General features: G+C 41.7%; 1 protein-coding gene, 2 long non-coding RNA genes and 1 pseudogene across 3 annotated transcripts; 2 read left to right on the top strand and 2 right to left on the bottom strand.

Moving 5' to 3' along the window:
• Positions 1-9578: 9578 nt before the first annotated feature.
• On the top strand, positions 9579-15590 carry LOC113956878. Its single transcript, XR_003530996.1, has 3 exons — positions 9579-10227; positions 14002-14124; positions 14865-15590. It is a non-coding gene; the product is annotated as an uncharacterized LOC113956878 (long non-coding RNA).
• Positions 15591-28878: 13288 nt separating this feature from the next.
• LOC113956869 lies at positions 28879-29831 on the bottom strand (annotated as a pseudogene).
• A 186-nt stretch (positions 29832-30017) lies between these two features.
• LOC113956871 (maestro heat-like repeat-containing protein family member 1) lies at positions 30018-35864 on the bottom strand. Its single transcript, XM_027663862.1, has 16 exons — positions 35731-35864; positions 35354-35640; positions 35049-35113; positions 34788-34937; positions 34453-34607; positions 33965-34112; positions 33564-33748; positions 33337-33474; positions 32766-32880; positions 32212-32349; positions 31781-31957; positions 31492-31647; positions 31251-31352; positions 30980-31082; positions 30663-30719; positions 30018-30350 (listed from the first exon to the last, which is right to left on the bottom strand). The coding sequence occupies exons 2-16, from the start codon at positions 35592-35594 to the stop codon at positions 30202-30204; spliced, it is 2079 nt and encodes a 692-aa protein (XP_027519663.1). The 5' UTR covers positions 35595-35640; positions 35731-35864; the 3' UTR covers positions 30018-30201.
• A 4325-nt stretch (positions 35865-40189) lies between these two features.
• On the top strand, positions 40190-41327 carry LOC113956877. The gene is made up of 3 exons (XR_003530995.1): positions 40190-40283; positions 40495-40533; positions 41287-41327. It is a non-coding gene; the product is annotated as an uncharacterized LOC113956877 (long non-coding RNA).
• The last annotated feature ends 30762 nt before the right edge of the window (positions 41328-72089 follow it).

Here is a 72089-nt window from a genome sequence, read left to right on the forward strand (position 1 = left end):
TCTTTGGGCAGGAAGAGAGAGCAGCCAAGTTTTTTCTCTGGATTCCAAGGGAAAAAGACCTCTATTTTGAAGTTCCCGCTGCTTATATGGGCTCGGGGGGAGGGCTAGAAGGAGGAACGTGATTGGGCCAAGGTCCGGGGGAAAGGGAGTGGCTTGAGGTCCCTACTGACCAATGGAGGATACAGAAGGACCGCTTTCCAGTAACAGAACCAGGGACTGGAGAGAGGTTGATGAGACAGCCTATCATGCTTGTGCAGAGGTAGTGTCTGCGATCGGGAGGGGAGACAACATGGTTCTGAATGAGGGGGCTGCGTGGACCGGGGGAAGTACATAACTCAGGGAAAACCTGTACAATAAAAGTGCAAGTAGTGGTTTTTCTGCTTCGCTCGGTCCTGGGAAGCTGCCACTAAAAGGGACCTGTTTCTAAAGCTGTTCTTTCCAGGTTTTGTAATCCTGCTGTTCACCCACAAAAGCCCAGTCTCACTTTTTAATGGCAGGGACTTCTAAAATATCCCTTCCAGTGAGGAGATTTTTGCCTTGAGTGGGGACACCCTCCAAGGTTACTCCTCGAGGTTGAGCAAAAGAGATTTGCCCATGGTCCTTGGTCATCATCATGGCTAGGCTTCACAAACAAAGATTTGGGAAGGGCACTACCCACGTTTGTTGCAAGTGCATTGGTGGCTAAAAAGGACAATACGAGATAGACATGTCCAGTTGCAAAAAGGTACAGCAGAAAGACATCTTAGGAGATATAATCTGCAAGGTACAATTCTTTCTGCATTGTCTTTTATCCTCAAGAGTGATCCTGTGTGCTTTCTCAAAAGCATCAGCAGCATTATAGGTGGTGTGTCTCCAGACCTCCCAATTGGAGGCCAGAGTAGACCAGTTATGTTAATCAATATGGCCAAGGCTGAGATGTTGTGTCAGGGAGTCCTTGAATCTTCTCTTTGGGGCTCCCCTCTTCTGGCAGCCAGTGGCAAGTTCACCATAAAGCAAGATCTTAGGGAGGCGGTGATCTTTCATCCTTGAGACATGCCCTGTCCAGCTCAGCTGTGTTCTCAGTAACATGGCCTCAATACTTGTGATTGCTGCTTGTTCTAGAACAGATGTATTGGTCACATAATCTGACCAGTGAATGTTTAGGATTGTACAGAGACAGCGTTGGTGGAAGCGCTCTAGAAGACACAGGTAGTGGCGGTAGATGACCCATGATTCAGATCCATATAATAGAGTAGACAGCACAATGGCTCTGTAAACATTGATCTTTGTACTTTTCTTCAAGCGTTTATTATGCCATACCCTTTTATGGAATTTTGCAAAAGCACTATATGCCTTTGCTAACCTGTTGTCTATCTCTCTGTCAATCTTACCATCCGAGGAGATGAGGCTACCTAGGTAATTAAACTGCTGAACTGATTCGAGCTCTGATTCACCAATGGTGCTATGGAGATGATGGAAGGCTTCCTGAGGTGCCGGTTGATAGAGAACTTCTGTCTTCTTTAAGCTGACTTCCAGGCCAAAGAGCTCAGCAGTATCTGCAAAGCAGGATGTTAAATGCTGCAGAGCTGTTTCTGTGTGGGCGACAAGGGCGGCATCATCAGCATAGAGCAGCTCCCGGACAAGATGGTTTAAGGTCTTAGTGTGGGCCTTCAGTCACCTTAGGTTGAACAGGCTTCCATCAGTACGGTATCGAATGTAAATACCGTCCTGATCATCGAGGTCTGCTGTGGCCCTTTGGAGCATCATGCTGAAAAAGATTGTGAATAGAGTTGGTGCAAGAACGCAGCCTTGTTTCACACCATTCTTTATTAGAAAGGGCTCAGAAAGCGCATTGCCACATCTGACTTGGCCTTATTGATCCTCATGGAGTGAGATGATCATTTTAAGGAACTTGGGGGAACAACATAAACATTCCAAAATCTGCCATAGACCTTTTCTGCTCACAGTATCAAAAGCCTTGGTGAAGTCGACAAAGGTTACATAGAGACCTTTGTTCTGTTCCCTACGCTTTTCTTGCAGTTGTCTGAGAACAAACACCATGTCTACGGTACTCCTGTTGGCTCTGAAACCACATTGGCTTTCAGGTAGAATTCCTTCCGCTATAGCGGGTATTAGTCTGTTCAAGAGTATTCTTGCCAGGATTTTGCCAGCAATGGAGAGCAGAGTAATGACACGGTAATTTGAACAGTCTGATTTAACTCCTTTCTTCTTATACAAAGTGATGATGACTGCATCACGAAGGTCTGATGGGAGTTCACCTAGTTCCCAACAGTGCACCACAAACTCGTGAAATTTAGCATGGAGTGCAAGGTCCCCATGTTTCCAGACTTCAGGTGGAATTCCATCAACCCCAGCTGCCTTGCCGATTTTCACCTGCTGTATGGCCTTGAGGGTTTCTTCTAAAGTGGGGGCAGTATCCAATTCATATTTCACCGGTTGTTGTGTGATGGACTGAATTGCTGAGTCTTGGACTTCACGGTTGGTGCTGAAAAGAGTCTGAAAGTGTTCAGACCAACAATTCAGAATGGAGGTTTTATCTACTGGAAGCGTTTGACCATCTGCGCTGAGTAGAGGGCTTTGGACCTGGTATGTAGGCCCGTATGCTGTTTTCAGGGCCTCATAGAATCCTCTGTGATCACCCATATCTGCACATAATTGAGTTTTCTCAGCTAGATCGATCCACCACTTGTTCTGGATGTCACCGAGTTTCTGTTGGAGCTTGCTGCATGCAAGACGAAAGGCTGTTTTTCTTGCACGACAGGATGGCAGTGCAAGGTGTGCTTGGTGAGCGGTTCTGTTCCTCAACAATTCCTGGATCTCTTGATTGTTTTCGTCAAACTAGTCCTTGTTCTTCTTCAAGGAGAATCCTAAGGATTCTTCAGAGGATTGTAGGATGCTGGTTTTAATATGGTGCCAAATTGTTTCAGGAGAGGAATCTGTAGAACCTATGGAATGGTTTTCAAGCCTAGTTTGAAGATTTGCCTGGAATCTGTCTCTTACTGTGGCTGATTGGAGATTGTTAACTTGGAGTCTCCTCCTTGGGATACTGCCCCCTTTAGATTTGAATTTAAGATTGAAGTTGAGTTTACAGAGCACAAGCCGATGATCTGTTTGCCATTCTACACTGGGCATCACGCAGCTGTGGTGGACATCGTGGACATCTCTCCATTGCACCGAGACGTAATCAATGAGATACCAATGCTTAGATCTGGGGTGCATCCAGGTAGTCTTCAGACTACTTTTCTGCTGAAAGATAGTATTAGTGATGGTGAGCTGTTGCTTTGCACAGAATTCTAGCAGAAGTTGACCACTATCGTTGCAGTTTCCAACACCATGCTTGCCTAATATTCCCTTCCAGAATTCCTTCAAAATTCTTACCTACTCTGGCGTTGAAATCACCAAGGATAATGATCTTATCATCTGCAGACACCTTTTGGGTAAGGCAGCGCAGGTCGGTGTAAAATTTATCTTTTTCAGCAGGGTCAGCTTGGAGAGTTGGGGCATATATACTAAAGAGGACAATGTGTTGCTTGTTGTGGAGTGTAAGGCATAGGGAGATAATGTGGTCAGAATGACCTGTCGGCAGATTTTTGAGTTTAGGAACAATAGAGTTTTTGATCATGAAGCCGACTCCTAAGAGATGCCTTTTGGTTCTGGGTTTCCCTGACCAAAAGAGTGTGTAACTGGCACCATGTTCTCTAAGGCTGCCTTCCTTGTGAAGGCAAACTTCACTGAGAGCACCAATGTCGATGTTGAGACATGCCAGTTCATGGGCAATTAGGGCAGAACAATGCTCAGGTCATCTGCTATTCACAGAATTGAGCATGGTTCTGATGTTCCAGCATGCTAGAGTTAATTAAGGTACACCTTTGGAGGCAGGTGCATGCCTTTGTCTTTTGATCTTCTTCCACCGCATTGGAAGGAGGTGCCCACTGGCCGCTGTTAACCAGCCGGGTGAAGGGGGAGATGAGTTTTGTTTAGGCCACCTTTTCTAGGCCCCTCTCCGAGTGGAGCAAGCAGTGCTGTCCTTGAAAAGGCTGCTTGGTCGTTCAGGGTGCTGCCCCAAGAGACTGTCATCTCCTTTCAGTCTCAAATGACCAATATCCTGAACCGCCTGCATGCAGGGTTGGGTCTGCGGCTCCCAGTGCACCTTTCACCTACCGTTTTGACCCTCACCCATCGCTACAGGACTTTTTGCATGGTGGGTAAAGCCTTCAAGCCTGTACAATGGATTTTTTAGGTGAGATGCAGCATGTGCGGAACTGAACCCACCCTTTAATCCTAAGGTTCATGTGCCATGACCAGCATAGCTCGCAACCTCATAGGGGTACACAGGCTTCTTTCCCACTGAGACCTCATTGCCCACCAGACCCCCTCCCTCTCCCCTAGATTGGACTGGCAAACCTCTGTGTGCTCCAAAGTTACCCCTCTCCACTCCTCTCCTCCGGGGTAGCTGCCAGGAGCCTGCCTAGCATGGTTGCCCGCAGCTGGGGGCCTGCCCCCTGCCAGTGTGGCAGTCCGCGGCTGGGGACTGGTCCTTGGTATGGGTGAGTGATATCCATTTCTACTTCATAACTGGTTTTTTTGCTAGCTTTAATATAATTGCCTCAACACTGCTTCAAAGATAGTGCATTATACTAGTAGTTGTAGCTACCTATACTGTGAAGCAAATAATTCTGACTGATATTTTAGTCTAATCATTATCATAATGAACTTAAATAAATAATTTACTTATATAAATATATTTGGTTTGCCATCCTTAATCCTGCAGGACAAAGTCATGTAAAGACTAAATTACACCTGTGTAATCCTTTAAACATAAACTGTTCCCTAAGTCTGCTGCTAAGATTGAATCCAGCTGCACCCAGACTCCTTTCTGAGAAGGAGTTTAGAAAGCTAGGGGGTCCTTTCTGCACCCCGTGACTCAATGGGAGGACTTTCCTGGTAAACTTTGTCTGAAGCTCCCACTCCAGCTGCAACAGCCATTTGCCTACATTTCAGGTTCAAATTCAGAGAACATTTTCTTCCAGTGCTTGGAATCGGTTGAGAGCTGGGCTCAGGCAGCTGAATCCCCCTGGGGTGAGAAAGGGTTGGTTTTGTTCACAAAATTATAGACTTGTAGAGAGCTAGAAGAAAAAGAGCAGTCAAATGCAATAATCATAGAATTATCTAAGAATCATAGAATGGTTTGGGTCGGAAGGTGCCTTAAAGGTCATGTAGTATAACCCCCCTGCCGTGAGCAGGGACATTTTCCACAAGACCAAGTTGCTCAAAGTCCTATCCAACCTGGCCTTGAACACCTCTAGTAATGAGGCAGCCACAGCTTCTCTGGGCAACCTGTGCCAGGGCCTCACCACCCTCACAGTCAAGAATTTTTTCCCAATATCCCATCTAACCCTGCCCTCTGTCAGTTTGAAGACATTCTCCCTTGTCCTGTCACTCCACGCCTTTCTCGAAAGTCCCTCTCCAGCTTTCTTGGAGCCCCTTTAGGCACTGGAAGGGGTTCTACGGTCTCCCCAGAGCCTTTTCTGTTCCAGGTTGAACAAGGCTGTCTCTCTCAACCTGTCTCCAGAGCAGAGGAGCTCTGGCCCTCTGACCATCTTTGTGAAAAGCAATATCATCTTCTAAACCATATGACGATGTGCAGAAGAACAAAGCTCTGGGGGTTTTCTGATGTGTGAAGTCTTTTTCTGGTCCAACAAAGGCAAAAATCTGCACCAGCAGGATGACCTTTATTCATTGTACATAAAAGGTGACATTTCACATCCCTACAGTTCTGAAATTAAAATTTCTGTTGCAGGTCAGTAAGCACAAATATCTTTGGCTTTTTCCCATCCCCTCTGCTACTGAGATAGTTTTCTTTCCACACATATTTGCTATTACAATCAGTTTTACACTGAACAAGAGAAAACTGGCTGCACTGGTATACGGGCAAATCTGGAGTTTGCCTTTAAACTCAGAGAAAGATCTCACACATCATAGAAAAAGTGTAAGATAGTCTCACTTTTTTATTATTATTAATTGTTTATCAATAGTACTTACAATAGATGGAAGACTTAGTTCAGATACTAGTACATTACTGAAATTATACCTTACTGACAGGGAAAGAGAAAACCCTAATAAGCACATCCTCAAATGAAGGGAAGTTGGGGGACAAATGTTCCTGAATGCAGAAATAGTCTGGGCACACTTTATACCCATTATATGCTTATTTTAATCACAGCATTAATGAAACAGAAATAGAAAGAAATAGGAACAGTCCCTGAAGCACCCACATACTTGCTTAACTGAAATCACCATTAGGAATCAGAGGTAGGTTAGCTCATTTTTCCTGAGTTGCAATGCACAAAGAGTACTGAATCAAGCTTAATGTTGAATGAGGATCCCACAAGCCTTAGCTGGTTCTTTATTTAGTAAATGCGTAGCTTAAAATTAGGCATGTTGTCAAGCGCCTGCCAGAATCACAGTATCAAGTGCCTGCTGCTCTACAGTATCAAATATTCACTCAAACTCAAGGGAAAAAAAGGAGAAAGATTTGAAAAATATCATCCTTCTTTTAGGCTTGTACTTCCTGGAATTAAAAATACCTTCATTTCACTTATTTTCCTTTTATGGAATCCAAGATATTCTGGTCATAAAAACTTCTTCTATATAAGATAGAGCAGGAGCCTAGTGCCACTTAATCATCTGAAAGTCTTTATTTGGAAGTTAGTTAATTTTCGCAATTTGTTTTGAGAAATATATATAAATCAACAATTTGTTCTATGGTTTCTTCAGGTAATTAATATCAATTAAAAAGCAAAAGAACTGGTTAGTGTTATTATTATTTTCATGGTTGCCATTATAGCTATTAATGTTTACCTCTTCCTGTTTCACCATCCCATAAAGCCAGTCTTGTGCCTTAGTACATATTTTCTGCTGTTTCCAAAGAGATCCAATCCATTCTCTGTCTTCCAAAATTGCTTAAAACAGAACTGGAAGAGACCTGAAATGGTCAACTCTGCCTTTCAATATCCAAATCAAATTCACATGTACTTAACAACTCACAGAGAGATACATATTCAACCTCATCAAATCAGATGCATAGTTGATATCAAAACCAGCTTTTAAAAATGAAGAGGGAGAAAGGGGATGGTGGAGGCTACTGTTATTTTAGGGTTACATCCTTGTTGGATGTGGTGGAGTCACCATCCATGGAGGTGCTAAAGAATTGACTAGATGTAGCACTAGGTGTTGTGGTTTAGTTGACAAGGTTGTGCTCTGTCAAAGTTTGGACTAGATGATCTTGGAGGTTTTTTCTAACCTTATTGAATCTATGATTCTATGTTTAAATTCTGTATCAGTTTTGAGAAAAAAATATTAATAAAAAAACAGGGATCCAGTTATTTGTGATGTGACTGCCCTACACATAGTATATTACTTGTTTTTAAAAACCAGTGTCTCACTAGAATGAATTAGAATCTATAGAGATTCTAACTGCAGTCTATAAGAATTATTGAAAGACAGGTGGCTTTGAAAATCAGGGCCATAATCTTGATTATAAAACCAGAAGTTTTGATGTTAAGTTCCATATCTCTATTCTTTTGAAGAAGCCTCCTTCCTTAACTCAAAGAGCCAAGATTCACCTCTCACAATGTAGAGTACCATTCCCCTGGGATGCTACAGGAACATGCCTGCTTTGCCAAACAGTGCTGCTCAAGCAGCAAGAACCACTGGTCCCAGACAGCCCTCCCATTACCCAGACTCCACTTGGAAAACATCCAGACAAAGGGCAAAACTTGGGCACATGTTGTTCTGAGCTTCAGATTTCCTGTAGATCTGTGGATTACTGTAAGAGCTTGAGTTACTCAGGTATTAGTCTTTGTGTTTTCATCTTTTTGGGGCACTGTAATACTACAGTTATAGCATGTATTAAGTAATGTCTCCATAAAATAAGTAATGAGTAGTATTTATGTAAAATACACATTCTTAATATAAATACAACATAACCAAAAAGGTAGTATGATACTATATTAATTATAGACATAACATATAGTACTATACTAATAGTATCTCATGGTTTCACAGGTTTCACTCTAAGGCTTCAGTCAAAACATTATTGTGCATTATTGCCCCTCTCTGGGGCACACTCATGAGAACCACATATCTATTTCCAGTTCATGAAGTTCATGAGTTGATGAAGAACAAAACCTTATAAAATGGTAGGAATGGAATAAGAAACAAACACAATGTCCTCAGAAAATGATTTCACAAGCTTAAAGCACTCTTCAGGAAGTCTAGGTCCTCAGTGGACAGTTATAGTAGTCACAGATACAGACCTTGATTTGTCTTCTGGGATAGAAAATGTGTCTATTTACGGAATGAGTTAAAAGTGTTACACAAAAGCTGCAACACAGGACATTTTGAGACATTACCCTGATATAGCCTCATCTAGAAAGGGGCAAAACATATGGATTCCCAACTATGGTGAGGGATTATGCTTCAATCAAGAAGCTTCACTCCATTTAGAATAAAAAGTTAGGAAAGGAAGGTCTGAGTCTTTTGTGAGGCTTGACATTTCCGAACACCCCAGGTGCTGCATTTGAACAATGTCTTAGTACCTGATCTGTCATGTCCCTGTTGTCCTTTCCTAAGGGATAAGTAAAGAAAGTGCCTTAAAGCGTGTTTGCTTTCTGTTTTCCTCTCTTCCCATCTGATTTAATCAGATTTCTGACAAAACTAAACCTATTATAAAAAAATTGCAGAGCGTAAGTATTCCAGAAAACTGCTTTCAAATCACATCATTCTTCGAAAAGGGATGCAACCTCAGGTGGAAATCCTGCCATATAAGGAAATATTTTAGTAAGTTGCAATTTAGTGACTGTGAACGTCAATGTGACAAATGCATTCCCAGCAGGTTCTTAACTGTGGTGGATGTTACCAAGAAAAGTGCTATCTGAACATCTGTTTTAATTACTGATATCTGAAGCTATCATCAAGTTTGAAGGAGATGCATCTTCCTTGCTCATGGTATTCATGGTATTAACAGCTAGACCCAGGACCAAAGACACCGAGTGTTTGATGTGACATTGAAAACATTGGAATTTCTGGCTGCCATACAGTATCAGAAGAGATATTGAAAGCAATTTTTAAAAGTTATTGACTCAGAGCAATGGCAGTACTAATTTTATTGTCATGATACTTGTACATTTATACACTTATCTTTTTGCGAATCCCAACAAGAGTTTTGAAAAAGCAACAAATGCTGAATAGGGTCCAAAACGACAACAGTAGTGAAGTTTCTTCCCTAATAACATTTTTATCCTTTAACAACTGTGTTGCCTGGCCATGATTTTCTAAGGGTGTGAGTAATGTCTTGCTTAGACCAACTAGAGAGAAGAAACATAATCACATTTTGGAAAAAAGCAAATCTTTTGCACATCTCAGAATGTCGCAATAAATCAAAGATTGACAGTTGCTGTGGAAGAAATCTGGCTTTCCTTTGAAAAGGAAAAAAGTTGAATATTCTGGTTACCATATCAACAGGTAGAGTCAGTCTGTATTAACAACTACAACCTCCACAGGCATCTTCAGAAGGGTAACAAGCTCTTCTTCAGTGATATCTGTCTTATTTCAAAGCTTTTCAGAAACCCAAGAAACCCAGAGGACCATTCCAATCTCTGAGTACATTTTCCTCATATATGAAAGCCTGAAATATGAGGGATTAAAATATGAGTGTTTGGGGGTTTTTAAAACACATTTGGAACTTGTGGAATGCATACTATTCAACAGTTTTATGAGGATGGGATGGAGAAAACAACAAGTGATTACCCAGCTAACATCATATACATGGTTCTAAGGAAAGGTTTAAGGTGGTCTCACTGATCTATCACCATGTGTAAAATGAGTACATACTTAAACCATTGGGTGCCAGAGAGGAGTTGGATGAGCAGTGCTCCTGGGGACACCCTGTCACTATCACCCTCCCACCTGGATGATAAACTGTGTGAGAATTATCAGCAATCACACTCAGTTTAATTCCTTTTGCCAGGCTCAATTTCATTCAGAGCTTGCCACACATTTTCATGTTTCCTACTATGGGCCTTAAATCTAAGGAACGTTTTCTTATCTAATTCTGTAGGACCTGTCTTTTGCTAACACATGGGAGTGCAGATATGTTTTATAGATGTTTCCTAGGATGGAAACCAGGAAAATGAAGAAAACTGCTCTTCCTCAGCAGGTATACTGGTAAAGTATTTCAATCTAAGCACTATGTTACATCTCAGGGTAACTCCCATGACAATCTTATGTTCATTCTTGATTATCACAAGGATCACTTTTCTGTACCAGACATATGTCTCATATGTCCCGAAAGAAAATGCAGAAGCTGGAATGATGGACAAATTTTACCATATGCTTAGATAAGGTTCATCAGAGCTTGGTTTTCTCCAAGGCAGAGAGAAAGCTGCTCAATCTCTCATCCCTCAATCCCTCATCTTTTGTAACCACAGGTGAAATATCACCCTAAGAGATTATTGTGGTCCTACTGTAGAATTCCTGTTCTAAGACTCCTGCTTGTGTGAGTCAGACAAATCAATTCTTGAAGAGATTCAGCGCTTTACAGAAACGGTGTTGAGACTCTGTCCTGTGAGTGTTTGAGAGGTGGTTATCTCTGAATTTGTTCTTAGTACATCCACCACCAGCAAAAGGGAAAGAGGATAAAATGACAGAATCAGCAATTTAGCTCTTATCTGAGGCCACTATTCCCATCTTCATGCTCTGTCTCCTTCATTCACAGCAGAGGTCCCATCTTCCTTAACTGCCAGACCACACAGGTGCTGTGGGACACAGATTTGTCTTCTGAGACCTGTAATTTCTTGGGATCCAGTTTTACCGCAGACAGTAGCAGTATTTATGAACAGCATGTATTTTACCTGGGATGGTTATTGTTTGATTGAGCACCTACATATCAAAGTAAAGATGTTTTATACTCAAAACTAACATCCTATGCTAGTTTGTGCTGGTTATTAATGTTATTCTCATTACACCAGTTTAGACATGAATTAGTGCAGTCCCTAGATTGCCTTGCTGATTTGCCATGAGTAATGTGGTAAATGCTCTTGTGTCCTGCAGAAGGGTCAAGCCACAGAAATCTGTCACTTTGACCATGACTGTGACCTGCCTTCTAGTCCCTATAAGCCCAGATGACTTCTTCCCACTTCACCATACAAACAAAGAGTAAAGCACAGTCCTGGCCAAAAGACTTCGTGGTTCAAAAGAAGATTAAGAGAGGGAAAAAAAAGGTAAATTTGATTTCCAACATTCAGGATCAACAAGTGGGAAGCACACTCCAAAAGCATAGGCAAGAATTTCTTAAAGCAGAGTGTCATGGATTATTTACTGAGTTAAAGAAGATCTCCAAACCAAGTGTGAACTGCTGAGGGAAAACCCTGTCTCTTACTACCACCTTTGAACATCAGAAAAGAGGTTTATGAAAGATGGGGCACAAGAAGAAATTATTTACCCCTAATTTCAGAGGCTTTTCACTGAGAAATAAAGTGATATATCACTTTTGTTCTCCTTTTCTCCCCAGTGTTCTTAGGATGTGGCAATGACATGGAATCTGCACATACAAATTTCAAAACATTTCAACAAAATTTCAACCTAAAGGAAACATCCAGGATCTTTTGGGTGCTGCAGTATTCAGACAGCAACCTTAATGTCAGGCTTCTTACAAATTAACATAATAACATGTTATTAGTTAGAAAGAAACTACGAATTTCAGAACTAACCTGAAATCAGAATAAACGCAGATCTCTCGCACTTCTGAAATACATAAAAAGTATCTACCCTTTTCTGGGTTAGTTCTTCTTCCTCTGACAGAAGGTAGAAAATGAGAAGATGCAAAGTTACACAACAAAATTAGGAATACTTTGGAAGGGATGTAACTTTTCTGTTTGTAGGTATGGAACAAATTCCAGCTGATATGGAATTAGGATAACTTCTGATACAAGAGATATCCTACACCTGTTGATGAACACAGGTTATTGTTTAAGGCAAACCACCAAGTTAGGAAGCTGACCTGCCTTCTGGTTCATGGACGAATCAAGATTTATGTTCAGTTCTTGAAACAGTTTCAATTGTATTAATTTTTTATCAGACAGGAAATTAGTACTGTGCATAGGTACGGTCCTTTGTTAGTATTTAATCAAGTTGACTCTCTTTATAAAGTTTGTTGGTGATTTCTACAGCTCTTCAGATGTCAGTAAAACATGGACTGTCACAATTTAAATCAATCTTACTTTCATTGAATATATTTATATATATCAACCATTTTTGATCCTGTCTTAGCAAGCTGGGCACACCCATGTCTCTTCATCAATGCCAGCTGAAACAGATCCACAGAGCAGTATGCAACACTTTATTAGTAGAGAAATTTTGACAGAGAGCACTAAGAAAAAAAACCCCAATGATTTCGTAGAAAGCCAAGTAATTCCGATTATGTTACTCACGAAATTAAATCCAAGATAAAAAATAAAACAGACATAAAATATCTCATCCTATTTACATTTCACATTTCTTTCTCTCCATGTAGGAATAAAAAAAAATCAAATTTTAAAAAACCAGAATGTCTTTATATGTTTAGAGCAAAAGATGGTGACATTCGGGCTGCAGAATTTGTGCTTATTGGAATCTCACCATTTAATTTCACTTTTCCTACCTTTTTAAATCCTGTTTCCATGATGGAAATCTTTTAATGCAGCTAATTTTGTCTGTCTAATTTGCCTCTCTGTCAGCTTCATTCAGTATCTCCTCAATCTCTTTTTTTCCATGATTAATTTAAAAGCCAGACCACCACATCAAAGCACAGCCACACATTTGCTTTATACAACAGTGGAAGCACTACAGCATTTTTCTCTTCCCTCCTGCGGGCATAATAAATTTTATCTTTACACTGAAAATTGTTTGAAAAGAATGGCCTGCTCTGACTGGAGCCATCCTTCCTGTGTGCACACAGAGTTGTACCTGCTACCTCTGCTGACTGATATAAATTACAAGTAACTCATCAGTGCCACTGCACCCACAGTAATAGGAGCTGGATGCTGTCTTCACTCACAGTCACTTACACATTCAGCAGCAGAGTGCAGATCATGGGCTGTTTATTGCTGCCTTTGCAAGAGACAAAGTTAACCTGGTCTGATTTTCACATTGAAAATTGAGTTTGTGGATTGGCAGCTTTAGGAGCAAAAATAAGTTTTAAAAAGGAAGCAAAATCATCTTTTTTACCAACTACTGAGACCTATTTAAAAGTTGGAAAAGTGTGGTAAAGCAGGACTGGTCATTCCTATTTTGGGATCAGCGCTGAGATGACAAGATGAAAGCATGAAGGCAATAGCCACAGATATGATTTTCACTTTAATTGGGATCCAGCTGCAATTTCACATCGATAAATATAGATAGACTATCTTGAAAGACAGTTTTAAATATCTGAGATTCTCACATTTTATTTCAACATGTGTGCTGCTTTAAGGGCATTGCTGGGTTTGGGCCTATTTATTTTTTTGTCCAAGTTTTACATTAATATTCCTTTTAGAAAATCCAAATCCTGCATAAGAATGCCCACAGTAGTTCTGTGTTTACAGCTGGATCCACTTCTCAGAGTCAACTGATACTACATTTGCCTAACTCCTTTGCCTTGCTCAATTAGACAGCCAATGAAATGAACTGTGTGTTTGTTCGACTGAAGTTTTTCTGTTCCTTCGGGTTCCCTGGAGTATTCAGATTCATCTTCTTCCAGAAGTGAAATGCTTTGCCTGCTGTCTAGTGACACAAAGCTTAGCTATTTACTCTTCACTGAAATATACCTGTGCAATGTGGAGGGGTTTATTTACATAGTTCCAGGCTGTTCCCAATTCCTTGGTCTAAAAAAAAATAAGCTGTAATTTAAACAAATTCCTGAAACAATTCTTTGCCTAATTATGCTAAGAATTCTCAGCATCTCTTTATACCTTCTCTTTCTAGAGACCTTTGTTGAGACCTCTGAGCCTTGACTGGCAGATGACCCCATCCTTAGCAGCATCGCATTGAATTGTCATGGGACGGCAAAGTTACAGAGCCATAGCACTGAGTATTTCCCCTCAATGGGTATTAAAGTGCAGCATCACATTTTTTATCTATCATCAGGTTTTGTTCAGGGACTTTCTGTCAATGGGGTGCTGAGAAGAGCTACCTCCTCTAGTCTCGTCTCACAAATAATTCAATCTTCTGGTTTTATTGTTTAGACTTGTTGCTTTTGCTTCTTTCTCGTGATATAAAATGCCCCTTTTATGCCTTTTCTATGGTGTTCTCCCACAGGGCACATGATTGTAAGCCTTTGATTAGTTTGGTTTTTAAAAGAACAGTGTGATTTCAGGTTTGGTATAGCAGTTTTCTCTGGGGAACACAAAATTCATTTTCATTCTGCCTTGCAAGTGTAGTTGGTCAGAGCTCAAAAAATTCCCAATAGTTTTGTTACACACCACTGAATTCTCCTCCTACTGTGAAAAGATTTCAGGGGGGAAAAAAATAAGTATAGTAAATTGTACTCCATTTCTTGTGTACATCAATTCATTTTAGATGTGTATTCACTTATAAGAACAGACCCCACTAGAGATGTTGAGGGCCTTGGAGATGGGACATTTGTTCTTAAGGTATCTGTTTTCTGAAGCAACGTCTACCTTTATTGAGGCCCAGGAATTGACTGAATACCATCAGCTGATGAGAAACTGAGAATTCTTTTTCCCCCCTCTCTTTGTTTCTATGCACAGTCTTTATTTATTTATTTTATTTTTTAGTTGAACTGTCTTTATCTTGACGTACAACTTTTTCATCTTATTTTCTCACAGATCCTGCTGAAGAGGAGGAGTGAGAGAGCAGCTTGGTGGGCCACTGGCAGCCAGCTAAGGTCAACCACCACTGGTGAACCCTTTTCTAGAATCAGAGGTACCTGCAAGCAGAGAGAGACATTTCATTCTCTTCCACAGCCTTGTCTTCAACAACTGGGAGAGGAGATTTTGTTGGTTTTGTTGTTGCTCTTGTCATTGTTTCTGATAAAACTGATGCATGATTTACGTGGTGACATATTCTTGAAGGGAAAATTCCTCAGGAGCATTCTCTATAAATTAAGTTGTCAAACTTTATAAAACCATCTGACATATGTATTCAGACAAACACCACTCCACCTGAAACCCATTTACTGTGTCCAAATTACAATTTAGATTGTTGATATTTTCCAGTAATTTTGTTTCCGTACAATTTTTGCACTTCATGTGAGCCAAGGAAACAAACACTTAATATGCGAAGTCAATAATTAATTGTTCCACTAATTAAAGATTGCAGTCTAATCAATGGATAAGGTTAACCTAGCTGCTACACTATTACCACATAGCGGAAATGATGGCAACCTGTTGTATTATCCATCAATGCAGAGATAGATACCAGCAGGATTTACGCTACACAACTTTGCACAGCTGAGCAAAAGCTAAACCAAATTAGGCAATAGTCAACTGATCATTCATCAATTTCTGTTTCAACCAAACAGACTGAAAGAAAGCACCAGAGAGGTGACAAATGTCAAGAGAAAACCCGAGGAATCCAAGGGTCTGCATTTCTAGCTTAGCACAAAGCTTGTGCCCTGTTACCTGTATGACAAAAATATATTCACTAGGCTGCACGTTTTTACACTTTACAACAGGAACCACTAGCCCCCTTGAATCCTGATGCAAGAGTTGAACTTTCTATTTTTCTGAGCTAGAAACAAGATTAAAATTTAGTCCAGGACCAACAGTCCTTGAGTAAGAAAAACAGTTTCAGAAAGAAAACATTTTTTTCCTCTCCATTTCACAGAAGAAATGTTATTGAGTAAGTCTTGCTTTGGATTTCTCTTAACCTGTCTTGACCTATATATAAAAGTATAAATACAGGTAGAAACTGTAAAGTTACTTGTGTATTTGGGACTTCATTGCACCAAGTGAGACCAATTAATGAGTATTCGGTTAATAGAAATACCTCTCTAACTACTTGTGGGAACTATGTATCTTTGGTTTTGGAAAATTTCTCCTCAAATTTTAATTACATTAAAATTTGTAAGTGAACATATTAAACACATTTTCTCATATGCACCAAGCACCAGATAAATCAGTTGTTACCTGTCTAAACCACCAAGAAAGTAGCCAATATTCATTATTAATCAGTCCATATTTTTGTATTAGCTATAGAGTCAGGGGAAAAAAAAAAACAACAAACCAAACCATTTCTAACATTACGTCTTAAAAACTGACTCCTGACTCAAAGAAATGAGCTGAATCTCCATATTGTACGAGAAGAATGACACTGTTCCCTATTTCCTGTAATACTGAATTCAAAGTGTGAAAAATATATCAAACTGAAAGCCCTTATGACTCATTATCTCCTTTTCATAGGTAAAAAATAACCTCTAAAAGGACCTGAACAACCCATGTGCCACAAAATCCAAGCCTACAGAGACTGGCTGTAGGAATGAGTGGATTTCCAGTCTCAGGCACCACTGCCTTTTCAATTATGCAAATCAGCAGAGGTCTAGCCCTACATCATCCTCCTCCCTGGTAAGTCTGCTGCTCAAACTGCCACTGGTGCCATATGCAGTGGTGAAATAACTACCCCCTCAGTATGAGGAAGGGGTGCATAATTTCCACCCTCATTTACAATCATTTCTATAGCACTTTGTGTCCTCTTAAACCATGCAAACCCTTCCTCACAAACCCTGAAGTACTTTAATGCTGAATCCCCTGTCACAGCAAGCACAAGGATATTTTGCCGTGGTGGGTTGCCTTTTATTCCTTCTCACAGAGCATCATGTATTTATTTCACCCCTGTGGAAAACAGATGAGCCAGGCTGAAAATCTCTAACAATAGACCTGCTCAAACCACATGCTGCTGCTAAAGATGTCAGCTGCTTGCGTGGTGTCATATGGATCAGTTCAGATTGCCCAAACTATAAATCAAACTTGTATGCACTTGTTTTGAGACTGGATCCAATGCTATTGAAGTGAACAGCATTCTGCTAACAGCAACATCCTGTGTCTGCTCAGCCTTGTATTTACAAATATTTAATTGCTTCAAGAGGTTTTCAGAAGTGGTTGTGTGAATAACTGAAAACTGATGTGTTTACTAATATACTGATGTGTTTACCATATCTTTCTACAAGCACATGTTCCTGTTCTGGTAGCTGCCTACAAGAATTAAGTTAGTGTTGAAACCAGAGTAATAAAAAAGATCAGATTCTGACACTCCCTGTCTTGTTGAAGATCTCTTTCTCCAATGTGTTGATCTGGAGATGAAATGTCCTTTGGCCAAAAATAAATCATGGAGGACTTGATTCAAAAGACATTCAACTGCAGATGCATGTCAGAGTGCTGTTATCCATCTGAACCCTGCACAGGACTAAGATTTGCACACTGTAATATTGTCACACAAATTTTCCTGCAAAGCAGAGAGAAAGCTACCTCAAGGGATAAATCTTTCATTAAGCATTCAATAGAAGGGACAGACAACTAAGTTAAAATTGGCTTATTAATAAATTTCTCCTCAGTCGCTCTGGTGAGAAGAGCACAAACATAATCACAGACTTGGCTGCCTCCTTTGGGACATGGGGCAGAAAGAGGAGTTCTTGTTTGTGGATATGATTACTAGTCCCATAAAGCTGTGCTGAACACTCTCCTCCCATGGGCTCACACGTCCCGGCTGGACATTCATCTATGTGCTGCTCTCTAGGGTCATATAAGGGCACAAGGAGATGACCCTAGTGAGCACACTAGATTCAACAGAATGTGCAATAAATTATGTTCATGGCTTGATTGCTAGTTCTTGAACAATTAGCAATAGTTAATTTCCATTTTAATATATTGTTTGAATGAGTGACAAGCACAAAGATCATAATGACCTCTCAAGAGACTACGGGCCTCAGCTGTAAGACAGAATCCAACTGTGTACACCTTTGTGCGTTCCTTGGCAGGAAAAGTTCCATCAACTCACATCTATGCAGAAGAGTTCTGGTGGGGTAGAACTCTGACTTTAACTGCTTTCTATTATCTGTGAGGTTTGCCAATGACTGTCATATATGAGCATTACATTTTCTGTGCCACTGAACGTGTCTTTGTCAAGAAAATTTTATAGAGAAGAAAGGTATGCAGATTAGAATGTTGTAGAATACTTCATCTGTTCATTAAGGATGTTCTCGCATTATTATTTCGTAAACTGATTTATAGTCCAAGCTTCCTATTGTTGCCTTAGGGGTTTTGATTTTTGATTTTTCTAATTTTTATAAGTTTTAGAAGCAGTTACATAGCAAATGTAGATTTTTAGAAGCAGCTGCATTCATTCCCTCACCCTTTAGCACAGTAGCTACACAGATTCCCCAATCCTCTTACCCCATATCAATCCCTCCCCTTAAATTCCATTTAAGCATGTTTAGTCTTTCTCCTAGGTAGGCCTTCTACTGTTTAAGAACATTTGTTCCCTAGCCTGAACCACAAGATATGACCAAGAACTGGGTGACCGTGTGCACTCTGTACTCCAAAGAAAACCAAGATGATGAAGAAAAGGGGCCCAGGATGACCCTAGACCCAATTCCCAAGGGGCAGGTTGGGGGTGGACTGGAGTAAAGGTCAGGGGGTGGATAAAATCAGGAATTGGACAGACTGCATCACAAAATTGTAACACTGGATCGGGGAGCTGTGCACGTCTTGCAACCCCATTGCCTTAGAGGCATCATCAAACCTTCCCTCACCTTATCTCCAAAATTAAGTTGCCTCAGAGTTTTTTTTCTCCCTGAGTTCTCTTTTAAGCATCACTATCAAGGCTGATCACTCATTAATCCCATTTCAAATGCACAAATCAGCATCTGGCTTCTATCCTGTCACTTCATTCTTCACATTTTATATGTATCTGTTTAGAAGATATGCATGGAGAAAAACAGAGACTGAGCTCCAGAACTACAGCAATCACATTCATTCTACTCGCCTAAATGACTGGAAGAACTCTGCAAGCAAGACAAATACTTGCATGAAGATGGGAAATGGAAACAAGAACAGCTTGGACCAGAATCCAAGCTCCTGAGTACAAAGCCAGCAGCCCTATTAACCCAACCTTAAGGCCTACTTTAAAGTGTGGCAGATACAACTCAGCCAAGTCACCCATTCTTCAGTCATTCTCACGTCCATCTGAGCTCCAAGTAGAACCTATAGTGCTTTGGATTCTGCCAGCACAGTTCAGACAGTGAACCTGCATCCTGGCACAAAGAAAGTTATAGTCATGGGCACGTTTCCTATAACTGAGCCCTCACCATCTGTTTCAGCCTGCAAATGCAAGGAAAATGAATGTAATTCAGAACTCAATCATGCCATGAAAACTAGAAGTGATTAAACCGTATGTCCTTTACTTGATACAGTCGCTGTGCTTCTCTTTATAAATGTTACAAACACGAATCATGAAAGAGTATTTCTTCCAAAGTAAGAAGCCTAAATTTTTTTCTTTCTTTTTTCTTTCCAATCGTTTCAAGTCTTAATGAAAAATTTAAGGATGTGCTCATATAAGAACCTTCTTCCTGCTGCCTAGCTTCATGTGCAGCAATACAAGTCTTACTATGCTCTGGTTTTCTGAGCCACTAATAGAAGTAAGTTCTCCACCAGACAGTATATCAACCTGAATGTCATTCCCCTGTAAGGGAAGAATTAAAAGGGCGTGATCCTCTCTTAAAAACCTCTGCTGCTGTGATGTCTATAAAAACATTTTGTGAACTTGTGCCATTCAATCACAAACAAACCATCAGAATTTGAAATTTATACCTGCATTTTTTTTTTCACTGCTACCTGTTTTAGAACATTTAGGGATTTTGTAACCAGAATATTAAGGACAGCACCATCACTTAATGTCAAACCACCAGACTTGTGTTAATTTATTCATAGTAGCAGACAGGTCCATTGCTGAACATTAGAAATGCAGTACAGGGTGGTTCAGAAAGTCAGGAAAAGTTTCAAATGGCACTGTGAGGAATGGCTGGATTTCACAACCCCTTAGAGTGTCCCTAGTGATGGCCAACATGCACAAACAACCTGGAAGGTAGCACTAGAAACATGTTCGTAAAGGGAGTCTTGCAAGAGCAGAGCACCAGCATAGCTATAGCTGCAACTGCAAGTTTGACATTGCCTTTGTAATGCTGTTCAAAATCCAAAACCTGGGGCCAGATGCAGACAAGGTGGAAGCAATGGGGAAAAAGTGATTAGGACTGAGGTATTTATTTTGGTAGAAGTCTGTACTGGAGAAAGCAAAGGGCAAGGCCATCTGAGGGGGCTGAAGTCACAGACAAGGCCTTGGTGTCCTTTGTGACATCACCAGGGGATGGATTGTGACCTTGTGTCTTATATTACATATTGTGTCTTTATTTTATATATTTCCAATTGTCACATTCAATTATGACACCACTGGGTGGAAGAGGGTGATGTTACCAAATTGTAACATCCCCAGGGGATGGATTGTGACATCATGACCCTCACTCCTTATTCAGGTACCACCAGAGACTGACTCAACCCTGGAATCCTGCCAAGCACATCTGCAAGTGGAAGCAGCCCCTGGTCCTTAGCTCTCTCCAGTCTTCTGCAACACACCAAAATGGACAGGGGGACAAACCTGGAAGGGATGCCAGAGGCCAGTAGCCAGGCAGGGACAGCTGCCCGTGCCCTGGCTGAAAACAACTCCCATTGCCCTGTGGCTGTGGGCAGCCTCCTTCCTGAGGTCTGGGCAGGACTTTTCCGTCAACAACAGCATCTCCTGGACCCTGTGCTGCCCTGGCTGCACCAGAGGCTGGTGGGAATATACTGGGACGAGTGGTGGTTGGTAGAGTGTGCAGAGAGCATCATCCTGAGTGGTCTCTGCATGCATGGTCCAGTTGCAGAGGTCTTGATCCAGAGGCTGCAGCATTTCCTCCATGAGCACACAGGACCACTGGTCCACAGTGTCATCAGCATCATAGAGAGCTGGTGCAGTGAGAGGGCCATGCAGCTGCTGCACTCCCACACTGACAGGGATGAGGATGACAACTCTGAAGCCACCCCCATCTCCAGCTTCGTCAGCTCCAGCTGTAGATGGGGTCCCAGCCACCTCCAATCTGCACCCATCCCTGCAGAGCAGGTCCAGCCCCAGGAAGAGCCAGGGCAGGAAGTTGCCACAGGTCCCTCTGCCCCAGGCAGGAGCTGCGGCCCCTTCACTCCCAACCAGGGCAGGAGCCACCTGCCTGAGAGGCCCAGCCACCGCCCAAAGAGGAGGGACTCCGGGCACCCAGACACCTCCCAGCCCAGCAAGAAGCCTTGCCACCAGCAGCACAAACAGGTCTGGAGTAAATCTTCTCAGAAAAAGAAATAAATGGCTCTTTCCCTGACACTGTCTCTGGACATGGCTTTCTCCCCCTTCTCCTGATGTCTCTCCCTGATTTCACACCCCATTCTTGGCTAACAGCCCCTAAGAGTCCCAGAGGTGCGGGAAATGCTGCTGCAGCCTTTAGAGTGGAAGATTTTCTGAAAAAGTTTCATGATGGTGCTTCCAGAAAAGTTGCAAGTGAAAGATTGACTTGACCCTCATCACAGGAAATATGGAAAACTCCAGTAGTGCCTGACATAATTTCTGCCTAAAGCATGAGTGAAAAATATACAGGTTGCTGACGTACAATCAGAGGAAAGGTACAACCTGAAGGTACAACCAATTGGAGTTCACTCAACCAATGAGGGCAAAAAGACCAATGCATTCATATAGAAAAGAGTGATGTGAAAGGAAGACGGGGAAAAAAGGAAAAGTGCATTAAATTTGGGAGAGGAAGAAGAGGTAATATCACAAACACTGTTCATATGGACACCAATAATACATATCAATCTTGCAGGTGTGATTAAAGGGTTATCCTTCTGTTGAAGAGAAGGAAAAATTAGTAAAGGCAGGCAAAGAGGAGGAAAGAAGTAATAATGTTTAGCAAATCACCTTTCTTTTTTCTGATGTTCCTCCAAACAATAAGCTCAGTGATCACCTTGAGAGATGCTTCTGAGCCACCTGCAGTCACGGTTCAGTCCACAAGAGCCTGGATGGCAAGAATTGCTCCCAGGAGGAGGGAGGAGAGCTCAGCTGGCCAATAGCCTCAGCCAGGAAAGATGCAGGACAGGAACCAGGGAGCAGCTTGGAAAGTACCCCTCACTGTCCCCTCAGGAAAAGCAAAGGGCAGGACAAGAGCTGAAAGAGCCACACACTGCAAAGCCCAGCTCTGCAGTGATATCGACCTGCCTGCTGCTCTCTGATGCTGGCCCTTGTGAGAAATCGCATCTGTGAGGGCAAAGACTCATGAAACCCCAGCTTCCATTACCTGAATTCACACTTTAGAGGGACAAAGATATGATAGAACAGATCGAGTGTTTTTTGCCAGTGTTCTTCATGCCAGAAAAAGTTATTCCCTCAGAAATATGCTTCATCTGGAAGAAAAGTCTTGGCCGAGGCTTAGATCATTGAATTGGGTTTGCCAGCAAGCTACTTAGAGGGGAAAAACCCTCTGGGGCAGTGATTTGGGGCTTACGGTGATTTGGAGCTTCCGTAGTCGGTGCTGGAGCAGATCTAGTTGGTGTGCCCTGAATTAACCTTACTCTGCCTGTGCTGGAAGTCATCCTCTGACCCACGTCAAACACTGCACAAATGAAGGTAGCAGCTGCTGAAACCTCTCACACTCATCGACACTACACAATGCTCAGCTTTTCCAGGACGGTTTCATCCTAAGGAAATCTAATTGTGAGAAAAAATATATGATCTGTGAGCTCATTGACTCTGCACCTATTCTTCTGTGACTGTAGGTCATTTTGTGACATTCCAATCTGCAGCTGAATTGGATATATTGGTTATATGCAGAGATACAACTTTTCATGACAATTTCTTTTTAGATTTATCCAATTCATGTTCTACAACCTCCCATTGAGGCAGAATTCCTCATCTGGGCCTCTAAGACAATCTTTTTTAAAGATTCTCTCTCAATATTTCAAACATCTTTATTTTACCTGATTTAGGTAAATCAGTTAAGACAATTAGGAAAACACTAAAAAAAAAAAAAAAAAAAGAAAAACATTGGTTTATTTGATGAATAATTAATTACTTTGTCCTACTGTAAAAGGATAAATTAATTTGGCTTAAAACAATAGATAGGAGTCCATAAATTTTAGTACCATCTCTGGTGAAGAAATACAGTTCTGACACTGGGTTTTTAGTTTTCTCATCTGTGTATCTCCGTTCCCATCTGTTTATCTTCAGAAAATGAAGAATGAGGGCATGGTTGCATGCGTTACTATGGTAATGGATGCCACAAAAAAACCCCATTAATAAATATTTGAGAAATCTGCAACCACCTCTTTGCCATCTCCTCAACAATTCCTACCCCTCCCACTTCGTATTGTTTCTCATTACTATTTTAAGGAAAGGTATGCACATTTCAAACGTTGAGCTTTATATAAGGCAATCTCCTCATCCATATACACTAACTGGAAAAAAATAAAGCATTTTTGCATTCTATAGAATACTGTAGGCATGCCTTATTCAGAAACACAGCAGTATATAAGCATAGCAATTAGCCATAGACATGCTCCTTTTTTTTTTTTACGAAGACAAAGAAATATTTATTTCCAAAATCTAACTCAATTTGTTTTTAACTCTTGAACATTCAAAAGGATTATTCAAGTTCAACAATATTCGATAAGGCGTCTGAGGAAGAAAAAGAACAGATAGTGATGAAACATTCATGTGTGACTTTCAGTTTCTGCCTCGTAACAGTGGCCAATGGTTGCTGTAAACCATGTCTGGAGTCATGGCACTGCCATGGCATTAATGAGCAGCTGTTCCTGCTGTTGACTTGGTTCAATAACTTCATAGACCTCTGGCTACGTCACACTAATGCATTTGGGCATTTCAGTTAGACTCGTCCTTTAGAGATTAATACAAAACAAATACTACTGCACATTTAAATGGAGACACTGGATAACTATATTGGTTGCTAATGGCACAGATCTTGATGTTCAGGCAACAAGCAGTTGGGTTAAAACCATCTCAGGACACATTGCAAGGAGGACAGTGGATGGTCACAACACTAGAGCTCAGAATTCCAAAATGCAACAGGTGCAAAACATTTAATTGATCTCAAGAATCTGGTGTTACAGCCATATATTACTGTCAGAGTAATGGATCTAATTCAATATCATAATTGTTTAGTAACCTTCCAAGTTCCCAGGAATATGTAACTAACTCTGTATTTACATAAGCATAAGACAGTAAATAAACTGATCAATGGAAACTCCTTTACGGTTTCTTGGGGAAGGATTTACTAGGCAGATATTCCAGTGGGAGTTTGTTATAGACCACACAACCAGGATGAAGGTACAGGTGAAATATTCTATAAGCAGCTGGAAGAAGTCTCGTGATTGCTGGCCCTTGTTCTCATGGAGGACTTAAACTTGAGAAGTTAGAAATACCAAAGCCCAGCTAGAACTTAATCTGACCACTGCTGTAAAGGACAACAAAAAAGTGTTTCTACAAACAAAAGGAAGGTCAAGGAGAATCTCTATCCTTTGTTGGATGTGGGGGGAAGGATGAGGAATTACCTTCTTTGTCTCAGTCTTTAATAACAAGACCGGTTTTTTAAAGACTACCGGTTGTTGCCAAGGTACCCAGCTCCCATTAGCTGGAAGACAGAGACAGGGAGCAGAATGATGCCCTCATAATCCATGAGGGAATGGCCAATGAACTGCTATGCAACTCAGCCCCATACAAGTCCGTGGGGCTGAAGGAGTTTCACCCTCAATTAAAACTGCATCTACAGCCTTCCTGGTTTTAGGTCTATGCTTCTGATTTGGAGACCTGCAGTTCTCTGTGATTTTGTAAAACAAAATCTGAATATGTTTAGATTCCTAGTAATTATTTTTTTTTTACTTGATAATGAGAAAAAAAAAACAAACAAACACAAGAAAAATACTTTTGGCTCTGAATTCCCACATGAGGAAGGAAAACTCACCAAACCCTTGCTTCTCATACAAGATCTCTGAACTAGCTTAGCATCAAATACTTCAGGTTAGAGATCAAGTTTCCTTTCGTTTCAGTGAAGTTTGATATTGTCTCATGTCAGACATGAAATCCTTTGAGAACCTATTCATTCCCATCAGTTCTGGATCTTTTCCAAAATGCACATGTGCTGTGGTCAGACATCAGTCCCTTGGCTAACAGGACTAAAACTCATAGGCAATCTGAACACTCAGGGTCCACTTGCACTGGTAGCTGACCACCAGTAGCAGACAGAAACCCTGTACTTGAGCAGTAAAAACTGAAAACATTAGAATATACTTTAAATTTTGATCATGTTCTTGTTTTTTTCTGGTTTATTTATCCAACCACCACCTAGAGCTACAAGTGTCATAAATTTGACAGCTCATCTTCCCAAAGGAAAATAATCTCACACAGTAACACTTAAGAATTTCTGTGCCAGGTAGATACAGAAATACTAGGATATATAGTTTTGGTTTTCCTATTACTTGTTCCACATCTCAGTTTACATTTAATTAACACAACAAAGACTCCTAATGCTTTTAATAAGCTGAAGCAATGGAAAATCTTGGTACTATGGTTAGATCCACACACCTTCATGGACAGTATAAAAGCCTCCTTTAAGTACAAGGAGTCTGTTGAGAACTGACAAGGAAAACCAATACAATTAAAAATACAAATCACTGACAACTACACAATCAAAAGTATGAAAACTTAAAAGGTTGAGGTGGAACTCTTTCCGAGTTGTTTTTTTTCAAGTCTGTTGATGGTGAGGGAGAATGTCATATACTTACCTGTATCTTCCTTCTCACATCCATTTTTCCTACAAGCATGCTTCCTCCAGAACTTTGTGCCAAAAAAAGCTGTGGCCTCCTAAGATTGCTGAACTGCCTAGTAGGACAACCAGACATCAAATTAGTGCGGATCAGCAGATGTATAAACATAAACCCTGCTTAAAATCAAAATTCATATAAAATAATCACAGCAATTTCTACAGAAGCAAAGGCAAAGGAAGCTGTGAGAAAATAACTTGTGCCTTTTATGCGTATTTCAGAACTAGTGTTTGTAATATTCCTGAGACCAGCCAACCGATATTACTTTTACATAGAAAAAATATATTTGTCTCAGTATTTCTCAAATAGGAAAGAGCTGCCAGTGGATACAAAGCTGGAATATATTAGAAATGGACTTAATAATGCTGAGCTAAAAATCTTCTGTACAATGACCAGGAAAAGCAGTAGAAAAATGTGAGGGTTTTGTGCAATATTCCTGTCATTATCACAAGAATGAAGTGTGATTCAGCTGGATTTATCCCTAAAAAAAGGCATCTAAAGATATCGCTAGATAATCAGCTCACTGACAAAACACAAATAATAATCTTGTGTACACGTTTTTCATCATGGCTGCAAAGTGATAGCGACAACATAAGTTCAGACTGAGGAAAGGAATTGAACCAACAAATCTCTCCATGAGATTAGAAAAAAAGAAAGCTATTGTCTTTAAAGACTTCAAGATGCTCTGCAGAGGGAAAATTACAGTGGAAGATGCTGATATATATTTTTCCTATGTTGGTTTTGAAATAAAAGCAAAATCCATGACAAAAATGACACAATCTAGAAACCCATCATATATGTTCAGGGCTTTTTCAACATAGATTTTAAAGTAACCTCTAAAAAAGAAGCAACAAAACGTAATTGTAAACAAACAATTGCCTTGGAGATGATGACTTTCTGCTGAGGCCTTGGAGGTGTCATAGTTTAAGGTAGTTCACATTTTTAATGGTTACAAAAAAACCAAGCATTTAAAGCTGTCAGCAGTAATGTTTGCAAAGGAGTAAAGGAGAAAAAAGAAAGCAGCAAGCTGACAGAAACCACTCTCTGATGAATTTTATACGTGTAACCAAATAACTACTGGCTTCCTTAAACAACCCCCCAAAAAACCAAACCAAACCTACCAACAACAAAAAAAAAAAAGGACAAAAAGGAAGAAGAAAAAAGAGAAAAGGAAAATTATAAGGTATAAAGTTACACACCTTGGATTTCTGCCCTTGAGAACTCCAATCCATGTCATTAGTCCCTGGTTGTTTCCACCTGCAAACACCTCTTTAAGGTGTGTAGTCTTTTATGTGCTCACAGAGCTATCCAGTGGTTATTAGCTGCTCAGGAGCATATGAATCCAACATCTAAATCCTTAAGAACTGCTTTCCAAAAGTGCTAAGCTTCCATCTGCTCCAACGGGAAAGTTTCACTTTCTGCCAATTTTTAGCACACCTGGAAATCAGATCCTTGACTTAAAAATATATTAAAAATTTATTTTAAAAAGCTGTACAGTCTTATAGCTTTGCTCTGCTATTGAAACAGGTACATGAAACGTGCTGTCATTTTCACCCCATCCAAATTGACCTGTAAAACTTTTCCTGTAAAATAACCACTAAAGGAAAAATGAAAAGGCAATCAAGGGACTGCTGTCCTTGCAAACTTCTCCTGCCTTTATCAGAGAATGAGATCTTTTTAATTAGGTTACAGAACGAATTCATTAGTACTGATAAGTTGATTCATACAGACTTGTTGATTTTAAAGTAAAACCACCATGTATTAAGTGGAAAAGTGAATACTCCCTTCTTTGAGGTCTGTAATATTAGAAATTCATTGTTCACCATACTAAGAAAATGAACATTTTGGTTATTTTTTTTCTAATAGTCCCCTCTTCTACACTCTTTGTAACACCAGATAAAGAGTTTTTAGCAATGTGAACCATGGGCTGGTGGGGCACTGCAGAAGTCTCCCGTGTCAGCACTAAACATTCACAATTTCCCAGGGCACCACTTCTTGCCTTTAATTTCAAACTACAGCTTATTGCCTACAGTAAAGGTTCCTTCCTATAGACTGTATTTGCAGCTGGTTCTTACTTTTCTGTTGAGAAAATAAAGGTGCTTTGATCTCAAATCAAAATAAAGGGAGTGGAGAGTCAGATTTGGGGCAGGTATAGAAAGAACAAATAGATTTTTTAGCAGATGCATTGAAAAGTTGTTTGCACATCCTGCATAAAAGGCAGCAGAAAGATCAGGCACTCTAACTTGGAAGGTGAGGTTTGCCAGTTTTTTTAGGCTGATTTCTTAAGGCCAGACACTGAACCTATTCAGTTAGAAAATCAAAACTATAGGAGTAGTTCAGAGGATATTGGCAAATATTCTGTCATGGTGCTTTTTTGCCTAAAAATTCTGACTATCCTTTAATTGGAGTAATTATAGGAGGTAGAAGCAACCATACTATGCTTGTTGCACACAGTTCCTTGCCAGAAATAATCCATTGAGTAGTGCTGACAAGTTGACACTAGCAGCTGTTGCCACATAGTCACCGAGCAGCAAATATGTATTTCTTCTACACTTGGGTAGCATAAGTTGCTTCTGTGGAGCTGATTTTAGTCAGTGCTCATTTACGATATAAGGCTTTGTGGTCAGCCTCCAACAAGGCAGTGCAATTAAGACTGTGTCAGAATGTAATTAGTGTATGCATAGACCATGGATCATGAGGAAAGCCAGCAGCTATGAAGGCTTTAATTTCTTTCCATATACTTTTTTTTTAAATTGTTGTTTTATTGCAGTCTATTATTTAAATAGTAAAAAACTTCTGACATATGATTAGCTATGAGGCGGATGAAGGTCTGGTGAACCTTTCACTCATGACTTCTCTGGCACAATCTCCCCAGTGGTTATTGGCCAACAATGACATTGACAAGGCCATGTACCAGAGGTTCAGTATATACGTTGTGGAGAGGCTATAGTATTGGAACTAAGATTTTGGCATCTGGGCCATAGGCACAGAGGTCGCGCAGGATGCTGCTCTGTGAACTCTTTACCAGCCACCATTGCTCATGGTGTATTCCCTCCAACCTCTGGCATGGCCAAGGCCACATGGGGTCCTGGAGATGACACTGTCCTTTGTAAAATTCTGCCCAGATCTCAGGAAGGAGGCCACCCACAGGCTATGGATCTGCAGCCCCCTGCTTAGCTGGGGACAGTGTCCCCTGTGGAGAAGACAGAGGGGGCACCACAGATTGATGGGGGCTGTTTTCAGCCAGGTGGCTGGAAGCAATCCCTGCCAGGGTACTGCTCTCTTACAACTCTTTGGATGATGGCAAACTGTAGATAGTCCTGTTTATCCTGCTCAGAAAACCTGACAGCCTCTATTGTTCTTCTACAGAATGGGTACAATGGATTTCTCCTTGGCCCACTGCAGGATACAGCCCAGGCAGAACTGATGTCAACAGGGCAGAGCAGAAGCCATGTCCTTTCGAGTGTCCTGGCAAATAGGGCAGGTGCAGTCTGTCCAGGGGCCATACCTGCTTGTCGCAGCAGGCTGGGGAGAACTGAGGACCAGGAGCTGCTTCCACTAGCAGTCCTGCCTGACAGGAGTCCTGGCTTGAGCTGAACTGGCCCAGACTCTGCTGGCTCCCAAGTATAAGCAGGAAGGGACGTTGCACTGCAATGTATTTCCCTGCGGTGCCATAATCCACCACTCAGTGATACCGCCCTCCACCACCCATGCCTGGTCTACGCACCCTGCAGCAGCGCAGCCCTGAAGGAGCTCCACAGGAGCCAGCTGAAATGGCCCCTCAGACCCCTCAACAATCCAGCCAGCAACACCCAGATAGGACACAGTTGGTGGTTCATGGCTGGGAGAGTATTCGTGGACATCTCCAAGGACAAGCTTCTCAGGGATTCCCCACATCTCTGGGATCTGCCCATCAGCTCTCTTAGAAACACTAAAGCTTCAGCTGAACCACCAAAGGGTAAAGGGCCTTCTGGCCACTTTTCCTACCATGTTGCATGCATTGCTGCACAAGGATCCTTTTTCTCCTCTTCTCTACTACCCTGCAGATACCAGGGACCAAAATAAAAAGCTCCTGGCCCTATGTATATGATAACATGTTTTTTATATTCCTGTGTCAGGGTGGAAGAAAGCTGTCCTGTGGTTCAGGAGAGGTCAGGAGCCTCTTGGCCTTCCCAGAAGGCTTAGATGGCCCCAGCAGGTGAAGCTCCCAGGATCAGCTCTGATCAGAGCTTGGGAAGCACAGGAAGTTGATGATCCAGACAGAAGGCTATCTCCTCCATATCCTGCGGAGCTTATCTTGTAGCAACTGGAATCTGAAGGGCAACCGATGTCTTGGTGCAGTTCTTAGGATGTGCAGTGTTTGATCGGCCAGGGTTGAGATGGAGGGGCTGATGTCATTTGTCATCCCTACAAGGGCTGGAACACAGAAGAGTGGCACCAAGATCAGCCCCCAGATTTGTGAGATCCCCTGGAGCTCTTCTGGCAGGGCCATCCCACTCAGCTCTTCCTACGGTCAGGAGGAAGTAGGGCCCAATACGATCAGCTGGAAGATGCTGGCCACAAATACCTCACATGCCCTTGAAATCTCTCTCTGCTCTGCCCTGCTCAATCCCTTAACTGCACAGAGAGCAGAGCTCTTCCCAGCTGGGGCAGGGATTGCAGCTCCCTGCACAGGCTCTTTACCCCTTCCTGATCAGCCCCAGTTGACACCCTACTGCCCTCACTCACCATCACAGATGTTCTGGAACTCTTCCTGCTGTCCCCTTATATGCTGTCCAGCAAGCCCTAGGAACACACACAGCCTGTCATGTCCCCAGTGGCACAGCTCCCTGACATGAGTGCTGCCAGCCTGGCCACACACCTTCCTCCTCTGGCCTGGCTGAGCCCAGGACCAGTCCAGATCATGACACCCAGGGGTGTGAGAGGTCCCTGCACTTGGAGTCGGGGGTCCAGAGCCACTGGGCTGAATCCTGCTGCCGGTGTAGCAGCCAGGGCTGGGGCTGAGCTGCGGTGGGGCAGAGAGAGACCCTGGGGCTGTGGCTCACCGATGAACCTGATAGCTGTCTCTCTCATGGACTCCTGTGAGCTCTCCAAGTATGTCAGGGACTGGCGTCGGTACTCATCTGTTGTCCTCCTGCCCTCTGACAGCTGGAGAGAGCACAAGGGGAAACAAGGAAGGGTTGGCACAGTTCTTCTTTTGATCAGCTAGCAATGGGTGCAGCAGTGGGCAGGAGCACAGCTGCCAGCCCCACACACTGGGTATTAGGGGCAGAGGGCTTGTTCAGATTGGGTTTGGGGCTTTGGAACTGTCCTTACTAGACACTCGCTGAATCTCCATGGCTGCTCCCTCTCCAGCAGTTGCAAGAACCTCCTCTTCTTCAGGAACTTGGTTGCTTGTAGCAGGGTTTCCAGAGAGGCCTAAAAAACAGCAGAGACTGAGAGATGGTACCTCAGCATAGAGCCAGGAGGAGGTTGGAGAGCTGCAGTCCATGAGTCACCACGGCTGGAGGCAGCTGAGCCACCTCCCATGGGGTCATCAGCAGCTCAGAGTCCCCACCTCTGCCACACACTGGTTCTCATCATGGAGGTGGTAGAAGAGTGGGAGCAGACTTTGGTGCACACACGTCTTCAGGTGCCTTTTTCCCTCTTTCTCTACATAGACCATCATGTCTCCAAAGAGGTGAATGGAGAGCAGTCGTACTCGGCTGGCATCCTTGTGGAAAGAAGGAGGGCAAGACCTTAGCACTGGCTGCTCCAGATCCACCTGGTCTTGGGCCTGAAAATCCACATAGCACAAAATTTCCTGGCAGCACACAGCAGCCATGGTAGGGGGCGCAGAGTCTTACATTGTCAAATAGTGGCAGCAGTGCCTCACCCAGCTGCAGAGCGATGGGGGTGGCAATCGGAACGTCTCTGTCCAGGAGCACCTTGCTGAGCACAGGGAGGGTCAACTCAACTAGCTCCCCATCTACATCCTTCAGTAGTTCCATAAGGCTTTTAGTAAGGCCCTGCAACCTTTTGGCCTGTGTGGAACACAATGATGTGCTGTGACACAACGGAAGGCTGCTCCAGCAAACCTACTCTGGTGGTGCAGCCCAACGCTGCTTCCTCGGGCCTCAGAGTCCAAAGGCCTGCCTCAAAGGAATCAAGCAGCTGAATGGGGAGGCAGCTGTCACAGCTCCCAAAGCCCAGCCAAGTCCAAGATACTTCATTACCCAGCACTCCTCACCCAGCCCCACACTGCCAACACAACTTCAGGCAGCTGCCCCCTTCTCACCTTCAAGGGATTCTTGCAGAGCATGAGGAGGCCTCTGAGCACCAGGTGACGCATTTCTTTGCAGTCGCTCTGAAGGTGAGTTGTCATGAGCTGCAGGATGGTGTCAACCAATTTCTCTGTTTCAAGGCAGTTCAGGATCTGAAAGACGCAGGTTGCATCACACAACAATGGAGTACCCAGCCAGCAGGACTCCAGCATTGTATAGAGCATGAGCCATGGGCAGTACCCCAGGCAGCCCAGCCCAAAGGCTGTGCAGAGCTCCTGGGCTCTCTGCCCTGTGCAGATCTCTTGCCAACTCTGCTGTGTTCTTCCGCCCTCAGCAGCCTCAGATTCCTCTACCTTGAGGAGCCATACCTTAAATGAGGGTTGGTACCAGGCTGGCAGGAAACACAGGTGGAGACAAGTGTCACCCCAGCAACAAGGGGCCAAGGACATACAGCAGAACCCCTCCTTTGCCCCAGCTCCACTGACTGGGCTCTCCCCACAGCAGTGGCTACAAGAGGGCAGAGTGACAGGAGGCAGCTCAGCGAGGCAGCACTTGCCACCAGGTTCACCTCAACAAGGAATGCCATGGCAGGGACCCTCCAGTGCGACTGCTCCCTGGTGAACAGTGTGAGCAGGTAGCGTGCGATCCCTTCACGCATGGGCCTGGAGACACGATGCATCTCTCTGACAGGAAGAAGACACTGTCAACCCTGAGCAGGGTGGGCAAATCTCTCCCAAGATGACTCCCAGAGTTCTGGTCTTTCCCCACTATCCCTCGCCAAGAGAAAGGCAGTGCCCAACACCAGAAGGCTGCTTTTGGGAAAGACAATGGAAAAACACTTAGGAAAGTTCCCCAGGCTCTGTTGCTGACCCTCAGTGCAACCTGCCCTGCCCCAGCAGGCTGCCCTCGGTCGAGCTGCCTGCACAGACCCCCTGCTCTCTGCCATCAGTCTAGGCCCCACAGGAGGGAATACTGATACTTTGGGAGGTGGCTGCTCCTATGCACCTGCCTCTCCCTTTTTGTCTGCTGGGTCATCCCCTGGTGACAAGTCCCTCTCACCCATGATGACAGGGACTGCGTGGGGCTCGCTATCTGCAGGGAAGAAATGATGGGGGTAGTCAGGAGAAGGAGAATCTCACCTGGCCAAAAGACCCACTGCATAACGGTGGGTGTCAGTGCTGAGCAGGGTGTCCCAGCCTTTCTTACGTTCAACTGCCAGCACCACATCCTCAAGCTGCAGGCGACACAGCAGTGCTTTCACTGTCAGCACTGCAAACCTGTTTGTAAAGCACAGTTCAGATAATGCAGGGAGCCCTGGCCTCAGCCCCAGAGGCATGGGAGGGACAGAAGGACTGGAATGGAGCACCTGTTGGGGTTGGCAGGATGGTGGTGCCTCTGCCGGCATCTCCTCCAGAAGAAATTGATCTTACTTGGCATCTGCTCTGTGCTGCAGAAGACTTGGATGAGCAGAGCCACAAAGAGGCAGGGGACCACAAACGATGCCTGTGGGGATAGGGGCACCCGGATGATTTCCCACAGTGCCCTGGTTGCCTGTAAAAAAACAAAACACCCAGAGAACCTGCTCAGGCATTACTCTGGGTCAGGTGAGGCACCGGGTCAGCACCCAGTCTGACTGCCCCTGAAGCCGCCCCTAAGCCAGGCTTCCAGCCCAGTGCCTCCAGGTAGAGAAATAGAGAGGCGGGGGAGGGTGGAGACCCAAGAGAGAGGGGCAGAGAGGGGCAAGAAAAGGTCTGGTGAGAAACTCACAGCCAGGGCAAAGACTTCCTTGCTCTCCCCCTCGGAGGTGCATGCGCTGTGCAGCGGCCAGTCCTCCAGCACACAGGGCAGCTCCGACAGCACCACCTCTGCAGTCCTGCTCGAGGACACCATCACCTTCCACATGGACACAGCAGCTCTGCAGGTCCAGAGCTCTCCATCAGTGGGGTCTCAGCCACAGCACCATGGCCTGGGCAGCCACAAGAGTCCAAGCTGCCTGCCAGCCCTGCCTCTGCCCACAGCCCCTCACCAGCATCAACCAGTGAGACCACCCTTGTGGACAGGGACAGTGCCTTTAGGGGCAGGGAGGAAGCATGGCAGCAGGCTCTGGGGCTGACATGCCAAAGCTGGGAAACAGAGCAGGCAGAGGGTCCTAGAACTATCCATCAGTCTGGCAGCCCACATGGGATGGCCTCTACAGAGTGATGGACTCTAAAGGCTGATGAGCTCTGAGCCCCCAAGGCAGGTGGGCCTCATACCTGTCACATGAAGGGGCACAGCACAAGAGGGTCACTACCACATCATTGGGGTGTGCTTGTGCCAGCTTCAGAAGGCTCTTGTCAAGCCTGTGCTCAGCAGACAGATCTGTGTTGGTCTTGAGCCACCGGTAGATATATGCCACAATCGTTGGCACCTGGAGGAGATGTGGGGGAGAGTTGCCAAATGAGCCATATCCCCAGCTTCTGCAGACAATTGCTTCCATTCCCACTACACCATGATGGCCTGGAAGGATTCTGAGTGGGTGCCCAGAGGACCCAACTTGAGGGGAAACACAATCTGCAGGGGGCCTGAGCCTCAGCTACAGGCTACTTACACGCTTCAAATTGGGGATGTCACTCTGCACAAGCGAATTCAGCATGGCAGCACAAGCCTCTGGGTTATAGGAGTCAGAGTTTGCCATGCCCTCGATGGCTGTGATGGCCATCTCTTCACGTTCAGTGGTCTTGACAAATTTCCAAAAGGTCTGTAGAAGGAAGGGCCAGGCAGAGAGGGTTGTCCCATCAAGACCTTCAATGGCGATGCTCAGCTAAGCAGGGAGAGCATGCCCAGCCCAGGCAGGGATGGTGGCAGGTACCTGAATTCTACTGCTGAAACGCTTCCGGATGAGCTCCTGCTCTTCCGTCAGGACTGCAACGGGATCTGACAAAGAGCAAGCAGAGCTGAGGGCTTTGGGAAAGGTTGGAAAACATAGCCAAGCCTCCCCAAAGCTGTGCTCCCCAATCAGGGCCAGCCTCCAGATGATCAATGAACGGATCACGACTGTCATGTGGATCAGTCCTATCCCCTCTTTCCCCATTTGTCCTGGGGATGTCCACAGGGGATGGGACGGGGTCAGGCTGGCTGCAGCCACTAGCCCTGTGTCCCAACTCTGCTACTCACCTGCCCGCAGTGGCTGGAACTCCTCCATCTTTTGAGGTGGCCATTCTGGGGCAGATCCAGGACCTTCCTCCTCTTCGTTCACCCTGGTTGGTCCAGTCACACTGGACTGTCCATCTGCCATCCTGCTGTCTGAATTTGAGGGCTCCTGACCCAGGGATGGGAGAGAAGGCGCAACACCAGGGCCTTCCTCCTCCTTCTTTACCCCGGCCTGTCCGGGCACACTCTGAGGTCTTGCTGCCATCCCACTCTCTAGCCTTAAGGGTTCCTGACACAGGGACTGGAGGTAACTAGGGAAAACAGAGGGTCAGCAAGGAACAAGGCAGATGTGTGAGGGATCCTCACATCACCACTCTGTCCCATGTTTTTCCATCATATACCATGTTGTTTCGTCATATCCCAGGCTGTTCCATCATATCCCATGATGTTCTGTTGTGTTCCATGATGTTCTATCATGTCCTTCAGGAACCGTGGGTGTTGCTGCCAGCACACATGTCACATTGGGTCACAAAGCGCACTGTGACACGCTGCCATGCCCCATGCCATCAGCAGTGCCCATGTCACAGTATATCACAAGGGCCTCTGTAATCACATGTGCCCTGGTGCCTTCAACTGCCCCATCCTCTCAGTGCTGTTGGGCAGTGCATCCTCAGGGACTCCCATCAGCTCATCTCTCAGGGCTTCTCACCATCTCATCCCCTCGGGGACTCCCAGCAGTACAGTTTTGAGGACCACTCATCAGCAGCATTCCGTTACAGTGCCACCAAGCCTTGGGCAAGCGGGATCTCTGAGGCTGCCTCAGTACAGATGCACTCTCACTATGAAATATTTCTTAATATTGCATCTGTAACTAATTGTTCTCTCAGGTGGGGAGGGGGCCACCCCCCAGAGATGGCAGTTTTGAAGGAGCACATGCTGAGCTCCTTAGTGGTTCACTGTATTCAGCCTCCACTGCTCCTGCTTGCTCTTCTCTCACTTGGTTCAGATCCTCGACAGTCCCTTTGACAGCTTGAGGGCATAGCCCTGAACAACATCCAAAATGTCTTTGCTTTTATTCACTTTCCTTCAAGCTACCTGTTTGTTGTTGTTAATTTTGGAAACCAGTGGGAGACAAGTTCCTTAAAGTGTAAAATGGTTACTTTGATCATCCATTTTCCCAATGCTGTAAAACTTTCACTTCAGCTCAATGTCAGACTGTCAGTTGAAGGATCTGTGCAGATGAAAAAGGACAAACCCAAAAGCTTGAACAATTTTTCACCCTTTATCAAGACAATGAAATGAATATATTATTTTCTGTGACATATAGGCAAAAATTTCCACATTATTAACTGGGGGCTGACTATACTCCTGCCTTTTTTTTTTTTTTCCTTTCTGTACAGCCTTTTGGTGATAAAAGTTTTTGTTTTGTTTTAAGCCTAGTAGTTAGACTTGGGTAGGAAACATGTATAGGAAAGTGCTTTCTGGGAAACATTAAAAATTATAACATTTTAACAGCCTAAAACAAAAACATGCCCATCTGTCTTAGCAAGTTCAAAGGACAAAAGGCCCAACATTTTTGATGGCAATGAAAGGAACAACAAAAAAAGATAAAAAGACTGAAACAGAAATAAAAAAAGAAGTAAGCCTTAGAAAATCAAGAACACGCCACGTGAAACAACCATTTCAAACACTGTAAACATCAAGTAAATGGGAAATTGATCATTAAGTCAATCTTCTGCTGTTATAATTATTGCAAAACACAGCAATAATTTTCATATAAGTACAGTGGAACTAATATATTTAGTAATGGAGGTATTTTATGTGTTCCCTGAAGAGACATCAAATGAGTAATAGTATTTTCTGAAGCATTTAGTGGTGATTTTAGTTCTAAAGGAAAGTGTTGTTTCTTTGTAAACAGATTCATAAGACTGTGCATACAATATATTTTTATGTTTAGCTTATGGATGAGATATGAGTACTAGAGCCATATTGTCAGTGTAAACCAAACAGTTTCCCGGCAGTGTGGAAGAAGACAAGTTTGAAACCAAATGCTCCACAAGGCGGGTTTTGAACACCCTCGTTTCCTGTGGTTCTGTGATGAGACCTACCCAGGTGAACACATGCTTGCCTATGCTGGGCTTCCAGTGAAATACTGATGTTAATAAATTAAACAGATTAAAAAGAATTAAACTGTCCAGAATGCCAGTGATTTCAAATTGAACTTTGAAACCTGTAGTGTTGATTTCAGACCAGAGGAAGATAACAGCTCCACTGTTCATCCCTTTTTTTCCCCAGCTCCTTCAAATGGTTTTATAAAATTTTTATCTTTTTCCTTATTCTTTCATGGCAGGTAAACACTTACTACAAAAACATCAGGTCATCTAAGAAAGTATTTTCCTTTTTCCACCATTTATCTGAGGGTGGTTATTGCTCTCCACTGGGTTCATACCTAGAATCAGGCTGTCAATGTGGCAGAAAGCTGGACATTTGTGAGAGCCCAGCAACCACAGACACTGCTTTGTCATGGCAAATGGCCTATGCTCCTCCTTTCTCAAAGCATTCCTACCTCTTTCTCCTTGTAATGGAATACTCAATTTTTTGTTCTGCACAAATACAATTAAGATCTAAATCTCAGAATAAAACATCAATCTTGCATTCTAGCTTGCCTAAAGTAATATATTTGATTGCAATTTCCATCATTTACTGTGCTGTCTGCTAATTTTTTTTGTTTACCTTCTATTTTCAAAACAATTTTGCCCAATAGATTTGCCTAATTCTTAAACAATTTCCTTGCTCTGATCTTAACAATGGTAATTTTGTGTGTTGGCCTTACAGAAGCACACACAGTAGTCCTCAGCTAACGCCCGGGAGTGCTGAGTGTGTTTCAGACCTCTGAATTTGTGAAATATCTGTTCCCATAAACAGCAGAAGTTCAGAGAAAATGGCTTGTGCTCTTTTTCACCCATTTCTCTCCACACACTGAAATACCCTGAGAATTATACCTCTCTTTCCTTCAATTTAAGCTAAGAGTCTTAAGTGTTAACATGCAGGGAAAATGATGGGAGTGGGGCCCAGGCATGGGGGATGAGGGTGTCTGGGCTGAAACTGAGCCTGGGAAAGGGGGAGGAGTGTTCAAATTGTTACCTTTACTTCTCAGGGCCTGAATCCATAATTTAATATCTGTGTTGACTGACAAATGAATTAACTCCTCCTGAGGTCCAATACAGGAGTGAAATAAAGATATGCTTCTCATAAAGGGTGATTGTATTCATCAGCAAACAAGGAGATGTTATTTGATTGATCCAGCACCAAGTGTGACAAGACATCTAGAAGTGATATTTCCAGGAAAGTAAAATACCAGTTCCTTTTTGCCAAAAAGTCAAGGCCAAATTCTCCCCACACTAAAATGTCCTCCTTTCTTTTTTATTCAGGTGAGAATTGAATCTTGCTACTTTCAATATTCTTTTACATTCAAAAAGAGATTTAAACTGTCTTTTGTCAAAGGCGAGAAAGATTATGGAAGCAAGATTCTCCACCTACGTTTTGTTTGATTTGGTGTTTGTCGGATTGGTTGGTTTGCTTTCCTTTCTCATGGTCTAAAGTATGCACAAAGGTAAAACCCCTGGCAGGTGGATGCCTGGCAAGGAGTTGAATGCATAAGGAAGTACATTTTTTTTCCCTAGATTTGACAGAGTAAACTCTGCTTTGTCTTTTTCTTTCTTCACCTGAGCCTTTTGCAAGTATTCACGGTTTCTCTATCCTGAATACTGATAACAGACACCTTCATTTTTTTGTTTTCTTTTACTTTGGCTTAGGTCTAGAATGTTTTCAGGTTCCCCTGATAAGAAGACATTCTTTACTGAAGGACATAGAAAACATATGAAGTGAGGTTTTGCATCTACGAAATGTCCGGGTCCCCTGTACTTTCCTTGACACGAGCTGCAGGATCCAGATGGCCAAGCTGGTATTCCTGGATAAGAAAAGGGAGATTTATCTTCCAATGATAGGCAAGAAGTTTTTCTAGCAAGCTGAGGGATGCAGAAGGGAACACCAGAACCCCAGCAGCCCTGCAGAATTTGTCTGTCTCTCTCTCTCATGCTCCTATGCCTCATAAACACACAGGCTCACAGTCTTCTGGATGAGGAATAGTCCACACCATTTAGAACAGTATTTCAAAGTCATTTCTGAGATACCTTAGGCAGTTGACTGAAATACCACTGAAGCAATCAGAATGAGATGTAATAATTACTGAAAGCTCCCCTTAATCCCATTTTTGTTCTTTTGCCACAGTCCTCGCTAGAATATTTCATCATGACATTTAGTCCTCCTGGAAAACAAAACTCAGGAACCAAATGCTGTTTCCCCTTGGAAGAGACACAGTAAGGTCTAAATGGTCATACATGATGAGAATTTCTTCTGCTTGAAGTACCTGGCCTTGGCACGTTTCCACCAGCTCAGCTCACTTGAGGGAGGACAGAAATCCTGGCAGACCTGAGCAGCACATGAAGAGATAGGGTGACTCAAACAAGGATATCACAGCTTCAGTTTTACAAGACTTGTGCAGACATCACATGGACCAGTTCACAGACACATTCGACGAAGGCTGGGGAATGTACAGAGAGATTTTAGAGTCAGGGAGGGGCAGGTCTAGAACCTGAAACAGTGTTCACAGACAAAACAAACTCAAATGAGCAAGAAGAGGAAGAGGTAGAAGTTGCATGTGAAGTTCACACCAGGTGAATTAATTTTTCATCCCAAAACTCATGTGCATTTTCAGGGCAGTGACATTTTGCTTTGTTGCTTTGTGCAAGGCAAAATGTAAGGGACTTTATGTTCTCTCCTCCCATACTCCTAAATCCAGACACCAGTGTGGCCACCTAAGTGTTGGTGAGGAGACTTCTGTTTGGAATCCACTGAGCTCAAAAGCATGGATACTCCATATCTGTTGTTGCAGGTAAGATTCACTTTTTTTTCTATGGGATTGTACCTCCTAAGCAACAATTTTTAGTTACTTGAGAGTAAAGCTTGGAGTCTAGATGTTCCCATACTAGGTTATACCACATCTGTAAGAAGGGAGAATATGTTTAAGATTCTCTTTCCCATTCTGTGGCCAAGGAATCTGAGAAATATATGCAAAATTTAACTACTTTTTACTCGTTTGGCAGGAATCAGTTTTCCAGGGATTTCTCACTTATATCAGCAAGGTAAGTTCCAAATACCAAGTCTAGATAAGTTGTTCAGAAAAATGTACATTTATTTCTTCACCTTCTACTATTCATGGTGCTGTGGTTAGAACAAGTTATCCAAAACCAAGATCAGTTTGGGTGCTGCATGCGCATCATACCAGCATCACCTGAGGATATATTGGTTATCACAGGGGTTGGAGGAAAAAATGTCTAAGCATGTGAGATGAAAAAGTGAAGGCAGTGACACAGCTGTGTGCAAATCAAAGAGAGTTAAAAGTTTGTTTTCCCACACTGCAAGGAGACCTTACCTGCCAGTAGTGGGACACATGAGAGAGTTTCAGCTGAAAGTCACCCACACACAGAAAGATAATTATAAAAAAAAAAGTGGTAGATTTTGCAACCAAGTAAAAGCCTCAGAGCAGAAAGCAGGTTGTAGGGAACTTTCAGTTTGAGCACTTACCCAAGAGGTACCCTAGATACAGCAGGTTAGTGTGAACAACCAGAAAGTCCACCCTGAAGCTGAGAAGCTTGTGCAAATGGGACCAAATATCGTATATTTTCATGAAAGAAATTGTACCAGTGAAACCGTCCTTCCTGGACAGCTTTATCCAGAGGAGCAGTGAACCTCAGGGAACATTCCCAAATCATGCTGTAGGCAATTTCACATACTCAAGAACAAGTAACTGCCTTTTCAAGTTGATCAAAACTCAGATGCCAAGTATTTGTTGTATCTTATTAATTGTTGTTCCTATTCTTTTTGTTTCTCTGCAGCACATTAATTTATACATCAACATTCCAACAGCTCCCTGGAGGCAGGCAGCTTCACTCCAGCTGGCAGTGTTTCATCAGCAATGGGCTTCTTTGCTCAATTTTATTTGCATCTGCTGTCTTCTTGTCAAACTTCTACGCACATTTATTATTGTTTGCAGTTTGCTATTTCATTCAATTACTTAAAGGTTTTGAGCCCTAGGGATAATCTTGTTGCAAATTGTTTGTGTACTGACAGTCTCACTTAATTTTATTAAATGTCAGGATCTGCATTTAAGACAGCATTAGCCATACGGCACAGTCACACAGAGATTTGTGAGTTGGTGAATGTTACAGAGGGCCACAGCACAGGAAAGAATGATCCCCCAGTCACACTCTCAGGAATGTCTGTGCTAAAATGCTACTTTGTGTTGGAGTGGTTGGTGTCAGATGTATCCTGCTTCTCTAAGTATTTGAGGAACATAAGCAAATAACTGCATGTGGTTGGCAGGATCCACTTCCCTATCCTGCACTGATACATAATTCTTTTCCCTAGAACTTCAAGATCATCGTGAAGCACAAACCTGACTAAGATTCCTCCTGACTAAGGTTCTTCCAATATAGATGTTTTCTGACTCCTGCTTCCTATGTAGAAAATGTTTAAGAAATAAATTATGCACCTTCTTTTTCACAGTTATTTAATTTAATTCATAATATACACGCATATTCCCCGCACTTTGTTTCCACATCTACATCAATTTGGAAGGGGAGCATTCTGGAAGAGACCTGGGTGCTAATCTTGTTAACCTATCACATAGACCCAAAACTGCCTGGAGACTGTTAGAATAACTGACCCAAAGCTTGACACTGGTGAAGTGTCATCCACCAACTCTGACACCATATAAATGGAACACCATAGAATCATAGAATCAACCAGGTTGGAAAAGACTTCCGAGATCATTAAGTCCAACCCTTGATCCAACGCTGCTGTGGTTACTAGACCATGGCACTAAGTGCCAAATTCAGTCTCATCTTAAAAACCTCCAGGGATGGAGAATCCACCACTTCTCTGGGCAGCCCATTCGCATGCTTGATTACTCTCTCTGTAAAAACTTTTTTACTAATATTCAACCTAAACCTCCCCTGGTACAGCTTAAGACCGGGCCCTCTTGTCCTACTGCTGGTTGCTTGGGAGAAGAGACAAACCCCCACCTGGCTACAACCTCCTTTAAGGGAGTTGTAGAGAGTGAGGAGGTCTCCCCTGAGCCTTTCCTTCTCCAAGCTAAACAATCCCAGCTCCCTCAGCCTCTCCTCACAGGACTTGTGCTCCAGTCCCTTCACCAGCCTCATTGCTCTTCTCTGGACCTGCTCCAGCACCTCAATATCCTTCCTGAACTGAGGGGCCCAGAACCGGACACAGCACTCCAGGTGTGGCCTCACCAGTGCTGAGTACAGGGGAAGAATCACTTCCCTGGTCCTGTTGGCCACACTGTTCCTGATCCAGGCCAGGATGCCATTGGCCTTCTTGGCCACCTGGGCACACCGCTGGCTCATGTTCAGCTTCCTGTCAATCCAAACTCCCAGGTCCCTTTCTGCCTGGCTGCTCTCCAGCCACTCTGTCCCAGCCTGTAGCGCTGCATGGGGTTGTTGTGACCAAAGTGCAGGACCCGGCACTTGGCCTTGTTAAACTTCATCCCACTGGAACCAGCCCAACTCTCCAGCTTGTCCAAGTCCTCTGAAGAGCCCTCCTGCCTTCCAGCTGATCAACACTTTCCCCCAGCTTGGTGTCATCCGCAAATTTACTAATGGTACACTCAATCCCCTCATCCAGATCATCAATAAAGATATTAAAACAGAAAAAGTCTTGACTTGTGGAGCAAGGTGAGTATCTGTATCAGTTTCAGAGGCAATTATACTATAAAAATAAAATGATTTCACACAGGATCAAGGCTGATTTTTTCTTGACAGCACGAATTTAACTGTAATCCAGCACAGATTACACAAGGTGTTTTTGGTGTTGAAAACTCTTTCAGAGAGAATGTCTCTACAGCTCCTGCTGAGTGCACTGACCAAACTGCCACAAAATAACACCATTGCTAGTGACTCCAAGCACCACGATGTATTATTTCCCATTAAATCCTGTCTGTATAATATAGAGTAAAGGAATTAAATAACAAGTCACTGAATGGCATTCGTGGAGGAGTTATTGGTAGGCTAGTGTAGAAATCAGATGAGACACATTCCTCAATTCCAAGAAACATATGCACTTGCTTTGGTTTTCCTCTGTTGTACCTTGTGCTTCCCAGACAAACAGGACCATTCAGCTTTGAAGTTTCAATAAGGTCAGCTACGAGTAAGTATGGTGATTTTTCTCATTAATTTTGTTTTATTAACTGATAAATCCTCAAGTGACAAAAGCAATTCTGCACAAACATAAATCCTGGTTTTTCAGTAACAAACTTCCATCCTTTACTGCTAGACCTGGCTTTACCCTTCAATCCCTAAACAAAACTCCAGGTAAGTTTTGAATTGATTTCTCAACATACCACCTAAAATAGGGTGAAGCAATAATTATAGCTGAGAAAGCAGAGCCACACACAGCTGTTATGGAATCATTGTTGAGGGATAAAATCACATGCTTTCCAATCCTCAGAAACTGATTTTCTTTTCATTAAATAAATGGAGATATGCCAAATGGTTTTGCATACTTCTTCTATGCTAGATGCCTTCCTAATAATGTTTGTCCTGCCTCCAGACATGTTCTTATTCTTCTTCCATTCAAAGCAATAACTAAACTCCCCATGGCAAAGGAACTGAGCTCTAGCACAACACTTTAGCAGCTGAGATTTTAAAGTTATTGAAATGCAAGGAGAATACTTGCTTTATTTCCTTAGAAAGGGATATCTAAAGAAATTAGTCAAAGGATGTTCGGCTTAATGGCAGCAGAGAGACTGAATTCAAGTAGTGTTGGTTGTTCAGCTCATAGAGTTGGTTGAACTTTCATAACTAGAGGTAAAGAGCTAGTAAGAAGATTAGAGAGTAAGCAAAGAAACATGGATATTTTTTTAAGGTTGGAAGATACCAGGACTTCTAATAAAGCAATTTACATGTGTCTTCTTCAAGGCCAAGAGCCAGAGGCAGAAGATACTCTTCATCAAGACAAATTTTATCCTCTTATGAGGAATGTATGGAAGAAGAATTATGTTAATTGTATCACCTAATGCACATCAGGAATGGAAGCATATCAAAGGTACATAAGAATCTGGAAAATTAAGTTGCTTAATACACAGAAAATTTCCTTTATCACTGACCTGGCAACAGTATTTGTATTTTCTTTTTCCTTTATAAAGCCTCCCCCTTCTGCTCTTCTCAACTCGTACTGAAAGAACTCAGTATCTGAAATCCCAGTGTGACATATTCATGGCAAACCAATTCATGCAAAGTAACAAAGCAATACTCAGAGAGAAAATAGCATGCAACCAGTAAAGCTCAATTTTTAATGAGAAAATGGCAGGTTTTGCATGAAGCAGATATAAATCAATGTCAAGCACTAACACTTCAACTTAACTGCTCAGCATTTCTGGGCATTTATGAAACACTGCTTGAACTTTGTCTTGTTGTCAATGGTAGGCTGGAAATTAATTGCTATTTTGACACAAGGAAAGAGGAAAAAATATGTATGAAGATGGATATGCACGTTAGCATTAAAATGCCAGAACATGTTAATGGAGATATCAAACAGTAGTATTGGTTCAGACAGCAAGTGCTGTGACAAGTGCTTAATGAAGCTTATCCCTTGTAGCCCTCATTAAAGCCATTACAAATATCTTGTGCCCTCTCAGTCACAGTTGCCAGTGTTTCCTGGCTCATGTAGCTTCTGTGCAGCAAAAAACCACAGCCTGTTACCTTGTGGTTGATCTCACTGTGATAAAGAAATGTTGTATTGCTCATGACCACTAATCTCAAATGCACCATAAATCCAAAATTATAACTTAGTGGAGTTTCTTCATAGGGAAGATTTAAAGCAAAGTTTGAGCCAATCCCAAATATAACTCTTGGACTGTATTGGTCAGAAAACTGTCTGGAATCAGAGTCCAGTACCAAGTCCATGTGGTGACTGTAGTGGCTTTAAAAACCAACTTGAGTATTTGTAGTTAGAGGAATGAGGAAAGTCCTGTCAGCTCAAAACAGCAACAGCATTCTTGGAAAAATAGCTAGGTTGCATCTTTCATTGTGATTTCATAATCGTGTTCTGGTCCACAATTTGAGATTCTGAAACTGTTTTGCTGAGTCAAGAAAATGAACTGGCAGTGCCACAGTACAAGGTACATAATAGGGTGCTCAGCTGTGGATTTGTTTCATCTGTTCCAGCTTCCACTAATTATCTTACTTTTTATCGTATATACTTGATTTAAAGGGTGTTTGAGGGAAAAGCATCTCCTGGACTGCTCAAGGAGGAAGCATGGAATTAGTTTAGAATACAGGAAAAAAATGAGTGAAAGGACAGGAGGATAAGAAAGGTTGTTTAATTCAGTAGTTGACAAAGTGTTTAAGGGGAGAAAAAAACCCAAACACCAGACAACAAAAACAAGCACAAAACCAAACTCAAAAGAGTTATTGTCAATAGTAAAAAGTAAAAGATGTTTCAGTATTCCAAAGGCTATTTCATAGCTTGTAGGTGCACTGAGAAAAACCATCATGCCCTAATTACTAGATGTTGCCCTCAACATTTATTTATTTTTTAAACACTGTATATTTAACTGTAACAACTCCTAGAATTACAAGATTCTCATTTCCCCTAGCTAAAGAAATGCACAAAAATTCTTCTCTGTTAGCAAACAGCACTAAACATATTACAGATATAGTGAAAATATTAATAATTTATAACAGCTTCTCAAAAATAAATCAGTATGGACTGTTTTAAAGTTCCCCCTGTTGCAGGTAATACCAAGAGACTAGTGAAAAAGAATTTATTTAAAAGAAATATATTTCACTTTCCGAATTGTCTGTTCTTTATTTTGGAACTGGTAAATATTCACCAATAGGAAAAACACTAGAACTATAGTTTCAAAGTGGTAAAAATTGCAATTCAAAATGTACAGAACAGTGTAAGGGTGAAAAAAAAAAAGAAATATATGAAATATCAATAATATTTAAAAGTTAAAGTTATCAGGCCTATACATTGAATTATATTCTTCATACATGATTTTTAAAGGGTAAAGAGGTAATTTCTAGAAAAAAATTGTAGTCTGAAATCACATACCACAACTTAAAGAGTTTTTATTTCCATTCCATTTATAAACCTTTAAACCTGTTTTTGGCTCAAACACTGAGCTGTAAAATTCATTATTTGCCTTATGGTATTTAGAACTGAAATTAAATTCTACCAGTATCATAGAAAATTAGAAAACAGTCATGTCAACATACACAAGATAAACGTACTTCTAAACTTTCAGTATCCTTAAAACACACCTAAGGGCAACTTCTCATTCTTAGCCAAAGAGTAGGATGAAAAAGTTGATGCAACCATAACAATACTAGAGATGTGATTCGGCATCCCAGTTATTGTTGAATGCATAATCCACTTTTCTACCTCCTGCTTTCACATCTCTTATAGGGGTGCAGCTCAAGAGTTCATGCATTGCTCTGAAAGAAAGCTCATAACTCACAGAGCTTAGAGAGGAGGTCTTCAGAAATCAGCTTTTCTAGATGAAGAAACATATAGACGAGTGGGAAACGAGGGCCATGAAGAACGAAGGAAAATGTCACTTATTTCCTGGACTCCTGGTTTCTCCTTTTTTTTTTAATCTATTCATTAGAAAATTTGTTCTAAGTTGCTAGGATGATTCTTTGGGAGAGACGTCACACTGTGTTTAAAGAAAGACAAGTCCCATCATGCTGAGGTGGATCATTCATAATTGGCACATGAATTTGGAAGAGATTTTCCAGGTAGTGCATTTTGATTCTTCTAAGAAAACCAGTACACAGAGGAACAGATCACAAGGCATCTTTAAACCACTCAGTCCAAAAGACTCTTCCAGAATCTTATGAAATCAATCATTGTGTCAGCATGTCATCCATGGGGCAGGGACTGAGGGGGCAGGGGTGGGCTTCTGTGGTAATTTGAGCCACATTAGAAAATCCAAAATCCAATTTCCAGGCTTCCCTCCCCTTTCCCAGAATTTATCCCAACACTTTCAGGCCAGAGGCTTCTATAGGGGGAAGGGGAAGTATATACATTTATTTACACAAATAAATATACTGTACAAACTAAAAGCAGCTATATATATATATACATTACACTTCTATCAGTCTTTTAAGCCCCTCCTTTTAACTTTAGTCCGGGAGAAGCCTTTCAAGGCTGATATGCAACACAATCTCTCTCTCACGGGAGTGTTCGGGGCCCCCTGAACACTCTCACCAACCTTCAGCTGTTTGTGGAAGTCCTTCCTTCCTCACAAAGTTCAAGAAGGCAGCTCTGAGTCCTTTCTCCTTGGGCTCATGTCAGTCTCTGCTGTATGATCTCTCTCTCTCAGTCTCATACCTTGGTTAGTTGTTGCTGTAGTGTAGCTTATCACAGTAGGCATTTGGAATCTTCATTCCTCCAAGTCAGCTTCGGTAGAGCAATTCTCAAGCCTCTCTCTCTCTGGCCTGTCTCCAATTTCACCTGGCATTCTTCTCCCTAGTGTCGAGCTGCTTCATTATCAGCCCATCCACTTGGCTCTGCTTCAAATGCTGAGCCTCTCCTCCACTTTAGAGTGGAGGGAAAGAAAAGGCCCCCCTTCCACAGCTTAACTGCAGAAAGAGGGGGAAGAGGGCTTGGCTGCAAGGCCTGCCTCTCTCCTCTTACCTCAGGTGGTGTGAGTCGCGTCCCTCACAAACATTCACTCCAATGCTGCCTCTAACTCTGGCCTAGGCAGAGTTGGGGATCGCAAGGCTCTCCTCTCCCCACTGGAGAGGGAAGAAGAAGCCCAGCCACCCCCTGGCCTTCTACACCTACACACAGCAGACACCAACAGAAACTTCCAACAGCTCCCAGTGGCTGTGTATATATGATTTCGAGCAGAAGTGAACAAGACCAGTGGTGGTTGGCTCTCCAGGGAACACTGCCCTGGCACCCAATCACCTCTGAGCCCCCAACTCTCAGGGGGGGCCATCTCAAACTATGATGGCTTCTCACAACAGTATCTGGCAAGATAAGGCAGTTGGAACTGGAGACAAGTTGAATGTAAAGAGAAACTTTCCTGCCCTGAGGACTGCCAGGCAGTACTGAGGCCTGGGAGTTCTTCAAGGGGTGATGAGACAAAACCTAGACCAGCCTGTTTTGATCAGCACCAGCATCTAACTCTGCTTTGAGGAGGTGGTTGAAAGACCATTCGGACCTGAGTTTACACTGTGATGCTACAACTGTGCAGAACGAACAGATCATCGACACAACACAGAAAAGGCTGAACAAACCAGTTACTTTGGCAATTTGTCTCCAAAAAAGAGGAATCCAACTGCTAAATGTTTATCCTGTCTAAGAACTCTGCCTATCAAGTGCCTGCTACTCCATTTCTCAGCAGTGTTCAGATAAAACCAAACTCCTGTCAAATCCTAAGAATGGAAGTGTCAACATAAGCTTCCATGACTACAGTGAACACAATAAAGTCTCCAACTTACTCTTGTCTGATGCCACTGAAATGACTGTAATAATAAGCTTGCCTCTTGTAAGACCAAAGACAACTTACGGAAAAGGAGCAGCTTAAATGAATTTGGATAATTAGCAATGAAAAAGGCTGAGAGGCTGTGGAGGTTAAATTTGCGGGAGCAGATATTTGCCACAGTTTGAAAGAAGTTTCTCATTCAATAATTTTCCTTCAGTCTACAGAGCTGCCACCATATTTAGAAATAAACAAGTGTTATTGTACAATATTTCCCTGTGACTTCACTAAACTTCACAGTAGGGAGGTACAATAATAATTAATTTATGACATTTATTTTCAGTGTGGGGAACGCTATTTTTCTCCTCTTAAAAAACAAAAAAAAAAAAGAACAACAAAAACCCACAAACTAACACAAAAACCCCCAGTAGGTCCAAGTAAAATGATGAAAGGTATTTCTCACATGATTCAATTCTCTGTTATTCTGATCCAGGACTTATAAGGGACATGCCCTCCTGCTTAGATTGAGTTATTTCCATTCTCTGCTTGGTTGTGCATGTAAAATTGAATATAAAACTGCAGCCCAATAAACACAACTTTTGGTAGAGCAGGGTCTCAGGACACCCTGGCCTTTTTGTGGCCTGAGCTGTTTCAGCTTTTTAAGCTATTGGAATTTTTTTAAGCTTTTTTAAGCTGTTTTGTGTTTTTCAAGGTAACTGTGAACTCTATTTGGTTTAGGTATTCCTTAGTTTATAATGATAACAAGCAGTTGTTCTGTGTGGATTGAACTGTCTGTGTCTGTACATTAAGATGTTGTGTGTCAGAGTGCAGAGATGGGACCAAAGGCCTTTACACGTAGATCATAATGATCACCAGAGGGGCACAGTCTCATGTGTTTTAGGTAAAGCCAGTTTTGGCAATGACAAACAGAATCAGGAAGATTGAACTACTGGGAACAAACAGAAAAAGTTACCAACCAAAAAAGTCCAAGCAGATTTTGCTAAGAAACTGATAAGCACAAAAATAAGCCCTAGTGGACCCAACGCTGAGAAGAAAGAAGTCTCCATCACTAAATCACACTGAGGAACCTAGGATGTTGACAGCTTGCCACAAGACCCACTTCACATTGCACTCATTGCATCTGTATCCTAGGAAATGTTTGAAGCAAAACAAAGGATTAGAGAAAAGATGCAGATCAGAATCCTACAGATTCTAAGAATTTCCCTCATAGGAGCTTTTAACCGCAGTGTAGCTATTGAGATTTGTTGTCTATTAAATAGACAATCTAGACTTCAAATGTCAATGTTTTTGCTTGAGCCCTGCTGTATTATCCTTTCAGCAGAGACAGAGGTTTAACCCCCAAAGATCTTACAAAGGAAGTTAAAAGAGAATTCAGGAAAGTAAATTTCTAAGCAGCACGAATCTTTAAGATTAAATGGTATCTTATGGGAAACTTGCAGGGGTTGAATGTTTAGCATGTTATGATACTGGGAAACTAAGTAACAGCAACAACATCATCAGCGACAATGTTCCTGTTTAGGAAAAAGAGAGGAGAGGAAAGGAAAGAAAAGATAAGCCACAGGGGCATGTATTTGGCAACATCCTCCCCTTTCATTCATGCATTTAGAAACACATTTCTTGGCCAAAATGATAGTGAAGAAAAGGTAGAGAAATAATGGCAACTAAAGAGTTGTCCAAGTTAAAGAACCATGCACATCTAAGGTCTTGGTTTCCCATAATCAGTGAGTCCAGAACTTTTCTTTCATTGCTACCAATAAAATCAGAACATTTTAGTGAAAGAACCTTATAGAGCTTTTTTTTCATAAAAATATACATGGTTATCTAGGAACAAAAATTGTGACAGCAAAATATACCTAACATTCAGTTAGGTTTATACAAACAGTGAGGTGAATCCATTTCTTCTACGATCATGTCCCACATTCAGATAAGGGATATGCATCTCTAACATGGAGTCACATTGCATTTCAATCCCTTTGTAAGGTTTTTATGAAATGCAGCTCTTTTTACTCAGAGAAATGTGATATGTCAGATTGAGTAAATGTAAGTTAATGTTTCTGTATTTCTTTCCATTCCTCTCACAAACTTTGAAAAATATACTTTAATTTATTAGAATACCCTAGAATTTTTAACTGTACTTAGAAGAAAGTATTCCACCTTGAATACTTACCATGAGATGGCCATGCTTTAAGTTCACTGCACGAACACACAGTTGACCAGGCTGGAAGCCACTAGGAGCTTACAGCCAGACTAAAATGGGGGACCCAGAAGCAGCTTTTTTTAAAGGCATCGCCCTGGGAATAGACTGAGTCACCTCATGTGCCAGCTCTGCCAGGAGCCAGACACACGTGTCAGGTCTTATTGCACATCACTTCTCCTGGGCTGCAGCTTCACCTGGAAAGCTGCAGGGACTGGGACAACCCTGGTAACATCCTCCACTGCTGTGGTTATGCCTTCCTCATCAAAGAACCATAGAATAATAGAATGGTTTGGGTTGGAAGGGGCCTTAAACACAGTCTAGATCCAGCCCTCTGTGATGGGCAGAGACACCTTCGATAGACCAGGTTGCTTCAAGCCCTGTCCAACCTGGCCTTGAACACTTCCAGGGATGGGGCAGCCACAGCTTCTCTGGGCAAACTGTGCCAGGGCCTCGCAACCCTCACAGGGAAGAATTTCTTCCTTATATGTAATCTAAATCTGCCCTCTGCCCTCTGCTGGAAATGTATTCCAGCAAATAATACATTTGCAAAAAGAAATTCAAGACTCAAAACAAGTTTCCAATTAATAAGCTCAAGGAAGAATTAAACTCTATTTCTAAGTTTCAGTCTGCGATATTTTTTATTTTTTTTTCCCAGATGGAAGAAGTGGTTTGTTTGAATAAAAGATATACTTTTAGTTCACCTACCAAGATAGTCATGGAAAAATAATTAAAAAATTCAGGGGGATTTTATTCTGTTATTCCTTGACAGAATAACATAATTATAGTCACCTCATGCCTGTTGTTTCCTAGCCAAGTAACGCAGGAAATAATTACAACTACACACTCTGAATCTCCAGTTTCTTTTCTGGTAATTCCCTGACAGGGAAAAGAAAATAATGTATTTACCGATATCCCAAGGTCAGGGAATATGGCAGTGTCAAACTGATTTACCTTGCCAGGACAACAGCCTTTTGAAAATACTAATTGTAAAGTAATGATTCTCATTAAACAGGCCATGACTCTGCAGAGTGTCTCTGTCTAGAAGTTGTCCTGTTTAATTCATTTGCTATGCTAATTAAATGTAGGTTTAATATTATTCTGCATTGTGTACAATGGAAGATGTTGTGTTCAACTTGTTTTATGGGGCAGAACTCAGTAACTGGAGTTGTTTAGTCTTGGATAATAGAGCATCACTGAGGCTTTGTGGCTGAGGAGAGCTGCCAGAGTGCAGAGACTTTTCAGGGTGGAAGATTGGAGATTGCTTCTGTTCAAAATGTTGGGTGTACTGAAATTCTCCCATGAGTATTCACAGGTGTATGAGTACAACATACCACTTTGCAGGTAGCAAAAAAACCTGAAAACAAAATCAGGATCAGACCAAAACCATTGTCATGATCTCCAAATAAATATTCTGAATACAAAATGCAATATAGGGTATAACAAATAAGTTTAAAAAATTGTAATTTTTGTTCCAGTGAAAAGAGAGGTGACATTGAACTCAGGTGGTGTTGAACTCTTATTTTATTCACCATATTTTATTTGGTAATGCATTTTATTCACCACATTGTATTTTTTAAATTCATCTATATATTTTCATTTTATTAACTGGGATATATTCTATTCAGCAGCAGCTGCCTGCAAATCTTTCTGTGTTGCAGGCTGAAGGTTATGAGGAGAGCTTTACGTACCTGAAATTCCTAAGTCCTTTTTTTCAGTAACCATGCATAGACCAAGTCCAGTTAAATACTAAGTTCGTAGGACATAATTATTCTACTTTGACAAAACTATGAAACTGGAGATCAGACGAGAAATCTCTATTTATTGCACCAATTGTTTTCCTGTCTTGGTCTACCAATTTATAACCACAGAAGTTGAAACTAAAAGACAGACCTTTGCTACCTCTGACCTCTTCATAATTTAATCTATATTTTATTTTGGTCATACACAGAAAAACAACAGGAAAAGAGATGGTGATAAAAATTTTACTGTGGAAGGAGCAGGACAGCAGCTCTGTGCTTGGAGACTGCTGCCTGTACAACATAAAAACCTATCACCAGGAAAAAGAAAATATAGTGGCTACAATAGAGTTGTCACTAATGGAACAGAATCAAGCTTCTTGAACCTACAACTTTTAAATTAATATTCTCAGACTCAGAAGCTATGGGTTACAGGTCAATTATTTTCTGAATATGTACGAGCCATGTTTACAAAAAACCTCTCTCCTAAGAATATGTTTTTTAAATAGTCTTACACCTAAACAAAGAAGCTTTAGTTTTGAAGAAAACCAACACTTCCTATTGAATTATTCCATAAAGTTTTGCAAAGGGTTTATATAGAGTTCTTAATGGACTAAAGTCTCAGTTACCAAGGTCTTGTGGGATGTCACTTTGCTTTTCTGTGTGCTATAAAATTAATTTCCATTCATGGAGACAGTCTTATTAACTTTGAGCAGCTTCCCTTCCAACTAAAAAATCTCAGTATTTATAGGTTACACATGTATTACACCTGAGCTTAGCAGCTTAAATCTGTAGAGTATTACTCCTCTCATTAGAAACACATTTTAAAGTTCATCTTTCCCAGTTCTGAATAGAGCCTCTCTCTCAGACCCTCTGTGATGAAGCTACACACCTGTTCTTTTCAGGCTCTTAGTAAATGTTGAACTAGAAGTGGTTTGGAGTTTTTGGGGCTTCTTTCTTTTATTTATTTATTTATTTATTTTTAAAATATCTGTGAACCAACATTACAGTTCAAAAATGGTATTGCCTGTGAAGTGTAGGAAGCTTGAAAGCTTATAATTCTGTGCACCACTGTTGCAATAATATCCTCTCCTGAAACCTGTCTGGTTTTTTTCTGTAGGATAATTATGGGGTTTTTTATGTACAATGTGATTTTGTTTCCTGGGATATTTGACAGAACTCACATTTATTTTTATATGCCTTTTGCATCTGGCATTTCTACAGATTTATTTATTCTCTTTTGTTTTTAATTGTCAGGGAACAAAAAACCAACAATTTGCTTTTCCTTTGGAAGATAGTGGTTAATATTCTTGGAAGAAAGACCTTGTTAAACAAGTGTGAAAACACAGAGAGAGGGATAATAACATAAAAATCTTTTACAACAGTACACATAATCAGAATTGCAGAATGGAGTAATTCCTAATTAGACAATCAAACATGATCTCAGGTCCTATTTTTCTTATGACAACCTTAGGCTCTCTGAGTTTTCATATGAGGAGCCTGTTCAGCCAAGTATTATTACACTGACCTCTGTGTTCCCTCTGAAATGGTCTCTGTGGTAGTTTATGAAAAATTACCCAGGAGTGAAAGTTTATACAATTAAAATTTGCAGTAAAATGTTGTAGCTGTTAAACTAGCCATAACTCTAAAACCAGGCAAAAACTTTGTCTGATTCAATAAAAACTTTTAACAGACATGTTAAGGTTAGAGTAGCACTTTGTAACCTTCTGCTTTGAATCACAAGTTGTAGTGGGTTTCTGTGGCTGGGTTTTGGTGGAGGGGGGGCCTACAGGGGTGGCTTCTGTTAGAAGCTGCTAGAAGCTTCCCCTGTCCAGCAGAGCCAATGCCAGCTGGCTCCAGGATGGACTTCCTGCCACTGGCCAAGGCCAAGCCAATCAGGAGTGATAGTAACGCCTCTGTGATCACATGTTTAAGAACAGAAGACCGTTGTGCAGGAGAAATTCCAGCCAGGGAAGAGCAGAATGAGAACATGGGAACATGCAGAACAGCATATCAGGGCCTGAACAACAAAATGAAGTCAAGAATTAGGTAACTATGTACCCTTTGTGCTCTGATGATGGTGAAGGTGATGAAGTAGGTGGTCCCAAAATGCACCCCAGACCCATTTTCAGGGGGTGGACCTGGGGTGGTCCAGAGCAAAGGCCACAGGGTGGACACATTTGGGATTGGATGGATGATATTATAAAATGTAACCTCTCGGGCACAGGGGTGCCCGTCTTGTAACATCTTCTGCCTTGGCAAAATAAACCCTTTCGTATCTCACCCCTAATTAACTGCTCCGGGAGATTTTTTCAGCACCATAAATCCCACGGCAACAACCCCTAAATAATAATGGGTTGATAATGTCTGATGTTCACATCTGTCCCATCTTCAAACTCAAAGTATGGAAATTAAAAATGTGAATCCAAATTTTAACACCATTACTCTAAGAACACCTTAACAAGGCTTTAGAAAGTGAACACTAGAATTCTCTCCCTGTTAAAGTTACTTTACATTTGAATAGGGTCTAACAGAAGAAGAGATCTGGCTTTAGTTTTTCCCTGAGATATCTGTTGCACTCTCAGGGTATGAGTACATTTAAAACTCAGTTAATCACACTGTCCAGACATGAATATTCCACTACTGAACATACAAAACCATCATTTTTCTTTTTACAGGTTCCTAAATGGTGCCATAATTAACAGGAGATTTGTGTAAATCACACATAAAATTACTGAAATTGTCGAAATTAGTCCCAAATCCCATTATAAAGGCTTTTGAGCAAGAACTTTACAGAAGCTCAAAACAAAGTGAAACAGAAGGAAACTTGGAAGAGAAACATCCATTTTAGCACTGATCATTTTGCCAGATTTTAAAAACAATTTATATTAAAAGAAAGCATCAATAATTTTGAACATGAGCAGTAACATATATTAGGTCCAGAAGGAAAACTGAAGTTCTGTATCTGGTAACTGCACAACAAAAATACTTGTTAATGGTTCAAAGAAAATGAAGTACATCACTGTAGGGTTCTAATCAATGATTTTTTTTATCAGATCTTCATCTTTGTGTTGGAAGATGCAAAGATCCATACAACAAGAGTATCACACTATTCAAAAGAAACCTTATCAGCACATCTGCAACTAAACCACACTCCTACATTTTCAAAAGGTGCTTAAAGTCATAGCAAGGAGAAAAAGAACTCTCACTTCTTAGTGCAACCACATAGGTCAGTTTATGACAGACGGAACCATAGGTGCTCATGGGCAAACCTGCTCCTGTAGGTGAGATACTGCCAGAGTGAATCACAAACACACTCATCAGCTGGGACTTTCAAAGTCCCAATGCAATGAACTCTTCCAAGGTCTGCCCACATCAAGATCTAAAAGATTTTTCTTTCTGATCAAAGCAACAGTGAAGGCAGAACAGAAATATAATGCACAAATATCATAAATGAATGTGACACCTTTTTAGTTCATACATTAAGACAAAGTCAATAGCATTTCAGTTGTTTGCTCTTTTCAATATATATTGCCCATGTGCAATGTTCTCTGTGTTTTTCATAGAACTATAGAAAAGAAAGTAAGTTTGGGTTAACCGCACGTTAAACCACAGGGACTTCATGTTGTTCTCTGTTTCTAATCCACTTCTGTTTTAGAGCTTTTGTCACTGTTGTCTGCAGAGTATGTTTACAGTGTTTCATGAGTTCAGGGCTGAAGTTACAGTCACTCTTCACACAGTCTGTTTGATGGCCTTCATGCTTGTCTGAATATGGTGTCAGCTTTAGGGGTAGGCCTCAGTTAAAAGTCTCAAATTAAACAAGACAACACCACCATGCCAGTTGGTGTTTTACAGTGTGCACAATTATGTTTAATCCCCACTTTGTTTGCCAGGCAAACGGTGATTGACAGGTTCAAATCAAAACTGATAGGAAAAGAGTCTCTGCTGTTTAGGAAAGTGTTCTAGTTAGAGCAACCGGGACCAGTTCATCACTGTGTGGGTGTTAAACTGTGTATTCTGCACCCTCTATGCCATTTCCCAGGAACTGTTAACAACAGACCATTTACAGCAGCTGCCCAGAGCACACCTGACCCTTCAGGCTATAAGCTGGCTGTTAAGAGGCCTGTGTGATAGGAGGATGTTCCTATCCTCACATCAATAACTCAGGTGTGAGGACTCCCCTCCGGGAAATCATTAGCACCTCCACACCCAGCCTGAGGGGTTATGTCTGCTAATGGGCGACCAAGGATTCCAAAATTATCTCACGACTCACAATCACCCGTTTTGGAACTCCCTGCCCTAAGGGAGGTGCTGGGCATTCCCACTCAAACCTGAGTATATATAATCTTGGGGTCTTGGGATTTCTTGGCCCATTCATTGGATGCAGAAGAGGACCAGAACCTTGACCAGACTGTGGCCAGCACTCTCACCAACAGGTTTTCCTTTCCTTTTACTTTGGACTCAGGGGGACCACGTGGGGCTCAGCATGGGGGCCAATGAACACCATTTTGTTCGTGGCCCAGGATGCTGGGTTATACATTTTGGGTTTGTGGGTTAAAACAAATTGTTTGTCCGTATAATTGTATTTATTGTGTTATTTTTATTAAATTGTAACTCTGACTTATGATCTCTTTTGAGTTGGGTTCATTTCTCCCACTGGTTTACTTTTAAACCAGCACAGCAAGGTTAGGAAAAAGCTCACATCCCACATTCCATCGCAAAAGACACAGATTCCTGGTGGCCATGCCAGGGTTGCTCAGCCCTTGGCAGCTGCCCTCTGGCATTTCCACAGGGAAATGCCCTGGAGACCTGACCCGTGCTAGGAGACCAGTGAGCACAGGAGGTCTTTCTGCTCATAGTGGAAACAACCAGCTCCATTCTACATTTGATTCATATCAAACAGGGTACAGTGCTAAGTGTTTTGGGACATGCAATGAAGGGTGAGCAAACAAGTTTCCTGTGAAGTACATTTTTCCACTGAGCCTCACACGGTGTTACACCCTGGGTAGGGGGAAAAAATAAAAATACTATAAATTTTTCCAACTGTAAGATGAAGAGAAAGAAAGGAAGCAAAAGAAGAAGCAAACCCTCTCAGTTGAACTGTGGAAGTTAACTTTCTACCCCAGCATTGTTAGAAGAAATTCCCTGTCATTTGTGATAGCACCTGGAAACATAAATGTAGAATGATTCAGGGGCCACAGGTTTGGTAAGCACAGAAGTGGTTCAACAAAATAATATGATGGAGTTTCCTCAGAGCAAATGGGATGCCTTAAAGTAGTAAATAGGGATCATTCTGATTTGGTACCAAAAAATTAGGTGAGATTATAATTGTATCATGACCTTCCTCCCTTCCCATGAAAAGATTTATGTTTGTGAGAAAATATTTTCCAATACTAAAATAGAAGGTAATTAGCAATTCAATATCCTTTCAAGACCTAAGAAAAGGACAGTCAGGTGAGTTATGGAGTCATAACTAATGAAGGAATATTGGTTTGGATGGTAATATGAATTTATCAAGGGAAAGGGATGAAAATAGAACCATTAAGGGAGGTCTGAAGAACCAGGTAGAGAAGAGATTATTAAGTTTTATAAAACAATAATTGTGAATACAAATGCATCCACTGTTGAGTGTATTTATTTCTGTATTAGGAGCTCTGATGGGAGCCCACAGACTGTGCTTACAGGATGGTCATACCTCCCTGCAGGACAGAGAAGGAGAATGAGCAAAAGAGCCAGAATCAGATTAATTTGGGGAGGAATCTCCACATGTGACATGAATTCACCAGAAAACGAAAGACATAACTTGGGGGGGAACAATATAATGGGGGACAGAAGCAGCTATACAGTGTTGGGCTTAATCTCTCAGCAAAGAAAATGACAGGTCCAAGTGAAGGCACTAGAACAGTGTGATAAAAATAATCAGTGTGTCAACAGGCCCAGCAGCACCACAATTCATCAGTAAACAAAGACACTGGAGAAAGCATCCCTGGGCAGGAGGAGGCTAACAAATAGAAAAAAAATTCAAGCTGTCCACAGCTGCAAAGAGAAACAGATACATTGTTAGGGAGCAAAAATTCCATCGTTTGTTAGTAAAGAACGTTAGGATCATGAGCAAAGAAAGCCCATGGGGTTAGGAGCAGAACTGAAAGCAAACGAAGACAGCAAGGGCTGCTGCCCGCTACTGTACAGCTGCACAGCACTTAGTGTGTGCGTGTGTGTATGTGTAAATACATATATGTATATTATATATGGTGTATATACATGCACAATGTGTATATATGTGTATATAATGAGTGTATCTGATTCCCTGAGTGGTTTTTGGTTCACGCTGTTTCTCACGAGGGAAACTGAGAACTGGGTGGTTGTAAGTAAAGGTGGTTTCAAGGTGGTCGACGCTCTCTGTGGAACACTGCAGGGTACCAGGCTACACAGAATCAGCTTAATGCCAGAAAATAACATGCTTGAACTAGTGGTGTTAAAATGCTCATGAATATTATTATTATTATTATTATCTTATTAAAACAGGACTGAAGTTTCCCTGATCTATGGTTAAGTGAAATATCAGATTTATATTTCACTGCAGTTACATCCTCCTTTGAAATTTGATGCCACTGAATGAGCAATAATAAGGCTGACCATACACAATATATTGGTGTTTCCCTCATATCCTGGCTATCAGATGTGATATGAGTACCAGCAGAATCTCTGCTTTCATTTTCATAAATAAGCAAGTTCAGTGTTGGGTTATGCAGAGGAAAGCCTGTTATAAATTCAAACAGCATGGAAGGTAGAGTAAGAGATAACAAACATCCGCCCCCCTAAGCTTTCAAATATTTTTTTCCACCTTATCTCATTCTTTTGTAGATTAGTGAACAATGACTATTTTGAACTGATATTAGAGTAAAACGAAAGGCTTGGAAAGAAAAATGTCAGGATCTGCTCACTCCTTCTTTCTCCTTTGCTGATTTTTCATAATTTGCATTTCTTTGCAAATTATTTCAGAGCAGTTCTTGTTATTTATGCAGAACAGTCTACTGAAATGTGAGGCCTATGTCACTCAATAAATTGTGAGGGCATTAATCCAGGCCTATATCTATACTTATACCAATATTACCTCACCATAAAACAAAACAACAACCAAACCAAACAAAAACCACCCCCACAGAACACTAAAGCAGTGTAAGAAACATCAATATATAGACCTTTGTAACATCATGATGCCCTATAAGCATTGTATATAGGAGAGCAAAGTGGCCATCAAAATAGAAAACAAGAGTGAGTGTTTTTTTAAAGGTTTTATTAGTACTTAAACCAACACTGAGCTGGTATGAGAAAATACGTAAACAGGAACTCAGTCACAGAAATTGTAAGATGAGAACAGAAAACCTGTTGCAAAGGACTGAAAACAGGTAGGATATGCTGCCTAAAATGAAGGATATTGTCTTGCATGCAGGGCGGCTGGTAAAGTGATGGCCAGATAGGCACCATCAGGAGCAGATGATTCCCTTTTGGGATGGGGACAAGTAGTATCAAGGCTATATTTTTAAGATCTTGCCAGGGAGCCTTCAAGCATGATCACCTTAACCTCCTACTCAGCCACAAAGCCTGAAGCACAAATAGTGTGGCATCAGTCTCTTATTGCACACTCACAGCTTATTTAGGAGATAACTACCTAGTAAATCATTAGTTTTTAAGTAAAAAGTAGTTGAAACCATTGAACTGTGGACTTCTCAAACATTTCCACGAAGTAAGGTGTTAGTGAGACATGAGCCTGGTAACATTTTGTTTTAAAGCTTAAAGACAGTTTGATTTTTCAGTCTTCCAAACCATTGCAATGATCTCCAATTCCCTATCAATTTTCTCAGGAGGGGAAAAAGAGAGAATGAGAGGGAGGAAAGGAAGGAAGGGAGGAAAGGAAGGAAGGGAGGGATGGAGGGAAGGAGGAAGGAAGGAAGGAGGGAGGAAGGGAAGGAAGGAGGGAAGGAGGAAAGGAGGGAAGGAAGGAAGGAAGATACTTTATTCTGCAGAAATTACTGAGGTCAGTTTCCCATCATAAAAAATCCTTCAGCATCTTGCAAGAAAATATTTTACTTTTAATCTTGCTGATAGATACGGAAATTAATGTCATCTGTTCTAACAAAATAACTTACACATGCCACCGTTTTTCCCAGGACATGAGGGAGCCAGGGATCAGGTGCTCTTCTTTGAAGCACAGTTAAGTCAAATTAAGTACATAGGCTGTAGCTGCAGTCCTCTTACAAAAGAAATTTAACCTCTCTCTTAAATTAGTATGATTTAAAGCACTAATCTTCTGCTTTCAAAGGTAGACTGTCAAACCTCCCTTTCCCTAGCAGTTGCTTATTCTGTGCAAATTAAGCTGGCTGAAAAAAAAAAGGCAATTATTCAGTTAATATAAATGAAAATATTGTAAAATTTATTGAATAAATTATATGAGAAGTTGACCACACATTTTAGCTGGGAACTGAATGTCATCCTTTAGTGTTGAGTGAAGATGCCATATTAAAAACAGCTTTGTCTTAATACTAGCAAAGATCTGTAATTCAGTATTGACTGGGAAGCCAGCACATTCAGAGAAGGTTTTTATTAAAAGCTTCACAAATGCCTTCACTATAACATTAGCATGCTGTTCCCATTACCAAGTCCAGGGAGTTTGCATAATGTTTTCTACTTGCAAAGGCAGAATGTTAACAATCTGCACAGTGATCTCTGTAATAAGGAATCAGACAGAACAACACCAGGAAGGTTAATGAAATACTGCTGCTGAGGCAGAGTTGCCCAGCAGGTTGTCAGAGCCACTGCACACAAAGCTTGTGCAACACCAACACAATGTGGTGTCACCACTTCAGAGCAGAAATTACAGAAATCTGCTTTTCCACCAGGACAATACACAAAGCATCTCATTTTATTTCTGTTTCCCCTGGAAGAGAGATGTGTCTCTATTCATGGCTATTTCTGAAGGCCTCCACACCACTGCTATAGCCATGACTACTAATCCCCTTGAACTTCACCATAAAAAAACACTATGTCAGTGAGAGAAAATAAGAAAGAAGGATGTCCAATTTCCACAGTAGCTGTTTTAAATTTCACAAATGTAGGAAGAAATCTACTAAAGATGCTTTCTTCCTCAAGCAGGGAAAGCAATGGAAGCAAACGTAGTCTTTGTTACAGGGTTTGCAGTACAAAGAGACTTGGTGTCTGCTCCTAAATTCCTAAACTCATTCTGCAGAAAACTTATTTCTCTTTACCTTCAGTAATATGAAAAAGGCAGCAGTACAAGCCTTAGCATGACCCTTAAGAGTATAAAGGTCTGAAGGTGGTTGTAAATGATCTCAGCTAAAAGTACCTCTGCAAACCTTTTAGCAGTTCTGCATTATGGGCATCACTGACAAAAGCAGTGCTCTTCCAAAATCCCTCAGTCCTCTCTCCCGAGTGAACCTTCCTGATTTGCTCTTCTTTGCAGCACAGCTTCTCTGTATCCAAATGCCACTTTGCCTGTATAATCAGAGCTCCATGGCTGGTCACAACACTCTCTCAGCGCAGATTCACAGAGGAAAAACCAAACAGTATGCTTGATGTTCCTTGAAGAGGTACCTTTACACGGAGACACATGGTTCATTAAAGACATTCCTGAGCTGGAGGACCCTGACAAACTGCCCAATGGCCTTCCTGGGAGAACGTTCCTTCACTACAGGAAAAAAAAAGAAAAACTTTTAGAGTGAAAAAGTCATTTTTCCACAAGATAAAACGCAGCATAAAGGATAAAGCCAGATCTGGAAGGGTGAAAGATCACTCCAACAGCACATGTAGCTTAGCCAGACATGTCTGGCGAGTAGGCTCACCACTGCCTCCAAATCTGTAGTGAGTTGTTTATCTCAGACCTCAGCAACAGCAGGCCACAGGTCTTGGACTGCGTGCTGAGCTGCACAGGCGCTCTGCTTCTGCTGCAGAGCTGCCAGAGCTCAGCCTGGGTGTGATGCAGAGCTCAAACCAGCCCCACAGAAGGGAAGCCAAAATGTGTCTGAACTCTTCCCAATTGGCAACACAAGTGCAATGTCCATGGAATTCTGGAAAGATGAGGCAAGTGTAGTGAAGGAGACAGAAAATGGAGTAAGCAAAGCATATGGTAGGAAGGAATAAGGAAAACTTTGTGTCAAATATTGAGAGAAAAAATAGGGAGAAAGCAACAAAAAAGACATGTCTTTAATAGGATAGAAAGGTACAGCCAGAAATTAAAGACCTGAGATCTGGTGAGGCTTTTATATTCCATAATGCAATACATTTCTATGCTTGTCTCTGACGGTGACTAGAGTGCAAAGGGAATGTTTCCTCTGTCCTACCTAGGAGCTGATTGATCCATGTCATGACACAGAAAGAAATCCATGGGTCTCAGTTGACACCTCTGCTTCTGAAATCTCCTTTCGGTAGGCAACAGCAGCAGCAAGAAAGGTAAAAGAAATAGAAGTTCCCTTCTCAAGTGAACATGAGGGTTACATGACACTACCAATTGCAAGGAACCTCTTTTGAGAAGCCATTCTGTTTCCTTCTGTTTCAATCACAAAGGGAGGATAAAAAGAGTCACTAAGAGCCCATCAGCTGGATTCAAAGGCTAAAGTTAGGTCAGGCCAAAAGACAAAGACACAGGTACTGACTGTTTGATTCACCTACCATTTATGTGGGAGCTAATACACTCCCTGATGCAGAGACAAAGTGTTCTCCTTCGAATCTGTAACAGAGTTCTATTTCAACTTTTTTTTTCCTGATTTATGCTGGAAAAGTCATCTTGCTCAGCATTTTACACACAGCAAAACACATGGAGGGAATCCACACCAACATTCGATCTAACTAATAGGGACCTGTCCAGGTCAAAGAACATGTATGTGATCCATCTCTATTTCACAAACTGTGAATATGCCGAACTGGAAAGTGTCAATTAGCTGCACATTAACATCCAGGCACTACTTATACCAACTTACATTTTCTCCCCACTGGCCTTGGTGCAGCTCATTTTCCAAGGACTGCCTGCCAACACTCACTTGCAAAGAAAAGCATTCTGTTTGACTGTAGTTCCCTCTCTGTTTACCACCATTTTTTCCTTTCTTCTCTTGATTTTTTCTCTTAGGTCCACCAGTATCACACTCTGCCTACATTATCTTCCATCAGCAGCACGTGTTTGTTGCCGCTGGACTGGCTGTTGTGGATAATCTGCTTTCTGGCACACTCATCCTCATTCAGCACACACCCCTTTGCTGCCTGCTGGCCTCAGTCTGTGTTTGGCTGTCTCAGCGAGATGGTCCCCAGCATGTGCTCCAGTGATGGCTTTTTGCTTCAGCTCTTCCTGTCTCCAGTGCTGTTTCACTTACATGTAATTTACTGTAGTCCACCACAATCCATGCACATCGCTGCCAGTGTCCTCACAAACTCCTTCTAAGGTGGGTTTGCCTCTTTACTCTGCTTTTCAGCCTTTACTAGTGTGCACACACCCTTTTAACTAACCACATTTCTCCCCCGTCAAAGGTATCTCCATTTTCCTGCTCCAGTAGCAACTTTTCCCTTTCTTTGCTGAATTGACCTGGATGTGAGTTATGTATTTGACTAACTATTTTCTCACCGTCTAAAGGAAAAGTTCTGGTTGCTAAGCAATAGCTGTCTCATTATTAAACACTGAGAATAATTCAGATTTACAATTTTAGTCAGTGGTAGCTTGTAAGCCAAAAGAAAGTGCTTTTAGTTCTGCTAATAAGCAGCAACAACAGAGAGTCCAGCTTTACCAACATCTTGTTCCTTTTTTCTTCTGAGCTGACCTTCTGTTTATGCCAGACCAAATAATAGGACCTCACTATTACAATGAAATGAGACTTGAAAAAGATATAACAGGATCTCTGTTTAAGCAGCTCTAAATCTTCCTTTTGCTCAGAAATAACCAAGTGCCACCCTCTCCTTCCCCTGCACTTGTTTTTCTCACCATTCCTGAGATACTGCTCTAAAGTTTGGAGAAATCTAGTCATATTTTGACTCTCTTCACATGAAAATAGTCTGGATCAGAGAATGTAAAGTAGAAATTTCTGTCTCTCCACCCACAGAATTATCCACAGGCAGAGAAGGGGTAAGCTCTGAAGGGAGATGCCCAGGGTCAGAATTCAGGCTCCGATGCTGTGGCTGAAGGCACTAAGCCTGTAGTAATTTGCTCATCCTGGAAGTTACACAGTGGCCTACTTCATCAGAAACCAGATGTCACTTTATTCTGTCTTGTGAACACTGAACTCAACAGGGATGCAGAACAACTGGGAAAATAGTCGGTAGATTCCTGTGTCCATGAAGAATCCTAACTTAAAAGGCCTTTAATATCAACCTTTGGTGGCTCTAAGGTGTCTCTGCATATCTCTCCTGCAGCTCAGGAATGCTGTGCTTTTTATCCCACAGTACTTCACGGTGGGCTTATTTACCTTATTTTAATTTCAATGCAGATAATTTTTTCTCATAAGACCAAATACTCACTTATTCAAGAGACAGTACTTCATATCCTTTTGCCACTCTTTACTATGTCACTTCATGAAGTCATGGGCACATGATGTCTGTCACCTCTATGCTCCAGAAACAATTTTCAGAATGAGCAGAAACTATGATCAGAAGAACACATTGCTATAGACAATATAGAAAACACATTACAATTTCTCGCATTAGACTAACATGGTGCTTTCTCTGGGGATGAGGGATGAGGTTAACCTTTGAGTTAACCTTCTCTTCCCTTCTTTCTTCACAGGCTCAACTTTGCTCCCAGCTTTCCCTCCTCCTCTCTGCAAGCAGCACAGGGAGATGGTGAATGGGAGCTGTGGTCAGTTCATCACTGACCACATGTCTGTCTCTGCTGGTCCTTCTTCCTCACACTCTTCCTTCCTCCATTGTGGGGTCCCAAACATGGAATACCATCCTTCATGAACTCTCCAGTGTGGGTCCTTCCCACAGGCTGCCGTTCTCCACTAGCTGCTCCAGCGTTGATCTTTTCCATGGGGTCACAGGTCCTGCCAGAAAATCTGCTCCCACATGGGCTCCTTTCCACGGACCTCATCTCCTGCCAGGATCCTGCTAAAGCACAGGCTGTCCATGGGCTGCAGATTCCCTAAGGGTACTTCCCCCTGTTCTATCACAGACCTCCACAGGCTGCAGAGGACAGCTGTGATCTTCATCACAGGCTGCAGGGGAATCTGCTCCAGCACCTGGAACAGAGACTTTGCTCTTCTTTGACCATGGTGCTTGTTCCTCTCACATATTCTCACTCCTCTCTCCCAGCTGCTGCACAGTGATTTTCTTCCTTCCTTAAATCCGTTATCCCAGAGGCATTACCACCATCACTGCTGGGCTGAGCCTTGGCCAGTGACAAATCTGTCCTGGAGCTGGTGGCTTTGGCTCTGCCCAATATGGGGGAAGCTCCTGATGATTTCTCACAGAAGCCACCCCTGCAGCCCCTCCCACCCCAAAAACTCTGCCATGTAAACTAAATTCATGATGTTAATAAAAAGATTTTGAAAGTAAGCTCAGAATAAAACTATAATTTGGTTACAGTATGAGTTCAGATGCCTTATTTTCATAATCTTATTTGCTGTATTTGTAGAAAATGAAAGAAAAGGAAACATCCAAGATGAAATGTTTTTTCTGGACTTCTACCACCCCACTGGATGTTTATGACACTTGCAGCTTTAGAGACTTGTCTATTAGACTTCAGACTCTGCAGTGCAGTCATTAAGAAAACAATAATGAATTATTTCTTCTGAAAGTCGTTTTTTCTAAACTCATACCCATAGGAATATCTTGTTCACTTCTATTTCCAGTCGCTGTCCCTCTTCCTGTTGCCAGCCTTTGTCATTCCTTAGGAAAAAGAAGAAAAAGGATCCAATGTGCATCACTTAAAAACTCTCTGCAGGACTGCTGCAAGTTTCAGTCATTCCATCAGTCCATGGATAGACCCATCATCTCTTAGAGAGTAGCAGAACAAAGGTTAATTAGCAGCACATTGGCACAATTAGCATGTAATATTGGATTTTGACCACAAAGTAATTTTTTTTTGAGTGTATCACAGTGCTCATTTGTAAACAACTCAATTTAAAATGTAAGCTATTTTGAATATAAGAGAAATATGAGTATGAGAATACCAATTCCAAATAACTTGTCCTGAGAGCAACAGATTGAGTATGATGGCATCTGGTCTATCTAGAGAAGAAATTCAGAGTAGCAAATACAAACCACTGAATTTTGGTCAGTGTGTTGCCTTCCAAACAAAGAAGAGCCAGAGCAAACACTTTTATCCTTCTCTGGCAATTTTATTGACTTTCTTTTTCAGGATACGACTCTCCAGATCACACTGTCTGTTTAGAAACACAGAATCACAGAATGGTTTGAGTTGGGAGGGACCTCAAAGATCAGTTCTAACCCCCTGTCACGGGCAGGGACACCTTCCATTATCCCACGCTGCTCCAAGCCTTGTCCAACCTGGCCTTGGACAATCCCAGGGATGGAGCAGCCACAGCTTCTCCAGGCAGCCTGTGCCAGGGCCTCACCAGCCTCATCGTAAAAATTTTCTTCCCTGCATCCCATCTAAATCTACCCACTTTTGGTTTAGAACTTTGATTCTAAATGTGGTGTCATTACAGGCCCTAGTAAAAGGATTACTAACCTTATTCTTTTGCTTCTTTTTCCCTTTCTCCCTTTTTTCTTTGCCTTTGTTTGAAGGACATTCCAGATGAGAGTTCATGCAGTCTTTCTACTGGAATCCCATTATAGTTTCACACTCATCATGTCAGAGGGGTCAATAGCACTAGGTCACATTATTTTAGTCCATGAACTTCATCAATACTGACCTCTTTCATAATTTCTCATGCATTGTATTTTGGTTTCTAAAGACTGTCCTCCCTCTTGTATTTATCTACTCCCCTAACCCAAATCAATCAATGTCACATTCACTTCATAAAGTGATCAAGTATTTGAAATCTGCACCCATATTCACTACAATGAAAGCCTTCCTGCTTCCTGTTGAATTGTTTATGTTTTATGTTGAATTCAGTGATAGAAAGGCTGCATGGAAAAAGAAAAAAACCAAACTCACAGCAGCTGGAGAACATTCTTATTGTTATTACAGGTATTCAGAAATTGAGAGAAAGAACCCAAATCTAATTCTCAGTGCTGTATCTATGACCAGGTGGTAACTATAACCCCCAAGATTCAGTGAAGTGAGTAAATGTGAGCTAAATGTTGATGGACCAGAACATAACTCCGATGCTGTAAAATGCTAAAAAGCTGCTGTAACTTCATTAGAAAAAAAAAGCCTTCTTTTAAAAAAAATCTTTCACATGCTAATGCATTTTGAATTTTTTCTCAATGCCTTCTACCCAGCCAGTGTCCACTACATCCCAATGTGCTACAATATCTAATTAACTGCAGAAATCAAAGATAAAATGTGGACAAGTTTGTCATAAAGATCAGCTTTCTGAAAGAATGATTTCTGTTAAAGACCCCATCAGCTCTTTCTGATTAAATCCCTTTCCTCCATTAATTCCCAGTTCTCATAAATACTACACAATCTCATCCTGAATGCAGGGCCTTGTGCTTACTATCAGTTTTTTGTTGTTATGAATGTGTTTCTTTATATTATGCTTGATTGAGTTGATTCTGACTTCTGCCTATTCATTTTTTCTACTTTTAATTTTCAGATTTCTCAGTCAGAACTACACTGTCGCAATACAATGCTCCTGATAACTGACTCCTTTTTACCAAATTTCAGATGCCTTGTCAAAGATCAGTTCTTCCCCTTTCACTTCACCTTTACTGCCTCAGGTTCAAATGACAGATGGTCTCTTATCATCTTTGCAAAATCGTAAAATCAGCTCTTCAAGAAGAAATCAATTACAAACCACTTTATATTTTCACCCTTATTTTTGTAGCCTCTCCATCACACACTCCACACTTCGATTTTAGAGAACAGTCAGCATATTTTGATAGTACAGCTTTGAAGCTGGGCCCCTCTCTCTGTTTTAGCCTGTAGCTAATAAATACAGCAATTGCTTCAATTGACTTTCTGTGGTGATCTGGAAAGACACAGATGGAAATGGTATTTGAAATTTCTTCCAGTGACCTCTCTGCTCTGGTGGAGTTTCAGCCCAGACACACTGCTCTCCCTGGTGCTTTTTAGCCTGTTCAAGGCATTAGTACTTTTCTCTTTTACCTTTCTACCATAAAATGCTCAGGAATCCCTACAGGTCATCTGCTGAAGCACATTCCATGTTATTTGTCTCTAGCCCAGCTGCCCTTTTTCAGCTCCACAGTGTTCCTTCTTTACTTCCTGAGTCTCGTAAAATAAAATCCTCAACAAAGTAATTACAGCGGTTTGATCAATCAGAAGCTTAGCAGGTCTTGAGGGCTCAGGGCTCAGGCTGAAGAGTCACAAGCCAGGAAAAAATGAAATGACAATTCACCTGGATTTCGGAAGAAAATGCCTTTGGCTCCTAAAGCAGCTGCCAAAGGGCTGAGCTTTCCTGAGTTCATTAGGATCCACTGTGGAAAGAATTTGAAAGACTCTTGACCAAATTTAGGATTCCTAGGAAAAGTTGTGAAACAATGTACAATCTGGGAGCAATGGAATTCTTTGGAGAGGGAAGAGCAGGACAAACACCAAGAAAATAACAACTTGGAGGAACAGATGTTCAGCTGGAGTTTAAGAGAGTCAGATCCACAGCCTGGTTCTATCCACAGAGGCCTTTGCCAAACCCTTCTACAGTCATTTTCACATTAGAAGGATGAGACTGTGGATTTTGTTCTTCCACTTCCTTTTCTCCCACTTTCTTTCAAAATAGAGATTTAAAAAAAAAAAAAATCAAATGTAAAACTTACCTTTTTTGATAAACCAAACACCACAAGAAAACAAGTCTCCTGCTCTGTTTCAATCTTCTCCCTTTTTAGCCTGCAGGAGTTGCTTCAGCTATCAATTCAACCAGGCCAGGTGGGCAGTAAAAACTGGTGCCAGACAGGTATTTTTCAGTAAATGCTTGCTTGGTTTCATATCTAAAGCAGCACAAAAGGAAAAATTTACTGCAAAATCTGTTCTCAAAAACATGGATAGTTGTGTCAATAAATGGATAGACATGCAAACATCAAAGCTGCTGTTCCTTATCTTTAAAAAAATGTTACACACAAATTTAATACATTTTTATACTAGCTCTTGTCCAATGGAAAATGAAATAAAAGAAATACATATGGTAGTTGTATATATAATCAAGCCAGAGATCCAATGCCTAAATCTAAAATGATTAAGACATAAAAGTCATACAGTAACATCTCAGTTGCACACTAACAGGAAGCAAAAGTATTTCAAGAAGTAAGAAGTATTACAGGAAAGTAGTAAAGTAGGCATTAGACTTGGGCAAATAAGCATTTGTGTTCATATGTAGATGCACTGCAGGAAAATTTTAGAGGTCCGCAGTATTTAAATATTTTATCTACTTTGTTTTCCCAACTCATATGTTCTTGTCCATATCCTCTCCAAAATTCATCATCCTGAAATCACTGAAGCAATGGAGTTCAACTGAACTCTGCAGGAAGTTCAACTGCTCTCTGAACCTGCCACTTAGAACCAACTCAAGACAAAACTCAAAATTGTTTCTGATTTAATTTTGTTTATTGAGTCAGCTAGTTTTCTAATATGTTTTCTTTAACTGATCTCAGATTCCTTTTGCAAATCTTTTTTGTGCTCCTCGAACTGTATTGGTTAATCAGTAATATTTTAATTCTACTGAAAAGGTAAACCAAAATAAAAAGAAAAAGTAAAATACTTCAACTTAGCATTTAAATTAAGACATGACATTATGTCTGCAAGTTTCAAATCTGACAGGCCAAGACGAGCAGATAGTTGAAAGCAGAACCAGCGTGTCCATACACATGAACAAATTCCCAAAGATTTGTTTTGCCAGCATTGCCCATGAATACAAGCAAACATAAATATGTAAAGATACAGCTGCAGTATATTACAAAGGAAATATTCCTTGTGACTTCTCCTTTGTACTTCATAAGAGCATCCTAAGGCACCACTGCTCACTGCTTTGATCTGGTGAAGAGAACTAATACCACATACAACTAAGAGTGCTTACTGAAGTCATGACAAATTAATTCTTTATTTGGGGCTCTGGAATTGATTTTTGACTTCCTGGTCTGTGAAAAAAGATTTGTCACTTGAGAGAGTAGCACTGGGAGCAGTAAAGCCAATAGCATGTGACAGAGAAGGTGTACTGAAGCAATGATTTAGCAAGTACCGAGTATAAAATGGATTGTTGGAATCAAAAAGGGCTCAAACATGGTTTGAAATTCATGGCTTTGTGGGAACATATAAGGAATGGAAACAAATACCTTGCTCAAAGCAAGTGAGAGGTGAATGTTTTCTTGGAGTTTTTGTGCACATAGCCCCACAAGCACAGGGAACTTGTCCAAGCAAGTGATAATGCTGTAACTGCAAGTGATTCTGCGAATGAGATGCTTCTTGTACAAACACAGGTAGATCTTTTTTAGGGTTCGTGTAATAGAATCAGAGGATGATTAAGGGTGGAAAAGACCTTCAAGATCACTGAGCTCAACCTTTCACCAAACATCATCTTGTCAACTAAACCATAGTAGTACAAAGTGCCACATCCAGTTGTTTCTTGAACACTTCCAGAGATGGTGACTCCACTACCTCCCTGGACAGCCCCTTCCAATGCATGACTATGCTTTCAGTGAAGAAATTCTTCCTGATGTCCAACCTGAAATCCTCTGGTGCAGCTTGAGACCATTTCCTCTTCTCCTGTCACTAACTCCCTGGGAGAAGAGGCCAACCTTCAGTGATTGCAAAGGATGGCAGAATCTCTGGTCATGATAACAAAATATTGGCAATTCCCCTTTCAGCCTTTTAGTATCTGTTCCTTGACACAAATGGACTTGCTGCTGTTGGCAATCAACATGTTGGAAGTGGTTAACACAAACAGACTAAGATACCAGAAGGCTCTCACCCCACCAAACTAGCAGAATACATGTAATCTGTCCCCTGGGCTTTCAAATCCTCAGTATATATATATTTTGTCAGAAATTGCTAGAAGACCTAATTTAAAGGACGTCTTGTTATTTGTTTAGCAATGTAAGGAAGAGAAAGCATATCAACAATATTGGAGGAGAGGAATATCTGTAAGCCCTACCAAG

The sequence above is a fragment of the Corapipo altera genome, unplaced genomic scaffold (genome assembly GCF_003945725.1).
Source record: "Corapipo altera isolate COAL_440 unplaced genomic scaffold, ASM394572v1 61153, whole genome shotgun sequence".
NCBI lineage: Eukaryota > Metazoa > Chordata > Aves > Passeriformes > Pipridae > Corapipo > Corapipo altera.

Bases quoted from the DNA above. Each gene is read 5' to 3' on its own strand.
- LOC113956871 (XM_027663862.1), bottom strand. From the start codon at position 35,594: ATGGCAGCAAGACCTCAGAGTGTGCCCGGACAGGCCGGGGTAAAGAAG. The intron at 34,113-34,452 runs GTATGAGGCCCA...CTGGACCTGCAG, and splicing joins TGTGCCCCTTCATGTGACAG to AGCTGCTGTGTCCATGTGGA. The intron at 32,881-33,336 runs GTGAGATTCTCC...TCTTCCTGTCAG, and splicing joins GCAGTGGGTCTTTTGGCCAG to AGAGATGCATCGTGTCTCCA.